This window comes from Saimiri boliviensis, chromosome 14, assembly GCF_048565385.1.
Source record: "Saimiri boliviensis isolate mSaiBol1 chromosome 14, mSaiBol1.pri, whole genome shotgun sequence".
Lineage (NCBI taxonomy): Eukaryota > Metazoa > Chordata > Mammalia > Primates > Cebidae > Saimiri > Saimiri boliviensis.
This window is the reverse complement of record NC_133462.1, coordinates 79743280-79814779: the sequence shown is the minus strand read 5'-3', so window position 1 is coordinate 79814779 and position 71500 is coordinate 79743280. Positions and strand designations below refer to the sequence as shown.

At 47.1% G+C, this 71500-nt stretch overlaps 1 protein-coding gene across 2 annotated transcripts; it reads right to left on the bottom strand.

Moving 5' to 3' along the window:
* Window positions 1–11822: 11822 nt before the first annotated feature.
* CAPN9 (calpain 9) lies at window positions 11823–70165 on the bottom strand. Of its 2 annotated transcripts, none has more exons than XM_074385314.1 (20): window positions 69847–70134; window positions 61952–62021; window positions 58980–59098; window positions 55808–55941; window positions 50411–50579; window positions 48831–48914; window positions 46028–46113; window positions 43046–43123; window positions 40235–40395; window positions 39056–39213; window positions 38688–38896; window positions 37242–37278; window positions 35001–35081; window positions 32299–32356; window positions 30550–30614; window positions 29981–30049; window positions 29552–29630; window positions 27582–27698; window positions 24717–24775; window positions 11823–13797 (listed from the first exon to the last, which is right to left on the bottom strand). In XM_074385314.1, the coding sequence occupies exons 1-20, from the start codon at window positions 70057–70059 to the stop codon at window positions 13708–13710; spliced, it is 2136 nt and encodes a 711-aa protein (XP_074241415.1). In that variant the 5' UTR covers window positions 70060–70134; the 3' UTR covers window positions 11823–13707. The 2 variants fall into 2 exon arrangements, with proteins under 2 accessions (XP_074241415.1, XP_003940817.1); XM_003940768.4 differs by lacking the exon at window positions 11823–13797 and adding an exon at window positions 13810–21681 and having other exon boundaries at window positions 69847–70165.
* Window positions 70166–71500: the final 1335 nt, after the last annotated feature.

Below are 71500 nucleotides of genomic sequence, written 5' to 3'. Positions count from 1 at the left end.
TTTTTGGGACCCCCTGGCCTGGTGGAGATGAGACCTTGACGATGAGACCTTTTGCTCTCTCTCCAAGCCCGGTGCCTTCTCGGAGGCAGCAGCTCCTAGACAAGCCTGTTGGTGTCTGATACCTGGCTGACCCCAAGCCACCCTCCCAGGGGTGTGGGACTTCAAGCCGTGAATGCAAGCCTTTAAAGTGTGAGGGGTGGCAGGGGGCCTGACTGGGGTTCTTGATTCAGGGGTGGATAAAGTCAGGTTAGAATCAACACAGGGAAGTTTCCATTCTCCAAGGTTCTCCAAGGCTCTGAAATCCATCAGGCACATGGAGGCAGCGTGGAGAAATAAAAAGGCTCTGGGTTGGGAGTTCTGGAGTCCGGTCCTGCTCTGCATTTTATTAGCCATGCCTCACCTGCTCCAGGGAGACAGAGGAGACTGGAGCTAACCTGCAGTCCAGGCTGTCAGGGAGTCTGCGGACGCTCTGAAATGATACGAAGGTTCTTGCGTGTCTGTGCATGTTCTGGAGGAACAGACTCACAATTTTTTTTTGCCAGATTCTCAAAGGGGTCCCTGATTCCGAAAAATAAGAACCACTCCACAGAGGGACTGCTGAGATTCTGACTGTCACAGCCTTCAGGAGTTCTAAATGGTGCTGCTGTCGGTCCTTCCGTGGTCTCTATGCTGCAGAGGGAAAGCCACATGTCCGAGCCCTGCCCACGCCTGGCAGTGTGACTGGGAGGGGAAGCCAGGATGGGGCTCCTGTTGGATCCTACGTGTATTCCCTCCCTGGCTTGTGGAAGAAAACGCGTTCTCCAAAGTGCTGTGCTCTTCCTAATTGGAGGCAGATGCTCTGTTAGCACCGTTTCCTTTGGCTCCCTGTCCAGAGGCTCTGGGAGTCTCTGTGGAGGGGAGGGAAGTGGGGCTGGCTCAGCATTTCCAGTACCCCGTTACTGGGCGGGATCTGGTCTGACTTTGGCACCATATCGGGGTGGCTGCTGCTAGAGCCTCAGGGCCCATTTGCTGGAGGGAAAAGACACTACCTGTGACATTTCACAGTCCATGATGCCGTCTTCTAGATACACAGACAGTTTTGTCTACTTTCTCTCTGAGCCCAGTATTATCTTCAGGCCAGGTCAGAAATTAGTAAATGGGCAGTTTGGGTCTTAGGGAATTCAGTCAAATGAACTGGGTGAGGTAGGCAACAAATCTCCTGTGATGGAACCCTTTGACTTCTTACCCTCTTGCCCCAGGCACCTCTAACCTTTTCGGGGGAAGACCCTGACCAGGCCACCAAGGTCAGCCACCGGGATGTGGAGATAGAAAAAGAAGTTCTTGAATCTCCAGAGGCAAGTCATCTGAAGCGTGCACTCCCTAGGCTTTTTCAGAGATAAAGGTCCCTGCGAGCAGACCTCACCACAGGCTGTTTCTGGAAATCCAGGCCAAACCCGCCCTCGGTCCACTGGGCTGGACTGCGCACCCCGGGGCTGCTGCTGCTCTGAAGGGTTCACGCTGTTGGACAGCTTGTATTTTGGTATATGCTTTGCTTCTTCTGGGCCAACTCTTCTCCATCTTTTAAAAAAGGACTGCCTATTTGCTTGTTTGTTAATTTTGAGATGGAGTCTCACTCTTTGTCCAGGCTGGAGTGCAGTGGGGCGATCTTGGCTCACTGCAACCTCCGCCTCCTGGGTTAAAGTGATTCTCCTGCCTCAGCCTTCTGAGTAGTTGGGATTGCAGCTGCGCACCACCATGCCTGGCTAATATTTGTATTTTCAGTAGAGATGGGGTTTCACCATGTTGGCCAGGCTGGTTTCGAACTGAACCTCAAGTGATCCACCTGCCTTGGCCTCCCAAAGTGCTGGGATTACAGGCGTGAGCCACCGTGCCCAGCCACCACACCTGGCCCCAATTTAAATGTTCACTTGTCATGAGAGGTGGGGAGTTTTATTTTCTCACCCAAAGGCTTCACAGTTAATACCCTGTCAGTTGCAACAGCCTCCCCAGCTGCCGGAACCCAGCTCTTCCTGTGGACAGAGGCAATCTTTTCCCTGGACAAGATGAAAGAGCTCTCCCAGAGCATGCAGGTTCCTAAGCCCTGTGCCATGAACGATGCCTGCGTCACTGACACTGGCTTTTCCATCCGCCTGGCCTGGCCCTGGGCGAGTCACAGGAAGAGAAGGAGCCAAGTTTCAGAGGAAAAGAAACAGAATGAGTGCTTTTCCACCACATGGACATAATTATGTCTCGGATGGATTTTCCCATTTCCATCATTGCAAAAAATCTTGCAATGATCTTGAAAAGACAAATTGCCTGTGTCTTGATGCCTGCCGTCACCTGGCCCCGGGAGTGGGATGCTGGGGCGTCATTGTCCCTGGTACTTGTAGACAGCCGTACAGTTTGCCATGACAACCCTCCTGTGACTTGGACAGCACTGGTAGTAGGCAGGGGCCTTAAACCGTCCCATGGTACAGAAGTCCCCTCTGCCCACATCCTCCTTGTTCGAGGCCTTGTGCCCTTCCTCATAGCCACTTGGCTCTTAGGAGACCCTCGGTTCACCTTCTTTCGATTGTCAGGCCCTCCACCTCTCCTAGATTTCCTGGTTTCTTTCCTTCCCCATCTATGTCTTTCCTCCCATCTGAAATCCCTGGGCTGCTGGGGTCTCCTGCTAAAGCTTAGTGTGAATGTCTCATGCCCTGACTCTCCCACCTACTGCCTGCTCCTGCCTCTGGCTGCTGAGCAGAGCTGGAGAGAGGTATGGTCAAGGCTTTGCCGCCCCTGATCTCTTTCTTAGGGAAGCCTAGCCTCATTTTCCATGTCAGCTGGTCACTCGTGTCCTTCCTAAGCCCCTGTACCACCCCCCGCGTCCCCTCTCCAGGACTTTCCTCTAGAAATAGAGGCCTGGGCCCTCCTCTCCTGCTCTGGCGCTGTCTGACATGCGTGCACTGGGTGATGTGGGCAAGCTGCCTGGCTTCTTGTGGTTCACCTTCTTCATCTGGAACGTGGGCGTGATGATGCATCCGACTCTTGGGCTCTTGGGAGGGTCACACAGGAAGCAGGAGAAAGGCCTGGCTCCCAGTCAGTGCTTCAAGAACAACAGCTGCTTTACTGGGGCCACCTTTGGAGACAGCGCTATCTGCTCAAAGCTGGTCCTCCATGCAGTCTCTTCAGCTTCTCTCTCCCATCCACGAGGACGGCTTCTCTTCATTATCCCCAAGAAGCCATCCTCCTGCCCAGCCTCACGCCTGAGCTCCCCTCCCCTTCCTCCTGCCCTGCCTCACACACCATGTACTCTTTTCCTTATTTGTGCAGATGCATGGGGGCTCTGCTGCCCCAGGCTCTTCTTTGTGTAGCCTTGAATCCCTTCTTCTCTCTCTCTCTCTCTTTTTTTTTTTTTTTTTACTTTTTTGTCATCCCCACAACCCCAAAGTAAACTGAAACAATGCTCCCTTCTGTTCAAATAGTGTATCCGTTATCTATTGCCACACAACCCTGTATCAAAACAAGATCAGAATTCCATGGTTTGGAACAATAGGCATCTACTTAGCTCCTAGGCCCGTGGGTCAGGGATTGGGGTCTCAGCAGGACCGTTCCGGACTTAGACTCAGTCACGGTCCGCAATCAGCAGGCACGGGGCCATCAGGATGACTGAACTGCGTGTCCCTCTTGTACTCTGGTCAGGTTAGCCTGCTACGTTCTCATGGACGTGGTTGAGAACAAGAATGAGGCTTTCCAATCCTCCAGTTGCATCCCATTGACCAACACAAAGCAAGTCCCACGGCTGGTCCCAGAGTCAAAGGGGAGGCAGTCCAAAGTGATAGGGCAGGAACTACCGCACAGGCCGGGAGAAGGGTAGGGTCATATGCAATCCACCTGCTACAGCTGGCCCGAAGAGCACTCGCTCCTCGGTATCACAGTGATCTGTTTCTACAGCTGCCTCGTTCCACCTCCCCCATGCTCCACTCCTAGTAGCAGGAACTGTATCAAACTCATGGCTGTATCTCCAGCATTTACTTTATCACTGCGCCTGGCTCATAAAAGACCCTCCATGGTAGTGGACTGAATTGAATGTATCCTCCCATCTCAAACTCAGTCTCAAGGAGCTCATTATGCATTGTTTTAAAGCCTACAGCACCTGCTATTCCCAATCTCCCATCCAAGTACTAACTAGGCCTGACCCTGCATAGCTGACAACATTGGGTGCGTTCAGGGTGGTATGGCCGTAGACTGTGCTCCGCTTTTAAACAGCTGTCCTTGCTCCTCTTTAATCAAATGTCTTGCCTCATTCCAGTGCCCACGCAGCCCCCCACAGTCCACTCATGCTCCTTGTGGTCAAGATGCTGGATGGAGCCATCCATAAAGCTGTTCTTCCCTACATCCTTACTCATCCATATCTGTACTTTTGAAAGTCACTGGTAATCTTTGAGCATATTCAAGCCATTCATCAACATCTGAAGCCTCCCTGACATTTCGGTAACAAGTGAGTATCCCTTCTTTAGAACACTCTCCCCCGAACAGTATAGGACCATGGACAGAACTTGCCTTCAGCCTAAGAGACCCAGGTTGCACCACCTTTCAGTGTTGTGGCTCTAGACCAGAGTATCTGCTTCATTCCCCTGCAGAGTTGGCTTCTCTGTGGGTCTTAGCTACTGGCCCTCTCCATCTCCTCTCTGTAGCCTTGAACCAGACTCCTTTTCTGAAGACCTAGAAGGTAACTGCACTTCTGAAAGCCTTTGGAGCCCAAGAGGAGGTATGGTTTCGGTTGAGGGGATATGTATTTGTTTTAGAAGTAGTGGTGGGAAAAGCATGGACTTTAGATTCAAACAGACCAGGGTTCAAATCTCTCTCTAGTCCATCCCAACAAAACTGGGCCACATGGCACTTCTCATGACATCTCCTTTATTATTATTATCATTATTTTTTGGAGTTGCAATTACTTTTTTACTATTATTTTTAAAAATTCTTCATTTTTCTGTGTCCTCACAACCGGGATCCTGTGAGGCTCTATACCTTTAGGTGTTCTGTTTTTACACTCACTTCCTTGTGGAAGCTTGGCTTTTAAATGACTGATCTGAATCGACACCTTTTAAATTTAAATCACCAGCTCCAAAATCTCATGAAGAATCAACTCCCACACTCCCATTTTCTGTCAGAAGGTTTTTACATGGGTATTCCATATTCACCTCAAATCTCAAACTGAAATATACTCCTCATCACAAAATGACCCACTTTGTGTTTGGTTTTGAGACAAGGTCTCACTATGTTGTCCAGGCTGATCTTCGACTCCTGGACTAACACAATCTTCCCAGCCTGCAGAGTAGTTGGGGTTACAGGCTTGTGCCACCACGCCTGCCTCCGGTTTACCCACTTGTATTAGCGGGACCATATTCTCACTCTGTCCCACGGTTGTGTAGGCCATCTTTGCTTCATCCTTCCTCTTCATGGCTCCTACCATTCTTTCTCTTCCACCAGGCTTTAGACTGGCCCACCACTGTTTCTCTAGAAGGCGGTGTGGACAGGAGTAAGTATTCCCCTCTCTGTGCCTGTTCTACCTTCTTTCAAAGACAACATTAGAATTCCTGAATTTAAAAAGTAAGGAAACGAGGCACTGATTGGTTTTCATTTGTCTGGACCACATGTTAAGCACAGTTAAGGGCAGTGTCTAGATACTTCAGATACGAGAAGAGGGTGAGAGAGACAGACTGAGAAACAAAATTCTCTGGGCTTCTCTTTCATCCTCTCTGAGAATCAAAAGTAGTATCAACCCCGCACTCCTGGTGAATGCATGTGAGAAGCCTTGGCCCCTGGCCTCTTAACAGCCTCAGATGCAAAGACATGAACAAGGAGGGTGGGATTTCTTCCACTCCTGGCTGAGCTCTTTCCAAGAAGATGATCTCATTTGTCTTGGTGAAAGGCTTATTTTTAAAATGCACATTTCATTTTCCATTATTTAATAGGCACATAATGTCTTGCAGCTTCCTTCTAAGTGATTTCATGTGTGGTGATTCCATGTGTTTCTCCAGTTCCTATATGTGCCTCAATGAATCTCCGTATATTTCTTTCAACACTATGGTAATAAAAACACACTGGGCAGTGTGTGGCTGTGGTTTCATTTAAGAAAAATTTGAATCTGGACCATCAATGCCCTGTGACTTTAGGAGCAAGGCTGAGAGGAAGGCTGTATGGCAGATGGTCCCGTACTGTCTCTTTCAGAATTAGACATGGCAAACGCCAGGGTGTGAGCGTGTATCGGGTGGGAGGGGTGGGAATAGGAGATAATGTTAAAGAAAAATTAATCATGATATTTATTAAAAATAGTAAGGGAGACTTCATTCAGGATCACTGAGATAGGCGCAGGGACCACAGCTGTGGTGTTCTCTAGTGGGGGAGAGAGATTGGGCTCAATCCTGAATACAACAAGGAAAAGTGAGACTTTAGAGCCAAGAGGGAGTGGTCATTGGATGGAAAATGAGTAAGAGGAAGCATCAGGGATAAGGGGGATTCTGGCTACACTAACCTAAAGGATTCTTGCTGAAGGCAGGCCAGGGTGATGAGACATCACCTGGTGAATGGTGGAAGATGAGGAACCTGATCAGATACCAATGTTGATCAGATATTAAGCATGGACAATCTGGTTAAACTGACGTAGCAGGGTTCTTGCTAAAACTGGACAATGCAGACATGAACGTGGAAGTCCAAAAGTCATGGACATTTAAAAAACCATGTTTGCCAGAGCTTGCAGAACCATGCTGTGAGAATCATAGACCAACATGGAACTGGGGAGCTTTCCAAACCCAGGATTCAGAGAAGAATGCTGACAAATCTTCACAGGAGGTTGCAAATTCAACCTCAGAGATGTCTGGAAAAATATTCTACTCAAATATCAAACTGAAATATACTCCTCATCACAAAATGGTCTTGATTTTCAAAGATCTACAAATCGAGTGAAGTTCTTGCTGAAGTGAAAATAGCCACTGACCAACTGCAGCTAGAGGTTGAAGCAAAGGAAGTTTGAAGGCTGATGGGTCCTCAGTCTCAGAAACCACCCAGTGATGAGCGCATCACCTTCATGAACAAAGGGAGGCATGAGCTGTCTGGACAATCCCAATTAAGGGGCCACGATAAGAAGTCAAAGACACGAGAAAACAGTGATGGTGATTTTTAAGGAAATGGATTTCAATTTAAAAGTAATCAGAACAAAGTTACAGTTTTAGTTGTATAGAAAAATTGAACAGCAAGCAGGGAGGGGTCTCACATATTCCCTCTTCTCCTCTCTCCCTCCTATTACTAACACACACAAACACGTACACACACACACACACTCTCTCTCTCTCTCTCACCCTGATGTGGTAAATTTACCATATTTCTCCTATTACTAACTCTCTCTCTCTCTCTCTCTCTCACCCTGATGTGGTAAATTTATTGCAACTGATGAATCAATATTGATACACTATTATCAACTGAAATCCATCATTTACATTTGAGTTCACTCTTTGTGTTGTATAGTTCCAAAAGACAGCTTCTGATTTTGGTGGAAAAACGCAGAAGTTAATTTAGAGGAAAAAACAACTTTATATTTAGAAAAAAAATGGTTAAGATGATTAACTACTCATTAATCTGAATAATATATTCTTCAGAAAGATTTATTCTGTGCAGTGTGTAAGTATAAAATTTGCATTACCTCTGGTCTTTCGTATAAGAGTTGTGTCAAGCTCTGAGTAAGAATTTCATCAACAAAATTAATTGCCTGCACATATACTTTTCTTGGGACATTGTTTTTTACTAAAAACACATTACATGTTACCTCTGGACAACCTATATTCATGGCACAATTTGCATCTTTGCTTTCTCAGATTGCAAAACCCTTTGTGTAACCATTGCCCCCAGCAATTGTCACCATTACTTGGCCCAGTGCCACTGTGCAAGGGAAGGAAGGTTTTGCCTTGGCTCAGTGGCAGGACTAACACACCCTCTTCCCACATGGAAGCATATTAGAGAGGATATTCTGGCCTCCCTGCAGCCTCAAGTTCTCTCCTCCCTGGGAGAATAGCTAATCCACAGTCCCGTATCTGCATGGAGAGGTCATGCATGTGTTCCATACTCAGCACCGCCCACGTCCAGGGTTTGCTGGTCTTAAGCACTAATCTCTCAGCTCCACACTCACCTGCATACACCCTGCTCTGTGGCACTGAGGCTGGTTCTCTGCAAAACCCATTTCTGTCTTGTAGCTGCTCCCCATGAGGCTGTAACAGTAAGAGGGCTGAAAGGAGACTGGGGGGCTCGGGGAGGAAGACGAGAATTGCTTTTCTGTCCACTTACTGTGGCTGTGAGCATCACCCTGAATTCTTCTCTACCTCAGTGGCAGTAGAACCTTCCTATAGCTGCAGCAAAAGCCAGTGTCCAGCTTTTCTAACCTTTATCCAGCCAGCCTAAAGGCACCCTCTTCAGAGCTGCCACATTGCCCTTAGGACTAACCCAACCATTCTCCACAATCCAGATTTAAGCAGCACTTTGGAGGAGTTTGCACAGTGATGAATGTATCTGATTCTTTTTTCACCATCTGGCTATTGCTATTTGTGCATTGATTCCACTGGTCAGAACCAAAGAGAGCAGGAGAGGTAAGTGCAGCCAAATTCATCTAGCCTCACACTGACCTTCCTATAATCCATACTGCCAAGTGAGGTGTCTGCAAACTACAGATGTTTTGCCAACTGGCTTACTGTTAGGTACTGCAAATGGGACGGAGGCCCTGGGAAAAGATCAGAACACAGAAAGAAGAGAGAATCTTCTGTTTCTGGTTTGATAGTGTGGTCATTGCTGGCAGTTGTAACACTAGAAAGAACAGGGTGACACCTGAGCGGAAGCAGGATTGATTTGGACTCTGAGATCCCGGCAAAGGCAGTATCTTTTTGACAATTTCCAATCTCTGTGGTGCCTTCAACTATGCAGCAGTAGGTACAAACTCAAGAACACCACTCTTTTCTGTGTATGGAACAGACACGAATATTACAGTGGGGAGGGAGGCTGAGGGTGAACTGTGTTAGGCCTCCTAATGGCCCCCTAAAATATTCATAATCCCAGAAAACTGTGAATGCATTATATTATCTGGAAATAGGGATTTTGATATGTAATTAAGGCTATAGACCTTAAAAAAGACAGATTATTCTGAACTTTCTAGGTGAGTCCAGTAATGAGGAACAAGAAAACTACTAAAATGCTGCTGTGGTCCCACCTAACAAAACTTAAAAACAAGTCTCAAAAGGATCAAACTTATTTCAATTATCTGTGTCACTGAACAAAGCTCAATAACATTTATAGGAATACAAAATATCCAGCAACCAATGTGTGGCATTCAATCACAAATCACCAGTCATGCAAACAAGCAGGAAAGCACAATCCATAACGACGGGAAAAACTGGTCAGTTGAAACTGACCCAGAACTGACACAGACAATATATTTAGTAGACAAAGACATGAAAATGGTTATTACAACTGTTGCCATGTGTTCAAGAAGCCAGAAAGAAGATTGAACATGTTTAGTAAAGAAATGGAAGAGAGAGGCTGGTGTGGTGGCTCATGCCTGTAATCCCAGCACTTTGGAGGCTGAGGAAGGTGGATGACCTGAGGTCAAGAGTTCGAGACCAGCCCGGCCAACACGGTGAAACCTCATGTCTACTAAAAATACAAAAATTAGCCAGGTGTGGTGGCACATGCCTGTAATCCCAGCTACTCAGGAGATTGAGGCAGGAGAATCTCTTGAACCTGGGACCCAACTGCACTCCAGCCTGGGCAATAGCATGAGACTCCGTCTCAAAAAAAAAAAAAGAAATGGTAGAGATTGAAAGACCCAAATTGAACTTTGAACTTCTAGAGATGAAAACCACAATGGCTTAGATTTAAAAAAAATACAGATGCGATTAACAGCAGAGTAGATATAGAGATAAAATTAGTAAATCTGAAGACAAAGTAGCCAATCAAACACAGAGGGGAAAAAAGACTGAAAAATAAATGAAGAGAACATGTTAGTTAGCTATGGAATAACTTCAACTGGCCTAGTATATACGTAATTGAATTGCCCAAAGCAGAAAGGAGAAGCAGGGGAACAAAAATATTTGAATGAATAATGACAGAACATTTCCAAATTTAATTAAAACTATAAATTCACAAATCCAAGAAACTCAGTGGACACCAAGCACAAGAAACACAAAGAAAGTACAAAGGCACATTATAATCACATTGCTAACTACCAGGAATAAAGTAAAAGTCTTAAAAGAAGCCAGAAAAAAAGACCCATTATATACAAATGAACAAAAATAAGGATGACAATGAATTTCTCATCAAAAATATTGTAAGTTAAAAGAAATTGGAGCACTGTCTTTAAAATATTGAGAGAAAAAACAATCTAGAAACCTATACTCTATATCAAAGATACTATAACAAAGAAAAATAATCACAAAAAATTGGAAAATACACTGAGGTAAATGAAAACAAAAACTAAAACTGATGAGATGCAGTGAAAGCAGCACTATAAGGAAAATTTATAGCTATAAATGCATACATTAAAAACAAAGGAAGATTTTAAATCAATAACTGAACTATATACCTTAAGCAACCAGAAACAAAGGGGAAAACTAAATCCAAAGATAGCAGAAGAAATGAAATAACAAACATTAGAACATGGATAAACAAAATAGAGATATAAAAACAATAGAGAAAATCAACAAAGCCAAAAGGCAGTTTTTTGAAAACATCAATGACCAAGGAAAAAAGAGAGAAGGCTTAATTTACTGAAATCAGAAATGAAAGGGGGGATTATAATTAATTTTATATCACCTCTACCTAGAAACACACAATCTACCAAAACTGACTCATGAGGAAATAGAAAATCTGAACAGACATCTACTCAATAAGAAGAGTGAATCAATAATAAAACATATAAAAAATCCAGTACCAGGTGGCATCACTTGTGAATTCTACTAAACATTTCAGTAAGAATTAGCATCAGTCACACTCAAACTCTTCCAAAAAATTGGAGAGAGGACACTTCCCAACTCATGAGGCAAACATTAATCTTATAACAAAGCCAGAGAAAGATACTGAAAGAAAAGAAATTACACCCCCATACCTCTGATGAATACTGATGTACAAATCTTCAGCACAATATTAGAAAACTGAATTTAGCAGCATAACTAAAGGATTATATAACATGATCAAGTGAGATCTACTGCTGGAATGAGATGGTTCAACATATGAAAAACAATCAATGTAACACATTATATAAACAGAATGAAGATACAACCTACATTATAATAGCAATTGATGCAGAAAAAGCAATTGAAAAAATTCAATACCATTTCATGGTAAAAACAACCACCAAACTAAAAATAGAAGAAACTCACTCAACATAATAAAGGCCATGTAGAAAAACTCAAGGCTAATTTCATATTCCATGCTGAAAGGCTGACTCTTTTCTCTTAACATCAGAAATAAGATAAGAACACTTGCTGTCACCACTTCTTTTTAACACAGTACTAGGAAGTCCTAGTCAGAGGACTTAGGCAAGAAAAAGAAATAAAAGGCATCCAAAGAATAGGAAGAAGTAAAATTATCTCTGTTTGCAGATGACATGATCTCATATGCAGGAAACCAGAAAGATTCCACGAAAGTCTGTCAAAAATGAATTCAGCAAACTTGCAGGACATAAAATGAACACATGAATATCAGTTGCATTTCTACACACTAGTAATGAACAATTCAAAAAGAAAATAAATAAAATATTCAACTTACAAGCACATAAAAAAAGTCCTTAGAAATAAATTTAATCAAAAAGGCAAAGACTTGTACACTCAAAACTATAAAACAGTGCTGAAAGAAATTAAAGAAGGCATAACTGGAAAGACATCCTATGCTGATGATTGAAAGACATTAAGATATCAATATTTCCCAAAGTGATCTACAGATTCAATGCAATCCTATTAATTTTTTTCTGTGTGTGGAGATAGAAAACCTTATCCTAAAGTTTATATGAAATCTAAAAGAATTCCATGTAAAACAAATCATCAAAACAATCCTGTAAAGGAAGAACAAAGTTGGAGGAGTCATACTTCCTGATTTCAAAACTTACTATAAAGCTACAGTAGTCAAAACAGTGTAGAATTGGCATGAAGACTGAAATATAGACCAGTGGGATTGAATAAAGAGCCCAGAAAAAAAAAACCATATCACATATACAGTCATTTGATTTTGATGAGCGCCAAAACCATTCATTGGGGGAAAAGACAGGCTTTTCAACCAATAATAATAGGATAATTGGATTATTCACACACAAAAGAATGAAGTTGAATCCTTACTGAACACTGTATACAAAAACAAACTCAAAATGGATCAAAGACTTAAATCAATGGTTTAAACTATAAAACTCCTAGACAAAAACATAAGGGAAAATCTTCATGGCACTGGTTTTGGCAATGGTTTTTTGGTTGTAACTCCAAAACCACAGGCAATAAAATAAAAAAAATAGATAAACTTCATTAAAATTAAAAACTTTTGTACAACAAAAGACACTATTAAGAGAATAAAAAAACAACCCATGGAATGAGAGTAGAGTTGTAAATCATGTATCTGCTAAGGGATCACTATTCAGAATACAGGAAATATAACTCAACCATAGAAAACAAACAAGCGAATTCCAAAAGGGGCAAAAGACTTGAGTAGAGGTTTGTCTAAAGAAAACACACAAATGCACAATAAGCACATGAAAATGTGCTTAACATTAGTTGTCATTAAGGAAATATAAATCCAAACCACAACAAGATGTCATTTCGCACCCATTAGGATAGCTGCTGTTGTTCTTTAAAAAAGGCGTGTTAGTGAGGGTTTGAAGAAACTGGAACCTGTGCATTGCCAGTAGGAATGGTACAGCTAAAGTGGAAAACAGTTTGGTGATTCCCCAAAAAGTTAAAAGATTATAATATGTTCCAGCAATTCCTCTGCTGGGTATGCTCCCAAAAGAAAACTGGACCTTAAAGAGCTACTTGTATACCAATGTTTATAGCAGCATTATTCACAATAGCCAAACGGGAGAAATAACCTAAATTCTATAAACATATGAATGGATACACAAAACATGGGATAGCTGTACAGTGGAATATTATTTAGCCTTAAAAGGAAGAAAATATTGATACATGCTACAATACGATGACTCTTGAAAACATTATTCTAAGTGAAATAAGCCAGATACAAAAGGATGAATATTGTGTGAGTACACTTATCTCAGATACCTGGAATAGACAAATTCACAGAGATAGAAAGTAGAATAGAGGTTGCCAGAGGTTGGGTGGAAGAAGGACTGGGAAGTTTTTGTTTAATGATTATATGGTTTCTGTTGGCATGTTGAAAACATTTTGAAAATGGATGATGATGATGATGGTTGTACAACATGGAGAATGTACTTAATACCACCAAATTGTACATCTATAAATGGTTAAAATGGTAAATTTTCTTGTATTTTCCCACAATAAAATTTAAAAAATGATTGTCAAAATGAAGATGATATTTGGGAAGATTTTAAAGCCTTTTTTCTTATATTTTTATGACTTAAACTCTTTATAACAAATATATCACAAACACACAACTGTTTATAAAACAATGGGGTGTTTTTAGAAGTAGCAGGGCTAATAATTGGTGGATAGAGCTCAACGAGGACTTCATGGGTTATTATTGTGCTTATTCCCATGATATGCCATCCAAAGTAATATATAGCTCTGTGATTTCAGCCAAGGAAAGCTCCATTTCTGCAAATACAGTGACCAATTCCTAGCCAAAAAAAAAAAAAAAATTATCAGCTTTGTAAATAACTGATTTGCTTTCTATTTCTAGCAAATGAAACAATAGATCATAGTAAACATAGGGTTTCTGTGGGAATCTCAAGTCTACATTTTCCAAAGTTTCCAGGGACTTTATACCAACCGAGTGTAGCTTAGGTTGGGTGATTTTTTTTTTTAAAGTTGTAATAACTGTGTACAGCAGGCATGTTTTATGAATTGCACTGATTCTTTTGCTTAGAAAAAGGGCTTGCACCTGTTTTCTCTCAAACGTTTTTACCATAATGCTCATGGCTTCTGTGAGGGCCACGCTGTGTGCTTGCAATTTCTATCTGGAAGGCATAATGCCATCTCCAGAGGCAAACACCCTGCATGCTTTTGGAGCAGTGACAGAGCCAGTTTTAAGCACCAGCAAACGGATGCGGAATAAGCAATGCTTCCCAGATCCACAAAACACAAGCCTATTCTGACCATTCAAAGGGACTGAAGGGGACAGGAATACATTCTGGACCCAAGATTTCCTTTCATCCACACTTTTGTTCCACAGACATTAACCAACACCTCCTGCGGGCCAGAAGCTGTGCTGGGCACCTAGGATACATGACAATGAATGTGGCTTGACCTGGTTCCCGCTGTTGAGCTGCTTCTTGTCCCTGGGGAAAGCCTGCAGTGGACGAGCACTGAGAGGCCAAGGGCAGTGCTGTGACCCAGCAAGCAAGGCTAAGGGCCTCAGTTCCAAATGAGCGACCTGTCAGTGCCAGTCCATGGCTGCATCCTGAAGCTTGTCTAACCACGCTAGAGGCACCCAGGGCTTTGCTGGCATTCTTGGCATTTTCCTAGGAGCAATGGGGAGGCAGAAACTCCTGTAAGCAGCAGGGTTACTCCCAGCCTTCCTGCGCTGGCAGAGTGTGTACCCAGTGTCTGCAGAGTGCAGAAGCAGAGGCGCCTGGTGGAGCTGGGAGTGAGAGCAGACCCAGCTGTCCTCTACCGTCTGTTGTCAGGGAGCCCGAGGAGGCCAGGGTGAAGGCACAGGCAAGGGAGGAAGTGACATAGAGATGGAGACATAAAGTCTCCATGCCTTCCTCCCATTCCTGTGAAAACCACGAGAACAGCAGACATGAACCAGGAAGAGTGTATAGAGTGAGAGGAGAAGAACACCAATTATTAGATGTAAACCCAGGGAGAAAGCACGGTGAAACTATGAAAGAGCAGCCAGGAAGGCAGGGGAATGCCAGGGCAGGGTCGGGCCCAGAGCAGAAATCAGTCTTATGAGGGAAGGCATGGTCCATGGCATCCCACACTGCAGACACCCCACAGAGGATGCTGGCTGATGCTGTCCCCTGGATTGGGCCATTTTCAGGGGGCTGTTGAAACCGGGCCCCAAATAGTTAAACCAATGACTAACAGAAACTCTTGAGTTAGCAGCATGGCAGGTAAAAAAAAGAACTTGCTGAAACACTGGAACTCCCTCTGCCTACGAGATTTTTTAAAAACCGGCTGAAATCAGTTGTAACCAAAATGGCCAGTTGGAGTCTGTGCAGGACGAGCTTGCTGATATCACAGCCTGAATTTCCACTGCATGGTTCATACTAACTCCCCTGGAAATTGCACAGGAGACCCAAGAGGAGGCATGGAGAGAAAAAGACATGCTGGAGGACCTTCTAGACCTCCTCTTTCCTCCACCAATCACCTACTAATCTCAGAATACACCCCCTGAACCTTTTCTAATAAAAATACTGCTTTGGAGCCAGCACAGGAAGACAGATTTGAGCTTGACGTTCTGGTCTCTTTGTGAATTAGCTTGCAGTGCAAAGCTTTTCTTTTCTCAGAAACGCAGTGTCAAAGCATTGGCTTCTAGCACATTGGGCAGTGAGCCCCTTTTGTTTGTAAACACACTGTTCACTGTCACAACTAAGGAAGCTGTTCTGGTGCATTGAGAAGTGACCGCAAGGAGATCGTCTGGGTGGGTGACTCTCTTTTTAGCATGCAGAAGGTCGACTGGGAAGGACAGGAGAGAACGCTAAACCCATTCAGACAAGTCAGGTCTGGTAAGCGTGTATGGTGGAGGAGCTGAGTGTGCTGAGCTGTTGAAAGGCAGGAGGAGTACAATTTCCAAGATGCCAGGTCCTGATGTGGCCTACAGAGAATCTGCTGCACGAACACATTCTTCTCAGAACTCTGAGTTCTGTCAGGGAAGCAGACGAATTCTCAGGCTCGCTGGCCCCACCTTCGTTACTTCCTCTTCATCCATCCAATTAGACTAGGACTGAGCCACACTTGACCCAGCCTTCTAGTTCCCAGAATGAGAGAAGGAATCACATAATTGCAAGGTGCAAGGTGATCCAAAGAGGTTGAGCGATATGGTTAAGTCCACACAGCTAGCTGGAGGTAAGTTCTAGACTAGAATACAGGACTCAAACTCTAAGTTCAATGCCGTTTCCATTACAGGATCGTGCAGTTGCTCTATATGGTTCAACCATTCCCTTTCCTTAAAAGGAGGGTTACTTTTCCTCCCAGCAGAGTTCTGCTGATAATAAATCAATAAACCTCCTTGGGAACATCACTGAGCTACATTCTTCTATCACAGGCACTGTTCGGGCACCAAAAAGAGTCTCACCCTATCCCTCCCCTTCTCCCACTTCAGAAAGGCACTGTGGGGCTGGGAAAATGCCCCAGGCTGGCATTAGTAGTAAGCACAGCCTACTCTTGATTCACAGCTGTGGTGACGAGGCAGCCTTCACACTGGTACTTGGCAGGCGGTCTTGGCTCTCAATAGAATGGTGCTTTGTTTCTGCTAATGATCCAGTACACTGAATTGGGCTGGCACCAATGACCCTGGCACCTCAGCCAACCAGGTCACATGCTCTGCGCTTTCTGAAGCTCTGGCCCCTCAGTGCACTGCATAGCTCTGCACAGGACAGGGTAGAGAGGAACCTGGAGGCAGGATCTGTATTTCAGATAAACATGACTGTGGCCTGAGGCTCTCTCCAGGCACAGCCCAAAGGATCTGGTCTGAGGACCAAAATGTTATGGGTTGATAGGGTATTATATGTTTCACGTTATATGTTGATATGGTTTGGCTCTGTGTCCCCACTTAAATCTCACTTTGAATTGTACTCCCTATAATCCCCATGTGTCAAGGGCAGGACCAAGTGGAGGTTAATTGAATCATGGGGGCAGTTTCCCCCATGGTGCTGTTGTGACAGTGAGAGCGGCTCACGAGATCTGAAGATTTTATAAGTGTCCTGCATTTTCCCTGCTGGCACTTCTCCTTCCTGCCGCTTTGTGAAGAGGGTACCTTGTTTCCCCTTCCCCTTCCACCAGGACAGTCCATTTCCTGAGGCTTCCCCAGGCATGCTGAATTGTGAGTCAATTAAATCTCTTTCCTTTATAAATCACCCAGTCTCAGATGTTTTTATTAGAGTGTGAGAATGGACTAATACATAGGTCTATTCAGGTTTTCAGTATTCTCTGAAGGTAGTTTTTGTAATTCATCTTTCTCTAGGAATTTTTCCATTCCAAGTTGTCTAATTTGTTGACATAAAGTTGTTTAAAATATTCACTTATCATTCTTTTAATTTCTGATGGATCAGTAGTGATGCCCACTCTTAGATTCCTGATTGTTAATTTGTGTTTTCTCTCTTTTTTCTTGATCAGTTTAGCTAAAAATTTATCAATTTTGCAATCTTTTTTAAGAATCACCTTTTCATAGCCTTGATGTTCTCTATTATTTTTTTCTTTCCTAGTTAATTGATTTCTGTCTAGTCTTTATTTCTTTGCTTTTAAGGTTTCATTTGCCTCTCTCTCTAATTTCTTAAAATGGAAGCTTAAATTATTGTTTTGAGAACATTCTCCTTTTCTCAGTCCTGCTTTAGCTTCATCCTGTTAGTGTTGATGTGTATAGAGATGCGTAAACACATAGTTTATTTTCGTTTCATTCAGTTCAACATCTTTCTAATTTCCATTGTAATTCTTCTCATCAACCCATGGTTATTTAGAAATGTGTTAATTTCTAAAATTTGAGGATTTCCAAAGCTTATTTTTGTTTCTAATTTAACTCCTTTGTGGCTAGAGGGTATACTCTGAGTGATTTAAATTCTTTTAAGCATATTAAAAATTAGTTTTACGGTCTAGTATACGGTCTAACGTGGAGAACGTTCCATGTGCTTTTGAAAAAAATGTGTATTAATTACCTGAGGGTGGAATGTTCTATAAATGTCAGTCAGTCAAGTTGGCTGATAGTCTCGTTCATGTTTTCTATTTCCTTGTTGATTTTCTGAATGGTTGTTCTATCAGTTATTAAAAGTGGGGTATTGAACTTTCTAGCCATAAATGTTAAATCTAAATCATCTATTTCTTCTTCTAATTATGTCATTTTTGCTTTGTAATTTTGAGACTCTGCCATTAGGTATTATCATATTTATAATTATTATGTATTCCTAATATATCGATCCTTTATGATACTTACTGCTTTTGTGCTACACATTTTTTTTTCATATTCTACTTTGATTCCTCTGCTGTTGTACTATATTTTTGGTTGCTCTGTAGATTACAGTCTGCATCTTAATTTATAACCATCTAATATCTAATTCAGTCAGTATTGCCAAGAAAATATAAACATATTCCTTTAATACTTTGTTTCCTCCCCTCTCCTTTACAGTATGTCTCTCTATATGTTATAAACCTAACAATATAGTACAGTAATGAATGCTTTATATAATCTAATGTCTTCAAACAAAATTAGAAGGGAAGATAACATGTTTATATAGTCTTTTGTTTATCCACAGATACCCTTCTGATTGCTCTTCATTTGTATCTACAGATTCACAATCTCATCTAGATTTATTTCCTTTTACCCTGCAATACATTTTTTATATCTTTCAATGGCAGGTTGGCTAATAGTGAATTCTCTCAGTCTTAACTGGGACTATCTTCATTATGCCTCCAGTTTTGCAGTTCTGGTGGAAAAATAGAATTCTTGACTGAAAGATTTTTCCTTTGGCACTTGGAATGTCATTTTACTGCCTTCTGTCAGCTGCATTTCTTATGAGAAGTCAGTTGCTAATTGTGCTGCTCCCTGTTCGTGATGAGTCATTTTTCGCAAGCTGCTTTTCAGATTTTCTCTTTTTTTTCCCCAACAGTTTGACTGTAATGTGACTAGGTATGTATCTCTTTGTGTTTCAAGTGATTTTGGTGCAAAGCAGTAGGTTAGATAGCTCATGTATACTATTGTTTAATTAATTAATTAATTTTTATTCTTATTTTTGTGACAGAGTCTCACTCTGTCATCCAGGCTGGAGTGCAGTGGCACGATCTCAGCTCATTGCACCCTCTGACTCCTGAGTTCAAGTGATCGTGCCTCAGCCTCCTGAGCAGCTGTGATTACAGATGTGTACCACTGCACCCAGCTAATTTTTATATTTTTAGTAGAGACGGGGTTTCACCATGTGGGCCAGGCTAATCTCAAGCCCCTTAGTTCAGGTGATTCACCCACCCTGGCCTCTCAAAGTGCTGGGATTACGGCCATGAGCCACCATGCCCAGCCACTGTTGTTTAATTTAAAGGTAGCAGGGCATGAATGTTTTAGGTGCCAAGACCTAAAGTATGTTACACGGGCGGTGATGGACGTAACAAGAATGGCCATAAATCACAATTTTCCTGGGACAGCTGCAGTTTGCATCTATTCTCCTGAAGTAATAACTGACATTATTCCTTTCACACTCAAAAGCTTTTGGTCTGAATTGTAAGCTACAAAAATTACTCTAATTATAGTCAAATCAAACTCATGCATGTGAAACATCTTCGCTTCTGGGTGTCAGTATCAGACCATGTAATTCAGAAACAAATAGAAGCTAAATGCATACACTCTTTTTTGTTCTCAGCTCATGATCATATAACAGTCCGTAAAGCCCTGTTGAACTCTGCTTCAAGACTGATAGTTCTATAATTCTTGCATCCTTGTAATGAAGAACAGAGGTAAACGGGAAGCATGTGATAGTATCTAACTCTTTTAGACATTTAAGAAAACACTCGTTGGCATCAGTGGGCCTTAGTTGCACTGAGTGCCTGTTACATGTCAAGTACTGTGCCAGGTGCCTTGTACTCACAATTTCATGTATTTATCACAAGATCTCAGTAAGGCAGAAATTACCATCCCTGTGAGTGGAGAAACCTAAGTCTCAGAGAGGTTAAAAACTTTGCCAGGAACATACGGATGGAAAGAAAACAGGACACCCAGTTCAGAAACATCATTTCCTGGGTACCTTTCAAGCCCAGGCAAAATTGGTGAGAGACAGTTAAGTGCTCCTGGACATAAAAGCCTAGAAGCACCCTGTGGGAGTGACACTGGAAAGGGAGCTCACACAGCGAGCCCCCTTCCAAGCTTTACCTGTGAGCAGGGTTAGTGTTCACAACATCTAACAAACAATATGGCAGCAGTGTGCACCGATGAGAGTGCGCACAGACCGAGCACAGGAGATGGCGTGTCTGGGATTGTACTGGCGTGCCCCAGCACAGAGCCTTGGTCCTAAGCCTGCTCCTGAGAGAGGGCTCTTGTCCTGTATCCACTGCTGGGTGAGCCCAGGGAAGGGCTGGAAGGTAAAGGAGAAGGTCATGGAGCCCTGGCCATGATCAGGGACAGGGTTCTGATGAAGCTCCATTTCATTTTTTTTTGACACTGAGTCTCGCTCTTCTTGTCCAGGCTGCAACCTCCGCCTCCTGGGTGTAAGTGATTCTCCTGCCTCAGCCTCCTGAGTAGCTGGGATTACAGGTGCCTGCCATCACACCCGGCTAATTTTTGTATTTTTAGTAGAGATGAGGTTTTGCCATGTTGGCCAGGCTGGTCTTGAACTCCTGACCTCAGGTGATCCACCCACCTTGGCCTCTCAAAGTGCTGGGATTACAATTGTGAGCCACTACGCCCAGCCTCCACTTCTAACTTTATCTTCATCTCAACCATTCTCCCTCCTTCCCTCTCAGCATCCCCTGTTCCCATCCTCCACCTCATCTGCCACAAATGTACCAGGAAGAACGCGGATCTTGGCATGTACTGAGCCAGTATATTCTCATGTTACTTCCCGTTATTCCAACTCAGTGGATTCTCTTGTTCAGCACCGGTGGGCTACAGTGAGCCTTCTCCTCTCTGTTTTCCCCATCACACTGGGGATGAGTAAGATCAAACCTCACCAGAATCTCGACTCTCCCTGAGAAGAAATAAGAGCATTCCACTTTCCTGACCCAAAGTCTTTGGACACAAAGAATGTCTGGACTGGACAGTGACTGTTTTGGTTACCACCTGTCATAGGAGGAGGTAGAGATTGACACCTTGATCCGCTCTTATCAGAGATCCACTCTTGTCCAATTATCAGAATTATCTGACATTTTCCCCGATAAGGAAGCACACTTAGGATGCAGAAATGCCAAATAATGACCTCACCCCTTTCTCCCTCATCTTATTCCACATACACATTTATAAAGACATGTTTTATAAAGGATGTCTGATCACAATGACTGGAGCTACATGGAAGCCAGGATTCTGTGCATTAGAACTCGAGTAATTCTTAATGGAAGGAAGGGAAGTAGAGTGTGGGAAAGCTAGAGCTACCTGAACCGGGGTGTCAGGCACAGGTGGTGCCATCAGCCACCTTAAGGCAGTGACTTTACAAAGGAGTAGCACAGAATCAGAGGGTGTAGCTGGGTTCATTTCATTCTTCCCAGATCAAGATGGAGAAGAGAGAAGGTTGGATGATGAGAGGGCTGGGCACAATCTTTCCACGCCAGGAGAAGTTCTGAAGGTCAAGGTCCAGAAGCCAAGATTCAGCTGGGCAGGGTGCATCTCTACCAAGCAGCCTCAGATGTTCATCGTCAAATTGATGAACTGGGAAGAGACAGAGAGAGAGAGAGAGAGAGACAGAGAGAGAGAGATGAAGGCTCATTGTCCTTCCATGTTCCTTCCAGCCTCAAGCTCAGGAGAGGTCCCAGTTTGCTGATATCACAGGAAATCTGCTATTTGATCATTTTGCCTAACAACCTGCATGCCTGTCTCAACAGGAAACCATTTAAAGAAAATAAATGAATTCTCAGCACTTGGCATTTTCTGGCAGTCCTGAGCCCTTTCTGAGTGAGCTCACATCAAGCACAGATGGTGAGACAGAGACGGGAAAATGTGTTTTCTCCCTGTTAAGAGGACAGCCTCGCTGAGGCATCTTGTGCAGGGAAGTATTAAATGGCTTTTTCTTGTTGATGAGGGGTCCTCTCAGCCTTGGGAGAGAGGTGGCCCTCCACCACGGAGGGGCTGCAGAAAGTGGAAGCAGGTTCTGTAGCTGGGGGGTGTTACAAGTGAGCTGAAGAAGTAGGATGCAATTCCTCTTTATTTTCTCTCCTGAGTCCCGCCTGCCTCCGCCTTCCCAGCAGCTTACTTATCATAGCACAGTGACTTGGGAGAACGTGATTATCCGAGACTTTTTTTTCTCCCCTCTCTGTCCTCCTTCCTGGGCACAGTGTATATAATACTGGGGCTACTGTGATGAAAGGTGCACAGGCTCTTTCGGTAAAGTGACGGCAGGTGAGGCCAACTCAGCCAGGAAGAGCTCCTGTTGCCTCCTGAGATGGGTCGGGGAGAAGGAGACGAACTTTAAAACAGTGATATTTCAACTTGGCTGCATGCTGGACTCATCAAGGGAATTTAAAAAATACCAATTGCTTGGGCCACCCCCAGAGATTCCGATTTAATGGATCTGGGGAGGGGCTGGGGTATCAGGATTTTTAATCCCAGGTGATGCTAATGTGCAGTCAGATGTAAGGATGGTAGGTTTAGAGCAGGTGTCCCCAAACTTTTTACACAGGGGGCCAGTTCACTGTCCCTCAGACCGTTGGAGGGCCGCCACATGCTGTGCTCCTCTCACTGACCACCAATGAAAGAGGTGCCCCTTCCTGAAGTGCGGCGGGGGGTGGATAAATGGCCTCAGGGGGGCGCATGCGGCCCTCGGGCTGTAGTTTGGGGAGGCCTGGTTTAGAGGGAGAAAACGCAAAGGTTTTTCCAGTTGTCCTGCAGAGTGATGATATGGGGCGGGGCAGAAGCCCATTCAAGCCCCCATACCTGTGGGCACTTGGGGTGGAGGTGTCCACACTGCCACCTTGAACCTGAAGCAATGGAATGCCTCCTCCATGCTGCTGGTGCTCGGGAGCCTTTGACTAGTCACAAGGCCACTGAGTAACAAACCTTCCCACTCTCTCCTCCCACCCTGGACCAGGGGCAGCCATCACACCTTCTTCATGTTGTTTTTTAGTGACATTATTTATCATTTGTCTTAAAGTAAATGATAAATAAAGGTGGAACTAGGCGTCTCTGTCTCTCTATCCCTTCCTTCCTTCCTCTCTCTCTCTTCTTTTCTTTCTCTCTTTCTTTCAAAACAGGATCTTGCTATCACTTTTGTCCAGGCTGGAGTGCAGTAGTGAGGTCATAGCTCACTAAGCCTCAACCCCTGGCCTCAAGCAATCCTCCAGAATAGCTGAGACTGCAGGTGCACACCGTCATGCCCGGCTTCCTCTTATTTTCATAATAGAATAGTTTGAGTATGTGCATCTTTCTCTGGAGTCTTGGAGTGATCAAAAGAGGTATAGTTATTAAATGTGTTCTACATGCTGAAGATGAAAGAGAAAACTAGAGAAGAAAAATGCCCAGTTTATGTTCTCAATAAAATTATAACATGTCCAGGGAGCTGAGATACACACATGAGAAAATTAGTGAGTCACCATAATTGCCAAATGATATGTTATTAGAAAGCAAACTTTGTGTGTAATATTAAGGCCATGTCACTTTCTGCAAATGGTGAAACCGAGGCACGGAGCAGCCTAATTAATCAAAATCAGAGCACAAAAGAGGGGAGGAGGTGCAATCCCTCTAATACACAAACTGTCATCAACCTCTTCGTCTTGAAACATTCCATAAAATGTTACCCAGACCCAAAGTTACCACTGAATTTGAAAATGAGCTGACTGTGAGTGTGATATGGAAATCGGTGGAGAGAGAAACCTCGGAGACCGGGGAGGAGGCAGCAGCTCCTGGCTTTGGTGGTGTTAGGTAGAAGAGAAAGGAGAATTGAAAAGAAAGATGCAGGGAGGGAAAGAAGGACACGGGAGATAACAATTACAGAAACCACTGAAGTGAACTGCCCCAGTTTCCCCTCTGCCTTTGGGCAGGAGAATGTCTCCAGAGCGTTAAGCTTTATGTGCACAGGAATCACTGGGGTCCTGTGAAAGGTGACTTCCATTCAGCAGGCCTGGGGCAGGGCCTGGCACTCTGCATTTCCAACCATCTCTCCTAAGTGAGGCATATGCCGTTGCTGGCCCGCAGACCACCCTCTGAGCAGCAGGGGTCCACAGGGATCCTCTGGGGAGAGGGTGATTGAAACCCCCGGAATCCTTTTTCCACGCCTCTGACGCTCGAACCCGTTGTCTCCCACCCCCATTGTCATTGCCCTGATGGCCCCAGAAACGGGCCAGTTTTGCACTTGTTGGAGTTTAGGGGAGCATCATGGGAGCCACAGGACAACATGAGCAAGGAGGAGTGAGCAGACCGGCAGCTGGAAGGCAGGCAGGCTAAGTTACCCAAGTGACAGGAGGAAGAGAAGGACACGAAAACAGAGTCTGCTAACGCACTCCAGTCAAGGCAATTAATGGCTCTATGCCTCAGTTTCCACCCTGCAAAATGGGGATACTGTTGGTACTCAGCTCACAGAATTATTGTGATGGTTCAATTGATGATTTAATAAGTAGTGTCTCAAAAATACTAGCTATTTTGTTGTAATCACTCCCACAGCTAGATGTCAGCTCTCACATGAAATCATACGTTCAGCAAACATTTATGGGGCATGGCTGGGTCCCTGAGCAGAGGGTCTGGATTGGCCGTACCTCGTTTATGTTGAGATGAATGAACTCCTCGTTCTTCGTGCTGAGAGCCTGGAACACCCCTGATAGGAGAGACGGGAGAAAGACATCCTTGTAGAGACAATTCCTTTACCAAGCTGGGTTTCCCAGGGACCAAAGGGCCTTTCAGTGGAGCCTGTGGGGAAGCTGCGCCATCTAGTGGTAAACGAGGACTTTCATCAAGGGTGGCAGCGAGACTCCGGCCAGCTGAGGGGGAATTTAGCTGAACCGATGGAAGCCTCCATTCTCACAGCAAGCCAGTGGTCACCTAAGCCAGTCCGCCAGCCAGTAGCTCTGGGAGCCAAAGCATCTCCCCTATCTTAACCTTGTGGGGGGTACAGGTCCCTTGAAATCCATAGGCCCCAGAAAAAAAGCACATGGAAGTAAAGTTTTGCATGAATCTGAAAGTTGTTAGTCTCTCTCTCGTAGGAAGGGACTGTGGGTGCTGTCACAGGGCAGGAGTCCCGTGGCACAGGAGAGCATGCCGGCACGGAGCCAAGGGCTGGGTCTACCGCATGGTGTCACCTGAGCAAGTCATTGCCCTGCCGGGGCCTCAGCCTCCTCACCTTTGGAAGACGAGGTCAAGCCAATCAGCCCTGGCTTCGCTTGAGAACCACATGGGCAGCTTTAACAATACAATGCAAAGCAGGGTGGGGGACTGTCACTGAACACAGAAATGCCAGAGATCCAACAACCAAACACAGTGAGTGGGTCTTGTGTGGATCCTGAGTCAACCAAGCAACTGGAGAAAGGCAGCCTGGGAGACTTTGGCATGGACTGGCCACTAGAGGATGCTGAGGGTTTGCAGAGAATGTTGTTAGGCATGCAAATGGCATGAGGATGATGCTAAAAACAAGCCTATCAGCTTGAGATGTTCAGATAAGTGGACAGAGTTTCTGAGATCTGCTATTAAATTATTTAGGGGAAAAAAGTGCATGTCGTGGCAGCACAAGGAAAAAGGAAGATGATCATTGTTGAGGCTGGGTGTAAAACACCTGGCAAATTTGTATAAATCCCGATGCTGTGTGCCACTCTGAGACTCTCATATAATTGGTCTTCTGTGCAGCCTGGTCATCAACATTCCTTTAGGCACCCCTGGAGTTTGTAATGTATAGCAAAGTTTGAGAAGTGCTGGTGTGGGGTGCATGGGAACCTAGTGTGATTCTTTATATCTAAGTGGAGGGTTGAAATTTTTACAATAAAAAGTTAAAATAACACTGGAGTAAAGCTCCATCCCTGTTAGTTGTAAAAGTTCTCCAGGCAAATCTAATGTGCGGATCCCAGAGTGCGTGGTGTGAAGTCTAAAGGGTCTTTACCCTAATAGTCCTCTATTATCAGAAAAAGCTGAGGCACTCCCAGCCCACTTGCTGGGAAGGATTAGGCCTGGGTGGTTTAGAAAGGGGAAGAGCAATTGAGAGAAGAGAAACTGGCAAACCTCATTATTTCTAGGGTCTGCTCTGACCGCCCTATAACTCTAATAAGTGATTCTCTTTCAGGAGGGGTCTTTCTAGAATGTACCTCTCACCAGCCACTTTCCCCTAAGGGAAAGCCCAGCTGCCCGGCTCGACGTACTAGGGTTTTTGGGGCCTGCTCGCCTCTCTCTGGTTTTCTTTCATAATTTCTCAATCAACACATGTTCATTAATTGCCTGCAAATTACGGCTCTCCTGGAGTTTAGAGTCTAGAGGGGCCGTGCTTCAAGCAAGTAATTAGTGTTCTATCACCAGAGAAGCTGAGGGAGCTGTCATGCTGGTAACCGAGGGTCACAGCCCCAGACTTTTTTTTTTTTTGAGCTGGAGTCTTGCATTCTCACCAGGCTGGAGTGCAGTTCGGCTCACTGCAACCTCCACCTCCCAGGTTCAAGTGGTTTTCCTGCCTCAGCCTCTCGAGTAACCCAGATTACAGGCAGGTGCATGCCACCATGCTTGGCTAATTTTTTGTAATTTTGGTAGAGATGGGGTTTCATTATGTTGGTTAGGCTGGTCTTGAACTCCTGACCTTATGATCCACCTGCCTTGGCCTCCCAAAGTGCTGGGATTACAGGCCTAAGCCACCATGCCCAGCCCCTTGCCTTAAAAAAAAAAATCAAATATTCATACCTTGAAGTGGGCTATGGAACATAGATTAGAAAATACCAAGCAGGACCAGATGCATAATTTGTAAGGCCCAGGGCAAAATGGAAATACGGGGCCCCCTGCTTCAAAGTCATTAGGCTTTCAAGATAGAAATGCCAGAGCATTAAACAGAGCACGAGGAACCCTTGGAGGCATGGGTCCCTTAGCACCCGCACAGAGGGAATGTCCTCATAGCCACCCTGGTGCTGAGTTATAAGCCCTGGACATGCTTCATTTGTTCTCACCCTCAAAACCCCCTGTAAGGGGCGGGATGGCTATGACGATAAACTGAAAATACCGAGGAATACCGGCACATAATCCCTGTCTACTTTTGGTATAACAAATCTTGTTTGAGATAACTGGGTCAACGGCTAGGCCTTACAGGGAAGGAGGAGGCGGGACTGAGACTCCCCTATTGCTATATGCTATGATGGGATTTAACCTGAAATTGAACCTTTCCTCAGACACAAGGCAGAAACCTGCCCCTGCCCCATCATCCTCCCGCAGAGGCACTATGAATGTATAAAGACAGGCGATGCTAAGAAACGCGCTGCAAGGGAGGCTAGCACATTCTGCCCCGCAGCCAACTGCACAGTCCTACCTGTCCGCACACATCAGACCATGGCTCTCTGTGATCTGTCTCTGCCATTACTTTCACCAGGCTGTTTCTCACGCGCTCACGGAGGGTGACTGAAGATGCCACCTGAGGTGCACCCTCAGCCTCGCTGGATACTTACGGCTCGCGTTCTCCAGCCGGACCAGGCAGTTGAGGAAGTCATCAAAGTCCAGCTGGAGCTCCTCATCCGCATACCTGAGCACGATCAGCTGCAGGAGGTGGCTGCTCAGCTGAAAGCCTGTGGGGAGGAAGGAGGAGACTCGGGATCCACCGTATCTGAGCCCCGAGGTGTCTGCACCATCGAGGGAGCCCCCAGGCAGCAGAAGAGAGGGCTAACAAGAGGGAGCCACTGTTCCACTCCTCAAAGCTGGGGTCCCCAGACCCAGTGGGACTGCTGCCCTTGGTGTGAATGCAGCATGAGAGTGTGAATCTGTCATGCTGGGGACTCTCAGGTGTGCTTTCTGTGTTTAATGCCTTCTGAGTTTAGTGAGTTCGTGATCTTAGTTTTGATGCCAATTATCACCCATAGGGTCTTGCTGACTTTATAGCAAGCTTTGTTTGGGAGAGCTTCGCACTGGCTGGTGTCTGAGCCCACACTCATTCTTCCACCCATCTCCCCTCGTGTTCTATGTCTCACGTCACTTCCAGCTGTGGCCCTAGAACATTTCTCAGAAGGGATGCTGCTGCCCATGGTGAATGACACGGTGCCAGGGGCCCATTCCCACACATCCACGATAGGGGAGGAAGGCCAGGCTGCGGCCAGGAGGCCTGGATCTGAGCCCTGGCACTGCTCTAGCCGTGGGCTTTGGTTTCCTCATTGTTAAGGGAGGGGTCTCGGCAAAGTGAAGATCCTTCTAGATCCAATATTTAGTGCTTTGATTTCTAATCAGTGCCCTTAGAAGTGGTTTCTTTCCCCCTTTCATTTTGGTTTACATGTTCACTTTTGAGGAAGTGTTTGCAGGAATGTTCAGAAATCCACCCAGGGTCTTTCTGCTTCTTCCTACTTACAGCGGAGGAGCAGGCGGGTCAGAGGCAGAGCACAGAGTCTCAAGCCTGCATGGCAGTCAGAGTGTTTGGGGCTAGAGGAGAGGATGTGGGGTGATCCCCCCACGCCACATCAAGGTAGGAAAGACCCGGCCACGCCCCTCCTTTCTGAGCGCTTTCTTCCCTGCTCAGTTCCTACTCCTATCCTGTAAACAGGGTCACCATCCTCTAAGAAAGTCCAGCGTCCTTCTCAGCCTGGCACTTTGCTCATTTGTAAGTCATCTGATTTTCTTCTTCCTCTCATAGGATCCGAGATGGTCCTGGCTGTGTATACATCATCCTTTTATCAGGCCTGAGCCTGGACATGTTTCCAGATTTTTGCTTTCCTTGGGAGGGAACCACTTTATAAGTTTCAGGAGGCCTCTGTCTGCGAGGTGTGCTTGGTGAGAAGCACAGGGGGCCCGGCATGGGAGGGCTGCAGAGCGCCCAGGGAAACTATGGCTGTGTGCGCAGTACACAGGACCACAGAGAGACCAACAGCCATCCAGCGGTGGACCGAGGGTGGAAAATCCCAGCTGGAGCCCAGCCTTCATGGAAGGGAACAGAGTATAAACTATGACTCAGTCATCCAGTTTGGATTCAGAGTCTGCTACTGACAAAGCCCGGGACAGGGCCACAGGTGGCAGAGGGATGTGTGGTCCCCAAACCATGGGCACTGCATGCTCGGTCTCATCCATGATAACAACCATCTATTTGAGAGCAGAAATTAGAAGTCTGGAATCACGGCAGCTTGCCACCAACGAGCCATGTGTAGGTGCTGGGCCAGAAAACATGGTCAGAGGCTATGAGGCCTCCAGAGGGCAGGCCAAGTTCATTTTTAGCAGATACATTTACAAAGTTTCTACCTATGTTCACAGTGGTTTAAAATGAGGGCCCTGGTGTCAGCAAGTGAGTCCTGGGTCTGAACCCTGGTGCTGCCACTCCAATGGCTGTGACCTTAAGAAGCACCAACTGGGCTCCGAGGCGCACCTCCTGAGCAGCAGAGAGAAGACCTGCCGTCTGTTCAGGTCACTGTGGGCAGTCCGCCACCTGCATTCTAGTCTTTACCTGCAGCTTTCAGTGCTGTCCGCAGCTCATAGGTAGACATGGTGCCGGACTTGTCCGCGTCAAACCGAAGGAAAAGGTTCTAAAGGGCAGAGAGCAGAGACATTGAGGAGAGTGCCTGAAAGGCATCGCCGATGGCAGTAAGCAGGTGACGGCCAGCCCAGAGCCGGGAGAGATACCCTCCAGGGGCCGCAGTGGCTACAGGTGGGCTAGGCCTTCTTAAATAAGTCAGTCTCCCTTTCGTCTTTCTTTTCGTTTTGGGTGGAAGCACAGTGGTACTCCCATAAGCATTGTAATAGCATGGCTTCTCCCCTGTCCAAATCCAACTCCTCTAGCCTGCAAGGCTGCTGCACCTTTTTAAATCCCCTCTGCTCTAGGCTCACGGGGTCCCCCAGAGGCCTGGGGGACTCTGCCCTGCTCTAGATTACATACAATCCACTGCTTCAGCTTGTCCCAGAACACTTTGAATTCATCAAACTCGAGCTTCCCATTGCCGCTGGTCTGTGCCACGTGGGTTAAGGAGACAACGTGAGCAGCGTTTCAACCTGAGGCTCTTTGTGGGGCCTCAGCTCGGGGACTGCAGAGGGAAACGGCTGATGGGCTGGCCTAGGTGACACAGGTTTGGGGTCCTGGGGAAATGGTTTTAATGATTAAACCACAAATCTCTGAAGAGGGGAAACGGCAGAGGTAGGATGGGGGTGGCCCCAGAAAGTTCACAAGAGCAGGACTCTGTTCCCTTAGACGGGATCCCAAAGTGGCAAAAAGACCCCCAAGTCCCTTCAAAACGTCCCCACCCCCGCCACGGAGCAGTCTTGTGCATCTTGATTCTGATCCAATTTCAGCATCGGGGTCCCCCAGCTTTGGGTTATTTTCTGTGAAGAAAAACATTCTGCTGGCTAAGGATGTCATGTTCTCACAGCGTCCGCACTATTGAAAATCACTCCACTGTGCTTAAAGCCCAGCATCAGTGTCTGCTTCTGCTCAAATATTTGGAAGGATACGTCCATCAGGGAGATGATGTTTTTACAGGAGATCAGGCTTAGCTTCTTGAATTTGATGTCCTTTTCTGAAATTGCACATGAAAGCTGAATTCAATTGACCCCAATAACATAAATTTATGTCCCCATCTGCTGAAAGCCCAATAATGTGGCTAAATCTGGGGCTGTGATGTTGCAACTCTCTTATGATACTGGTAGGAGTAAAAGTTAATAGGGCCTTTCAGAAGGAAAATTGGCAAAATGGGAACAAAGCAATAAAAGTGGGACTATGCCTTCATCCAGGTATTCTGGTTTTAAGAATCCAGAGCAAAGAATTACATATGAAGACTTTTGTCATCACATTATTTATAGTGGCAAAAATTTGGAAGTAAAATAATGACCAATGGAAAGACATGGTCAATATATTAGGCTATGTGTATATAATGGGGTATTATATAACCCTTAATCGAATTTTTGAAGCATATTTAATGGCAGGATTTAAATTTGTTGGAGAAATTTGTATTCTCATACTACTGCTGGTGAAAATGTGAAATAGTCACTTTAGAAAACAGTTGGATAGTTTTTTAAAACATTAAACATAAACAATTCTCTTAACTAAACATATTGTTAAGAGGATGGTTGTGCCGCCATGTAACTAACCATGGACTGTTGCACAGTGATCGGAACGTCCTCATAATTATATACCCAAGAGTAGTGAAAACACATGCTCACCCAAAACACTTACACAGGAATATTTACAGTTGCATTATTCATAATGACCAAAAACTGACAACAACCTTCATAGCCACCAATACGAAAGAATAAACAGAATGGGGCTCATCCATACGATGGAATGCTATTTGGCTGTAAGGAGGAATGAACCACTGATACATGCAACAGCATGGATGGACCTCAAAAACACCATGCTGTGTGAAAGAAGCAGTCAGAAAGGACCACGTATTGTATAATTCCTTTCTTCCCCCCGAGACGGAGTCTTACTCTGTTGCCCAGGCTGGAGTGCAGTGGCACAATCTTGGTTCACTGCAACCTCTGCCTCTCAGGTTTAAGCAATTCTCCTGCACAGCCTCCGAAGTAGCCGGGACTACAGGTGTCCACTACCAAGCCCAGCTAATTTTTTTGTTTGTTTGTTTGTTTTTTGTATTTTTAGTAGAGATGGGGTTTCACCATGTTGACCAGGCTGGTCTTGAACTCCTGATCTTGAGAGATCTGTCTTGGCCTCCCAAAGTGCTGGAATTACAGGCATGAGCCTCTGCATCCGGCCTATGATTCCTTTTATATAAAATATTCAGACTATGTAAATCAAATCTATAGGGAAAGAAAGTAGATGAGTGGTTGCCTGGGGCTGGGGAAAATGGGGTACAGGGTTAACACTGTTAGTGGATAAAGGGTTTCTTATTGGAGTGATGAAATGTCCTAGCATTATGTGTCTATGCATATGACACACATGTACATACATGCAGATACACATATGTTTAAGAGTGGTTATTTACGGTGGTGAGATCATTTGTGATTATCTTTGTCATTAGGCTTTTCAGCATTTTTAAGAAATTTCTACTTAAACCTGAATCATTGTGGGGATCAGGATACGAACAACAACAGCTATTTTTAAAGTCTACCTTCAAGTCAGCCCTGGGAAGCACGTCTGCAGCTCAGAGGAGCAGGGAGTCTAGGGGGTGGCGGGAGGGGACCCAGGCAGTGTGGTTGTTCATCCCTCCATAGGTGCCCCGGGACCCCGATGGGGGCAGCACTTACTCTTTTGCAGCACAGCATTTAAAACATACTCAAGCTCCTCTGCTGTCACCTCCATGTCCTGTTGAAGTGGAGACAATTGCATTTTATAGCCTTTGGCACCTTCTTTTTTAATTTTTTGTTTTGTTTTAAATCAGTCCTGAGCTTGATTTGGCTCTAGTGACAGACCAGCCTTCAGGACCCTGCTGTGGACAGACGCCCCTCTCCTGTGTAGCTGTGGCTACATGTCTCATATGTCACATGCTTCGGGGACATGCCAGCCCAACTAGGAGAGAGCCTAACTGGAGAGACATCCCAATCCAGGAAAGCACATGGAAAGCCAGGCAGGGCAAGGCGGTGGTTGCCCAAATTCCCTGAGGCTCAGAACCACTCCTGGAATTGTCCTAAGCTCCTCAGATGCTTCTTATGTTGGAGGTAGTTTGGGAAGACCAGTCTGAGTCTTCCTCTGCACAGTAGAACTGCCTGGAGAGCTTTAAAACAGTCCCGCATCTGGGGCTTACCCCAGGGACCTTTGAAATCAGATGACCTGGGGATATGGTCCTGTTTTTAAGACCTAAGGACTTAATTAGAATGAAGAATAAGGGTGAATTTCAGAATCATGGATCTAAGACACTTCAGGAAATCTCGGCAGTTCTCACCCCAGAAGCTGGTTAGAAATGGAGAGTCTCAGGCCTATTTTTTTTTTTTTTTTTTGATACAGGGTCTCGTTCTGTCATCCAGATTGGAGTACAGTGGTGTGCCCACACCTCACTGCAGCCTCTATTACCCAGGCTCAAGCAATCCTCCAACCTCACCCTCCCAAGTAGCGGGAACTGTAGGCATGCCCACCATGCCAGGCTGATTACTTTTGCAGAGATGGGCTCTCCCTATGTTGCCCAGGATGCCCAGGTGACTGTATGCACATGTGTGTTTCAGTATCACTGACAGAGAGCTCATTTTGGTCAGGATTTTGCGCTAGCTGTGTGGGGGTACGCTGTGGGGTGCTTCTGAATATTGAACATTCAGAATATGTAGGTTGAATCTATAGAGAAAGTAGATGAGTAGCCTGGGACTGGGGGAAATGGGGTACAGGGTTAGCACTGATAATGGGTAAAGCGTTCCTTATTGAAGTGATGAAATGTTCTAACATATGTCTACACATATGACACACACATACATACATGCAGATACAGGTATGTTAAGAATGGTTATCCTGAAGCCTCTGTGCCTGGGGAATGGGGGTATGGGATGTTTGGTGTTGGTAAGAAAGCCCTGCTCCAGCCAGGCCCCCACTGAAAGAGGAGGAAAGAGAAACGGAGCCATGTGCCCAAGTCATCGAACAGCTTGGAAGAAAAGCAGGATGTGAGTGGAGGAGGTCTGTACTCTAGAGGTACTCTTTTGGTTGTTAATAAAGATTCATTGAAACTCCTGCAACATTCTCCACTTCTCCAAACTCTGGATCTCTGTCTGACAACTTCTATCCCTCCTGAATGAACCTCTTCCACTCCTCTGAGCCTGTCATGCTGGGTGTGACCCAGTGTGCTCCAGATAGCGACTGGAGCAGGGAGGTCACCACTGCCTTCCTCCCTCACCACGCTCTGTCTGCCCAGGGCTGCACTCAGCCACCTTCCTGCTGTACTATAAGCAAAGTCACATGAGCCCCCCTTTTCTCCATCCCATCCTGTGGTCCCCTAATCTCCCTGCCTGGCCTGTTTATTGCAGTGCCTAATATACTACCATTAGACACCCCCTAGGTTTAGATATCACCCCTCCAGTTGATCCCTTTCATAATTCAGGAGCCCCAGTTTGGGGAAACATAGGAAACTCACAGAGTCATTAGCGCCTGGACGTGAATTAGTTTATCAGCTCATCTTATTGATGGCTCCAAGTGAGCACCTGTGGGGCAGTTTCTAGAAAGACTTCTCTCCCCCAACCCCAGCAGGTGGAGGGGAAGCCTGAATCTGTGTGGGGCTCTCCATCCAGGATCCCCCAAAAGGAAGCTGAGCAGTGGAAAGGGCTGGGATGGGGTGGGGTACCAAGGATAGGACGTTGCAATTTAATAGGGACCCCCTTTGACTAGAGCAGAGAGAGTTCTAATGGCAGTGATTTTCAGGCAGAGTTCAAAGGAGCCACCTGTTCAAGGCTTGCTCTAGCCTCCTAAAGAAAGCACCTGGGGCTAGACATGGTAGCTCACACCTGTAATCCCACCACTTTAGGAGGCCAAGGCTGGAGGACTGCTCAAGCCTAGGAGTTTGAGACCAGCCTGGGCAATATAGTGAGACTCTGTCTTCAAAATGTTAAATTAACTAAGGATGATGGCAGGTGCCTGTAGTCCTGGCTTCTCAGGAAGCTGAGGCAATAGGATCTCTTGAGCCCATGAGTTTGAGGCTGAAGTGAGGTAGGCTTATACCAGTGTACTCCAGCCAGAGCAACAGAGTGAGACCCTGTCTCAGACAAAACAGAACTAAAAATCAAAAAAGTGTCTGGGCCCATTCCGAGCTCCTCTGGGCTCACTGGCCCCATCCCCGGCGGCAGACTGTGTAAGTAAGAGATGTAAACAAGGTGGTGTTCTGACCTTCAGTGATCAGTGCTGATCTTACTTTGCGACGAGCTCCATCATGCCTCAGGACGACGTTGCTGACCAAACCCATGACTGCAACCCTTTGCTGGGAAGCCAGGCCCAGGCCCTCAGCCCAGTAGGGAGATGGAAGCGGGGCGTGTCCTACCTCACCAGCAACCTGTTCGAACAGAGCTCGAAACCGCTGCTCCTCCTCTGTCTCCTGGTCAGGTGGAGTTGGCTTCGGAGGCTAAAAAACAGCCAAAGAAACTTGCACCAAATGATTCACAAAAAAGAAACATGACAAAAATAGCAGGAAAGAAGCCAGGACCCTGTGTGCCAGCCCCATGTCCCCTCCCGATGCAGTGTGTGCAAGCTACGTCCCGTAGCATGGGTACGTTTCCTCACAAAGGCTCCTTAGAAGGCGAGACTAGAAGGACTTTATCAGCTGGACCTGTGGAGCCCTTCTCCATCCCATCCTGTGGTCCTCTAATCTCCCTGCCTTGTCTGTTTATTGCAGTGCCTAATATACCACCATTAGACACCCCCTAGGTTTAGGTATCTTACAGAAGAGGAGGCTCAAGGCCCCTGATGCCTGCCTAAGTCAGCCCCTGGCCACTGGATTTTCACACTTGCTGCACTTCTTCTAGCTTACCTCTCACCACCTTGGACTGGAATGACTTGCTTCATTGATCTGTTTTGATAGATGGTAAAATCGTTGAAGGCAACAGTCTGTTTCTAGCACTAAACTCTGGGCTTGGTACGTAGAAAGAGCTCAGTAAATGTTTTGGGTGGTTTTTTTTTGTTTGTTTGTTTCATTGTGTTTTTAGCACCATTAATAAGCTGTGCCCCAGCACGGAGCAGCAAATTTCCTCCGAAAAGCCGATCTCTGCGGACCTGGGTGTGTCAGACTGTTCCAGCTAGAGTATTTCAGTGCCTTGTGAGTGTCCTCCAGCCCTTGGACAAGGGTGAAACCACCCCCAGGTCTCCCCGTCCACACACATACAACGTAAGGGAGACGTAATGTGCTACCCCGAATCCACAGTAAAAAAATCTCCCTGCCTCTCTGGTTTACTTTTTATTTATTTTTCTTGAAATACAATTAGGCTGGATGCAGTGGCTCACACCCGTAATCTCAGCACTTTGAGAGACCAAGGCAGGCAGATCATGAGGTCAGGAGATCGAAACCAACCTGGCTAACATGGTGAAACCCTGTCTCTACTAAAAATACAAAAATTAGCTGGGCGTGGTGGCGCTTGCCTGTAATCCCAGACACTCTCGAGGCTAAGGCAGGAGACTCGTTTGAACCAGGAAGTTGAAGGTTTCAGTGAGCCAAGATTGTGCCACTGCACTCCAGCCTGGTGGCAGAGAGAGACTGTGTCTCCGCCCCCCAAAAAACACAACAATTAAAAGATAGTCTACACCCTTCAGAAGTGGCAGCCTCCTCCTCCTCTCAGGTGGAGTTGGTAGTGTGGAAGTTACTGAATCAAAATGAGGTCACTAATGTTAAGAAAACCCTGACAATTGGGAGGCCCAGGCAGGTGGATCACCTGAGGTTAGGAGTTTGAGACCAGCCTGGCCAACATAATGAAACCCTGTCTCTACTAAAAATACAAAAATTAGCTGGGCATGGTGGCAGGCACCTGTAGTTCCAGCTACTCAGGAGGCCGAAACAGGAGAATTGCTTAAACCCTAAAGGTGGAAGTTGCAGTGAGCCGAGATGGCACCACTGCACTCCATCCCTCCAAAAAAAGAAAACCCTGACAAATAGAGCTCGGGAAGGTCAGAAAATTCTCATGCTTATTTACCTGATAACAAAAATATCACAAAAGGCTGCAAAAACCACAATCTTTCACAGGGGCCCTTGCAACCTTACACAAAAATACTTCTACCTCCGCTCAGGAACTGCCTGTCCAACATCAGACTGGGCTCACCTTTGTTATTGATCTTTATAGCCAAGGATAATTATTTCAAAACAAGTATGTAATCCTTCTCATTTTTTTTTCTTTAAAAACCTTCGTCAGCCCTTTACCCACCCAAATATGCACATAATTTACTATGGCATACATATTCCATTGCAGTTCTTTTTCCCCGGATAAATACCTTTTCTTTTAGAGAGTGTCTCTGTGTTTGTTATTTCAGTTGACAGTAGCACAGAGAAAGATGACATCGAACAGAACTTTATACCAAGCACCCACCTCGCTCCCATGCCAGGTCCTGTCAGGACTGGAAGAGCACAGACTAGAAGACACACATCTTGGTCTCCAGGAGGCTAGAATCACAGATGCTTACTTGATCGCATATAACCATTCCCCGAACTGCTGAGTTTTATGTAATGCTGTGATTAGATGGAAGGTTTCCAGAACCATCACCTGAATCCTCTACTCCATAGCAACATTAGAAGACTCACCTCAGGAAGGTCAATGTCTACATTTCCATCCATATCCCTGTAGGGGCAGAAAAGCACACTGCCTTAATTGTAGATTAACTTCTCGTTGGGATCTGCAGAGCTGAAGAGCCTAGAGCTGTAGGAAGGTTCTGTCCCATTGAACCCCTTATTGTTCAGTGGTGTTTACAATTCACAGGGTTTGCAGACCCCATGCATTGACACCCCTTCCCTTAGCCACGCTTAGTCAGTCAGACCTTGTCCAGAATGCAAATAAGAGGGACAGCCATTGTGTTAGGCCATTCTGTAATGGCTGTAAACAAATACCAGAGACTGGGTAATTTATAAAGGAAAGAGATTTAATTGGTCCACAGTTCTGCAAGCTGTACAGGAAGTACAGTGCTGCCATCTACTCTGCTGCTAAGGAGGCCTCAGGAAACTTACAGTCATCATGGGAGGTGAAGGGAGAGTAGGCAAATCACTTGGAAAAAGCAGGAGCAGAGCCAGTGGTGGGGGCGGGGAGTTGCCACACACTCTTAAACAACCAGATCTCATGCAAACTCACTATTGTAAAGCTAGCACCAAGCCGTGAGAGATCTGTCCCCATGACCCAAACACCTCCCATCAAGCCCCACCTCCAATACTGGGGATTACAACTCAACATCAGATTTGGTGGGAATATATATTCAAACTATATTATTCTGCTGTGGCCCCCCCAAATCTCATGCTCTTCTCACACTGCAAAATATAATCATACCTTCCCAATAATCTTCTAAATATACAGTCACGTCATCTGCAAATAGAAACAATTTGACTTCCACTTTTCCTACACTGTTGATGGGAGTGTAAATTAGTTGAACCATTGTGGAAGACAGTGTGGTACTTCCTCAAGGATCTAGAACCAGAAGTACCATTTGACCCAGCAATCCCATTACTAGGTATATACCCAAAGGATTATAAATCATTCTATTATAAGGATACATGCACACCTATGTTTATTGTGGCACAAGAGCAAAGACTTGGAACCAACCCGAATGCCCATCAAAGATAGACTGGATAAAGAAAATGTGGCATATATACACCATGGAATACTATGCAGGCATAAAAAAGGATGAGTTCATGCCCTTTGCAGGGACATGGATGAAGCTGGAAACCGTCATTCGCAGCAAACTGACCCAAGAACATAAAACCAAACACCACATGTTTTCACTCATAAATGGGTGTTGAACAATGAGAACACATGGACACAGGGAGGGGAACATCACACACTGGGGTCTGTTGTGGGGTGCTAGGGGAGCCATAGCAGGCAGTGGGGAGGTGGGGGAATGATAACATTACCTAATGTAGGTAACATGGGGATGGTGGCAGCAAACTTATGTAACAATCCTGCAAGATCTGCACATATACTCTAGAACTTAAAGTATATATTTAAAAAAAAGTGGGATTCTGGAAGCTGTTCCTCTGACTCACCGGGTAATGGCTTTCTTCTCTGAAAAGATTCTCAGACAGAAATCAGCTTCCTGGTGGGGCTCAAAAGTGCTGGGAATCAGGATGTAATCCCCAGGGGGCAGCTTGAACCGGTCGGAGACTTCTCTCAGGTTGATGAATGTCTTGCTTCTGGCCTGAGAAGCGTGGTATCTGAAGAAGTCTTTGTTGAGGTGTTCATCTTTGTCGGGGCACTGCAATGGGCAAGGGAAGGGTTTCCTAGGGAAGTTCCTCTTGGCTTTTCCAACAGAGTTCATGAATTCCTGGTTGAGTCTCAGGCATGAGACCGAGGAGGAGCTGCGAATCTAGAACTCAGATGGAGAACTCTGAAATGCAATGTGGCTCCCACCTACCTGATAAATGGCATAGCCAATTGTCAGCATGTCGGCACCAAATCTCTTGAGTTTCCTTCTGTCTTTCTGCATCAGGGCTACAAGGAAACTACACTGCTCCTGCCCCTCGTCTTTCTCAGTCAGAGACAATTTTATTTGTGGATTGGTCCAAAAGGTATCTGTCATTTGAGAGAGGTAGATTATTTTCACTTTCTTAAAAGAACCCCACAAAGAAACACACACACACACACACACACACACACACACACACACACACACACACACACCATCCACCCTCACTATATATCCTACAAAACATTTGGGAAAACAACGTCTTCTCTCCCTATTCTAATAAGCCCTCCTATCCTACATTTGATAATCCCCAACAAGAATGCAAAGTATCCTGTCTTTCATTTTCACCTTCTCTTCAACCATTTCCCATGCAGCTTTTTAAGGACATTCTGGGTCTACTCTGCTAAAGTTTGTTCCATCGTTTTTATTTTTCCACTTTGTATTTCAAAGGAGAGTGTAGTGCACTTCTGGTTGTCCCCCTAGCATCTACTTGCTGGTGGGCAGTTTGAGTAGGCTTGACCCCGATCACTGCTCTGGCATGAATTCTTGTTGGTCTATGCCAGTCCCTCTTGCCACAAAGCCAATCAATGTATAGCATTCACTGGGCAATACTGGTTCAAGGAATTTCCAATAAGAGGGAAGTTGAGGACTTTTAGAAGCTCTTGCTGTTCATGTGAATGAGGGCTCAGGAAGCCCTGGATACTGCTGCCAGCCCTTCTGTGATTATAAAGAAAGCCAAACAGAGAAAAGTCAACACAGAAAAGAGGACAGATCAGTGAATTACGAGCAAATGCAACCAGAGCCCTGACAGAGCTGTATCTGAAGCCCACCCTACCTTCCCTCTGAGCTCTTCAATTATGTGAGATAATCCTTTCAATGGCTAAACTGGCATGAGTCATGCTTTCCATTACTTGTAACGGAAAATTACCGAAGTGGTAAAATGAAGCAGTTACCCTAAAACAATTCTTATCCAACGAAATCTGTGCAGCCTTCTTTTCCCAGTCACTTTTGAAATCTTATTGTCTGTGTTTCAGGCTTTCTCTGAGGACCCGGCCCTTATCCTTCAGTGTCTCTGGGTTGGAATAGACATTTGGGAGTGGCAGAGAGAGTGACAGGCAGCCTACCTACCCAGGAAATTGCGGCAGCCCCCAGCCGTGGAGCCGCGAACCCAGCTTCCTTGATGGACTGTCACCTCCCATTTGTGAACCGCATCTTCCTCCAGGGCATCAGGAGTAAGGTTGCAGATCTCCACTTTGTCAAAGTGGGCCTTGAAATCCTTAAATGCCATCCTGCAACAAAGTGGAGAGACATGATGCACAGGAGGGATGGTGAGAGCATCATCCATTACTCATCCATAAATCATCTAGCTCCTGTCTGCAAGGAGTGGGGGTGGGGAGGCTGCAAGGTGTAGGGAGATGGAAAAATTTTTAAAAGTAAAATAAAGGTTAAAAAGGTAAAAACAAGGGTAAAAATATAGATTGATTATAGATGCTAAGCGCTACAGAGAAAAATCAAATTGGGCTGAAGGATGGGAGCTTAGGGGTGGGATGCTATTTTAAACGGGGGTAAGTGAAAGCCTTACTGATGGGCACCACTGAGTGGAGACCTGCACCTCCAGGTACTGGGCAAAGCAGCTCTTTTGGGAGTCTAGGCAGATGGGCAGCAAGGCCCTGAGGCAGAGAGGTGCCTGGAACACCAGGAAGGCACCTTCTGCACCAGACATTCCTTCCACCAGCCTGACCTCAGGCAGCCTCTCAAATGCTGGCTTAGTCTACCGCCTACTCCTCCGCAGCAATGCCTGTGGTGATGCTCATTCCAGACCTCCGCTTTCTGCCTGCAGCTTTTGCTCCTCTCTAGTAACTCCCAAACTGAAAGCCCCCTCTACTTCAAAATTCAGAGTTCATCTGTAATTTCTAACGTGACAGCTTGGGAATCTCTCAAGCCACCCTGCATGTTTTCCACAAATCTGGGGAACTTGAACCCTCTTGGTTCCTGGGGCAGAGATGGCTGGCATTCGCCAGCACAGGACTGCACCCCATCCTTCCATTTGCAGGTGGGACGTGAGCAGTGATGTGTTTACTTCTGAGTCAAGGTTTTTAGAAAGCAGGAGTGTCTTCTCCAATTTGTCATTGAATTCTTCTCTTCTTCTGGCTGCGTGCAAATGACCATGTGACCCTAGAAGATGGCGGTGCCACGCAGCAGAAGACGTTCAGGTCTCTGAATCGCTGTGTGAACAGAGCCACGCACAGAACGTGAACATCCTCCCTGGACTGTTACAATGAGTAAGAAAAGAACTTTACTGTGTTTGAGCTTTTTACGTTTGGAGCCTATTCACTACTGCGGCTAGTGTTACCTTGAGTCATCGGTGACTTGAATTGCGGAACCGCCGTGACAAAGTTCTACAATATGTTAGCAGTTGGGTGGGAGGGAACGTGGAGCTACCAAAGCTGGAAAATGGATATCTATGTTGTGCCGTGGTAAAATACTGGGTAAATCTGCTGCGTGTTGTCATGGACTGAATGTTTGTGGCCTCCCCTAAATTCATATGTTGAATCCTAACCCTCAAAGTAATAGTGTTAAGAGGTGAGGCCTTTGGGAAGTGACTAGTTTGTACGGGTGCAGCCCTCGTGAATGGGGTTAGTGCCCTTATAAAAGAGGCCCCAGAGAGCTGCCTTGCCCTCTTTCTACCATGTGAGGACACAGGGAGAAGGATCCATCTATAAATCAAAAATAGGGCCCTCCCCAGACGTGGGTTCTGCCTGTGCCGTGACCTTGGACTTCCTGGTATCTAGAACTGTGAGAAATAAGTTTTTGTCCTTTGTAAGCCGCCCAGTTATGGTATTTTGTTACAGCCGCCCAAATAGCCTAAGACAACTGTCAAAATACAGAAGGCGGAATAAGTCACTAGGGAGGCTGTGCTCTATGGGAAAAGAATGGAAAAATCTGGAATATTCATGGTTTGGGTTGTTGTGTTCTAAAAGCTGTTACAGGATAGAGATGAGCTTAGGCAAGAATTGACCAGTTGGAGCACAAGGAAGGGAACAGAGCCAGAACCCAGAAATTGGGTCTTGCAGGGTTAGAAGGACCAATTTCTAGATCCCAAACAGGAAGAAATAAGACTGTAAAAGATTCTAAAGATGAAGGCTCAGTACAAATTTTCAATTAAACAAAGATTCAGGCCAAAGGAAAGTCCACAGTAGAAATGTTTCCTTCCCACTTAGGTCTGTATCTTTAGATGCCCTCAGGAAAGCTGCCTTCAAAGGTCCTTCTCACCAAGGTGGGCGTAGAGGGGATGGACCCTGTTAGCCGCATGGTTGCCTGTCTTCAAATTCACTGTGTAAACTTGGATAACAGAGCTCCAAGGAGGGCTGTGAGGCTGGACACCAGAGGCTCTTCCTCCATTGGATTGCAGGAAACCCCTGAAGACTCTTCAGCAAGCTGAGAGCTGAGGTGAGCCCCCACCAAGACAGGAAGGAGATTAAATTTCTTTCTAATCTGGATATATATGAGGGGTCTGAGACAGATAAATCTGATTTGCCAGAAAGGGAGAGAGAAGGCAGGGTGCGGTGGCTCACACCTGCAATTCCAGCACTTTGGGAGGCCGAGGCAGGTGGATCACCTGAGGTCAGGAGTTTGAGACTAGCCTGACCAACATGGTGAAACCCCATCTCTATTAAAAATACAAAATGAGCTGAGTGTGGTGGTGCATGCCTGTAATCTCAGCTACTCGAGAGGCTGAGGCAGGAGTATCACTTGAACCCAGGAGGCGGAGGTTGCAGTGAGCTGAGATCACACCACGGCACTCCAGCCTGGGCAACAAGAAAAAAAAAGGGGTGGTGGTGGTTGAGAGGTAGGAGAGAGAGAAATGTGGTGCTTCTTATACCCCAGGGCCATGGGGCTTGCTCGTATCTGCAGTGAACACAGGAACAAGCACTGTACCAGAATTCCCCATCATCCAGAGCAGTGTGACACAGACGCTTCTGCTCAGCTGGACCAACAGAACGCCACTCCGGAGAACTAGGAGTAAACAAATTGGTGTTCAGGCAGAGGTTCACGAAGAATCATAATGGCCTTGATGTGGAGCCTACAGCGTGCGGTGATGGAGGAAGTAAGTCCTGCTCAGTGACTACTCACTGGGTCCTAGAAATGCACCCGGGGATGCAGCGACTGCTGAGCCCCTGGCCCCCAGATAAGAGGGCTGGTCAGAAAGTACGTCTCCAAGTGCTGCTGATGGATAAAATGCCCCTGAGGATGATTTGAGCCACCGACATGGAAGGTTATTATGGGACGGTCACAAGGCGTTGCATGCCAGCGGGATAGCAGAAGAGCCCAGCTGGAAGCCACAAGCCCACAGACTTTCGTGCTTAGCTTCCAACTCCCCTGTGACCTGGAGCAGCGCTTGGGCTCTCCTCTTAGTGGGTAAGCTGACACTTGGAAAAGTGATCATGCCTTACACTTGCCCATGCTTGATATTGTCTGTGCCAGGCACTTTCTGCATGTGACCTCACTAGCAAGGTCAGGTGGGGTTCTGTGAGCTAGGTGTGCCCGTCCTGCAAACAAGAGGGCTCAGGGTGGCCCATGGACATGCGCTCAGCAAAGGGCAGGAGCGGGAGTGACTGCCCGTCACCCTCCAAACTCAGCATTATGACTCCAAGTTCTTTGCATTTTCTGTGACCCCCACAGCCACTTCCAAATAGTTCAAAGTACATCACCACTGTAGTGGTGCTACAGCCGATGTGGCAGCTTCTCCTCACCCTGTGATCTCCACTCAGCCTCAGGGGAGTGAGTGCTCAGGAGATCAGAGGGGAGGATCAGCAGGACCCTATCTCCAGGCACGTGGGCCAGGGTCAGAAGGGCGGAATTAGCAGCCATTATGTGCTTTTGGAGCCATTATCCTCTAAGTGGCTCAAATCCAGACAATCAGCCTGACAGGCTGGCCACGCAGTGCCTTCAACCCTACTCATGGTCACCAGCAGCATAGCAAAGTCAGCGGGTCAGGATGGCTCCTGCGCCCCCATCACCCATGGAGGCTGTGTGAGTGGAAGACAAACTTCATTCCAGCCTTAGCCCCAGTCAGAATTCCTGCTTGCCTGCCCTTCCCATCTCCCTCTCTCCCTTCTTTCCTTCCTCCCTCTCTCCCTTCCTTCCTTCCCTCCCTCCCTCCCTCCATCCGTCCCTCCCTCCCTTCCTTCCTTCCTTTTCCTTCTTTCTTTCCTTTCTTTCTCTTTCTTTCTTTTTTATTTCTCTCTCTCTCTCTCTCTCTCTTTCTTTCTTTCTTTCCTTTTCTTTCTTCTTTCTTGTGGTGTTTTGCTGGGGTACAATGACACGATCTCGGCTTACCACAACCTCTACGTCCCAGGTTCAAGCGATTCTCCTGCCTCAGTTTCCTAGTGGCTGGGATTACAGGCATGTACCACTACACCCGGCTAAAAAACGACTGCATTTTTAGTAGAGATGGGGTTTCTCCATTTTGGTCAGGTTGGTTTTGAACTCCCAACCTCAGGTGATCCACCTGCCTCAGCCTCCCAAAGTGCTGGGATTACAGGCATGAGCCACCACGTCTGGCTGCTTTCTTTATTTTTACCTCTGTGAGTCCCAGAAAAGGGGAGAGAATGGCCCATTTTCCCTTTATAGACTACTACATTGAGGGGCGCTGCACAGCTTACAGCATGATGCAGTCTCACTAGTTTTGGTTTCAGTATTTCTCTGTGCTTTCCATTTCTGCCAGGAGAGGGAGGCCAATCTCTTCCCTCCTCAGCCCGTCTCAGCTCAAACCTGCCAGTGCTTTTTGCTTCTCAGAAGGCGGCAGCCAAGACCAGAGCCAAGAACGGTGGGACAAGAGCCCCCTGGGGATGATGGCAGCTTGGAAAGCACATGCCTGTGTGCACCGCCCTCATGCCAGGGTCTGGCTAACACGGCAGCGGCTGCACCATGTCTGGTGACCTGGTAGCTTTGTCGGGACTGAGGGCAAACAACACTGGCTCAGTTTTAACCAAATTCCAGATGAGCTTCAGAGTTCCCCAGAAGCTCAGGGGCCTTGGGTGTGGCAAGAAAGGCCTTCAGGAGCCCCAGGAGCAGAGGAGGAGCAAGAGCTTCCTGCGGGTCCTGCCATGCACCCACACAGACATCGCTGGTTCCCAGGTACCTGGGCTACTTCCCAAGGGACTAGAGCTGGGGGAGCTGTGGGGACACATACAGAAAAGTCAGACCTTTATTTATAACTAGGGGCCAAAACTCTGGTTAACAGCTCTGTAACAGGCGAAATTTCCATTCCACTTCCTTTATTATTTTTTTTTTTTAAAGACATAGGGTCTTTCTGTGTTGCCCAGGCTGGAATGCAGTTGTGCAGTCATAGTTCACTGCAGCCTAGACTTCTCATGCTCAAGTGATCCTCCCGCCTTGGCTTCCTGACGTGTTGGGATTATAGACCTGAGCCACCATGCTCAGCCCCACTTCTATTTCTCTGCTGGGCCATCAAGCTTCCACCACGGTCAGTAACCATCAGAGAGAATCCTACAGTTACATGCTAGGTAATATTCCAGGGATTCCCAAACTCCAAATACACACACACACACACACACACACACACACACACACACACACACGCTGCTTACTGGAGCTACTCACAACTGCAGATAAAGCTTTTCACCACATCATTGGTATTTATGTCAACACGTTTACGTACTGACATAAATACAATTCGTGAAAGTTAGAGTACCATTGTAGAAGCCTTTCTTGAGAATCAAGTATGATGCAAGGTGGGCTTGAGGACTGAAAGGGGAAGAAGAAAGGCCACCCCAGAATCCTGAGGCAGAGCCCAGGAGGACAGTAGACAGGTCACTCCTTCACATGTCTGTAAAAGCCAGCTCTGGCCCCACACGCTCTGGGAACCTGCCTCTCTCGCGGGATAGGGTGACTGACCTGTCACTCCATGACCCATTCCACTCAACCTGGCCCCAAGGGTTCCGCACTCGGATGAGTTCGATTTTCTGGCCTCGGAAGTTTACCTAGAAGAGAAAAGTATGAGGGAAGTGTGAAATGATAAATATGGTGGAGGTTTGGCCACATTCATCCATGTGCGCCAGAGGGGACCATCTCCATCCGGGACCAGTTTTGTGGAAAGCCTCTTGGCTAAAACGCTGCTGAAGGTATGTAAAAGTTCACCAGTTCTTAACCAGCCCTTGGAATCTTCTAATTCCTATTGAATAATTGCTAGTATTGCCAATGATACGATATTAAGCACGAAAATGCTTATGCCACATCTAAGAAGTAAAGTAGAATTGTAATTGACATGAAGTGAGTCCACGTGAATCTACAAATGGATGAGTTTCTCTCTAGATTGGGATCTCCCTAGAGGCAAGAGCCAAGTCTTAGACATCTTCAGCATCTATCCCAGTGAATGGTAAAGAGTAGTCCTCAAAGGTGCTCCTGGAACTATTACTGAACTTTCTTCATCCTAGCATCCTATGCACAGACGAATGATAAGAAAATAAGCATGTGCTGGGAATTTAAACACAACAATAAATAAAAACAGCATTTATGTCTTCTAAACCCAATATTCTCCTTGTTTCAGGTGTCTATGAGGATTCCTGCTGTTCACCCCGATTGCCCTTGAGCCGGTGTGCCCTCATCCTCTCTGCCCAGAAACAGGGACAAAGGCCAATGCGTTTGAGAAGGGTTTTGGAAGAGAGTGAAAATAAAAGACTTCTAGTTATCAACTAATCAGAAACTGTAGCAGTCAGAACGTTTTATCCTCATGCATTTGGCATAAATAGTATTTTGGACGTGTAAAAATTCAAATAACATCAACTCTTCAGAGTTCAAGACGTGGCTTGTGGCTCACCATGTAAAAGGCTCGTTTAATTTGAAATGTTCAGGGCAGGTGAGTTCCTTGTAGGGGGAGAGACAGCAAAATCCAGCAAACAAAGATGATGGGAGGTTTCTGTTGTTAGGTGGAATACGTAGAAGATCTAACCTAGAAAATCACATGTGCTCTCGAGTGAGTGATCTGCAAGGCATCTACAGATGGGGAAGGAGGACAAAGGAAACAACACAAATAGCCGACATTCTAAAGCATCCCAAAGAGTCTACCTGCTTCTCACACCTTGGCTCCAGTGATAAGGAAGGGCAGGGCCTCCCTTCTGTGGTCTTGTGGTCTTGACTCCCCACACATTCAGAGGATGCCACTCAAAATGTGGGTGGCCACAGAAGACCAGGGACACCTGTGCCTTCTAAGTACTGGGCTGGAGACTGGTCCAGGGGAGGCATAGAGTGGGCAAGGTAGACTTCTGGGCTTTGCTGAGCTTGAGCCTGGGAGAGTGAAACCTTTGGCTTCTTGCCTTCCTCTTTTATCTGATTCTCTTTCTTTCTCTTCCCCTCATGTCCCTCAAGGATATGTCCTCGTAACCAACCACTCCCTCAAAGTCAAGGTGGTGCTGTGTGGAGTCTGGGTGTCTCCAGGGATCAGTTTTACCCTGGGCTATAGCTGCAGAGAATGGGACTCGTGGTGATTAATTTCATGTGTCAATTTGACTGGGCCATGGGGTGCCCAGATATTTGCTTCAAGGTTATTCCGGTTTTGACTGCAAGGGTGTTTCTGGGTGACATGAGATTTAAGTGGATGGAGTAAAACAGATTGCCCTGCCCAGTGCAGGTGGGCTCATCTCATCTGTGAAGAACTGACTAGAACAAAAAAGTCAGAGAAGGAGAAATTCACTCTCTCTGCCTGGGTGCCTGAGCTGGGACATCAGTCTCTCCTGCCCTCAGACCGAGACTTTTACCTTTGGGGTTCCTGGTTGCTAGGCCTTCCCTCCAGACTCAGACCAGAACTACACCACTGGCTTTTGGGGTCTCCACCTTGCAGAGAGCAGATCGTGGGACTTCTCACTCTTCACAATTGCATGAGCCAATGCCTTACAACAAATCTTTTTATAGCTGATTCTGGAACAATGTGGGGGTTGGGGTGCCAACACTCCTGCATTGTCAAAAATCTTGTATTACTTTTGACTTCCCTAAAACTTAACTCTGAATAGCCTACCATTGATCAGAAGTCTTATCGATAACATAAAGAGTCAATTAATGCATATTTTATAGTTATTTACATTATACACTGTATTCTTACAATAAATAAGCCAAAGAAAAGAAATGTCATCAAGAAAGTCATAGGGAAGAGAAGGTCTGTTTACTATTGATTGAGTGGAAGTGGATTGTCATAAAGGTCTTCATCCTTATCTTCATGTTGATTAGGCTGAGAGGGAGGAGGAGGAGGAGAAGTTGGTCATGCTGTCTTGAGGATGGCAGAGATGGAAGAAAATTCCCATATAAATTCAAACCTGTGTTGTTCAAGGGTCAACTGTGTGTGTGTGTGTGTGTGTGTGTGTGTGTGTGTGTGTGCGCGTGTGTGTGTGTGTGTATGGTTCCCTAGTAATTCTATTTCTCTGGATAATCCTAACACAGGACTGATATAAATGGGGAAAGAAAGGAAATTAAAAACAAAGACCAGGCACTTACACCTGCTAAACGAATTTTGTGCTGCGGTGGAATCACATGGTTTCTCTCTTTCCTGGTTTGCCATTTTGAATCCCAGCCTGCCTCTTCAGGTGACATAGTCTCTGAAATGTCTGAACGGCAGACATTTAAACTGCAATGCACTAAATAAATGCCTAAGGGACTAGTATTGTCACGCCTTTCCCTGCACCCTGCAGTTGGAGTTCAAGTCGCCTACCTGGTCAGTTCCCGTTACAGTGTAGGCATGCCCCTTAATAAGACCAAACGGTGTCCGGGCCTCAGATTCTGCAGCATTTCTGGTCTAAAAGGTGGAAAAAGCAGAGTCACACCCACTGTCAAGCCTCCCCTACTGGATCAGACCCAGCTACGTGGCTGGCCCAGTCACAACCTCCAGCCCCTCCTGCTGCCCCAGGTGCAGGCCATGAGCGTGGGTTATGCCCGGGACTCCCCCAGGGTGTCTAGCAGTGACATACGGTAAGTTCCAGTCTCTCTCCAGGATGGGGAGGCGCCCATTCCCGGTGTGGACTTCACTGAAGAGTTCCCTATTTTTTTCCCAAACAGAACAACTTATCACCTTCATGTAGTATAGCATGAGAGAGAAGACACGACACATACATCCCAGAGATGAAAAGACGCATATAACAACGGGATGCGGGCCAGGCGCGGTGGCTCACGCCTGTAATCCCAGCACTTTGGGAGGTCAAAGTGGGTGGATCATGAGGTCAGGAGATCAAGACCATCCTAGCCAACATGGTGAAACCCCGTTTCTACTGAAATACAAAAAATTAGCCAAGTGTGGTGGCGGGCACCTATAATCCCAACTACTTGGGAGGCTGAGGCAGAGGAATCACTTGAACCTGGGAAGCGGAGGTTGCAGTGAGCTGAGATTGTGCCACTGCACTCCAGCCTGGCAACACAGCAAGACTGTTTCAAGAAAAAGAACAATAGGAAGCACAGCTCTGCATCACAAACCTGAAAGTTCAGAGAAACTGGCTAATTCATGAGCAAAAACAGACCCCAAGGCTAAGAGGAAGCGGAAATCTAAGAGGAAACAGAAAACTGGAATCTATTTTTAAAAAATGCCTAGTGTCATAGCAGTCCATAAAAAAACAACAAAAATAGTTTTAGAAAGATGAGGTAAAATTATACATGTGTGCGTGTTTGTATGCATAAAGAAATTTTAAAAGATACTGTTAGACTTCTATCTGCTATTTTTTTCATAGTATATAAAATGAAAACAAAACGAATTTCAGAAAACTAGATAGAAAGATCTCATTTCAGTAAAATCAAACCACTGACCTCGATGTTTGTGTGTGGACAAGTGTGCCTGTTTGCACGAGCAGGGAGAGAGCTGTGAGGGTACAGGCCCGGGGGTCCCGGCCTCAGGGCAGGGCTGGAGGACAGAGGCAGCTAAGAAACGGGGGGAAGGAGGTGACAATGTGCCTGTGTGGGCCTCAAGATCGCTCCATCTTACCTCGGTCACTTGACAACCATTAAATAGAAACCTGTGTTTTATTTGCTATTCATTTATTAGAGACAGGGTCTGGCTCTGTCACCCAGGCTGGAGAGCAGTGACACGATCATAGTTCACTGCAGCCTCGAACTCCTGGGCTCAAGGGATCGTCCTGCCTCAGACTCCAGAGACACACCACCATTCCTGGTTAAAACTTGTATTTTAATTAGTAGGAATAAACACTGCCTCCCAACAGTTAGACCGTCCTCAGGTGTGGCCAGGGTACCTGGTGCAGACTGCAGCCCCAGCGTCGTGCCTGGAATGGGAACCCATGAGCCACTTACGTCAATGGAGCAGCCCAGCAGGGATCCCCTCTTCAAAGCCTTCTCTAGAATCTCATAGAAGTTCTCTGGGGCCTCTTTAGTTTGGAAGGTCTCTGCCACACCCCCGGTGAAGTCCTCCATGGCCTCGATGGTGCTGCCTCCCTTCAGAGCTTCATAGCTCCCGTTTAGCCTGCAAGGGTGGCAGGAGAGAGAGGAGACACTCAGGGACCTGGGGAGGCCACCAGGGCGTCCTGCAGTCAGAGCTTTTCTAACTAAGCCAGAACCATCTCCCAGGGCTTGTCCTGGCTGGGTGGTATGGAAGGAAGACGGGAAGCAAGCATCTGGGTTTGCTTGGAGCTCTGAGGAAAGGAAGCCAAAGATCCTGAGCTTCCTGCAAGGGAGGTATGTGGTATGGTGGTATAGAGCAGCAGCCCTGGTGCCTGTGTGGCTGCGTGTTCAAATCCTAGTTCTACCACTTACTGTCTGAACCTCCCCGCCCCTCCCCTTCCTTCTCCTTCCTTTCCCTTCCCTTCCTTCTTCTCAGCAGCATGAAAACAGACTAATACAATAGCTTATTTGGGCTTCCTTAGTTTTTACCTAATATCCTTTTCTGTTCCAGAATCCCACCCAGGACCCCACATTGCACCTGAGTCCTCACATGTCCTCAGACTTCTTGTGGCTGTGACAATTTCTAAGACTGTCCTTGTTTTTGATGACCTTGATGGTTTTGAGGAGTCCTGGGCAGGTATACTGTAGGATTAGAATTTGTCTAATTTTTTTTTTCTCATAATAACACTAGGGCTATTAAAGAAATGATAAATGCTTGAGGTGATGAGTATCTCAATTACCCTGATTTGATCATCACACATTGTGCACTTGTAATCAGAGCATCAAATGTGCCCCATAAATATGTACACTATTATGCATCCATAAAATTAAAAAATGAAACTTTTTAAAAAATTAAAATAAGTAGCTGGGTGTGGTGGTTGGTGCCTGTAATCCCAGCACTTTGGGAAGCTGAGGCAGGAGAATCACTTGAGCCCAGGAGTTCCAGGCTACAGTGAGCTATTATGGTGCCACTGCACTTTAGCCTCGGTGACACAGCAAGACCCTGTCTCTAAAAAAAGTTAATAACAATAAAAAAAGAGTAGGGCTATTGATTAGTGGGAGGAAGACCCCAGAGGTAAAGCACTCCTCTCTTCTCATCATATCGAGGGTACCTGCTATCCACATGCCTTACTGTGGTTGATGCTGGCCTTGATCACCTGGCTAAGGTAGTGTTAGTCAGGTTTCTCTACTGGAAAGTTACTCCTTCTCCCCGCTTTCCATACTGTACTCTTTGGAAGGAATCATTATGTGCAGCCCACATGAAAAAAATAGGGGGTTCAGGAGGCTGCGGCAGGAGAATCAGGGGGTTGATGATGTAAGTCCAAGTTGGAGTCCAAAGGATTGAGATCTAGGAGCTCCAATATCCAAGAGCAGGGGAATATGGATGTCCCAGCTCAAGTGTGGTGATTTAATTCACCATTTTTTTGTCTTTTTCTTTTATTTGGACCTTTAACAAATGGAATAACGCTCATCCACATTGGTGGCAGCAATCTTCTTTACTCAATCTACTGATTTAAAAACTATTTTCGTCAGAAACAACCTCACAGACACATGCAGAAATAATGTTCCACCAGCTATCTGGGCATTCCTTGGCCCAATCAAGTTGAAACATAAAACGAACCATAAAACCATCTACACACCTTTTTTTTTTTTTTTTTTTTTTTTTTTTTTTGGTGAGGTGTTCTCTCAACCATTTTTGGCCTTTATAAATGAACCCAATAAACCTTTTTTCATGTTTAGAAACTAGATGATGAATGGTTTCTCTTGCCTTGCTTGCAGCCTGATGTGTGGGGCACTCACCAAGGGGCAGAGCTGGGCTTGGACTTGGAAAGAGTGCCCCTTTGCCCCCTTTAAGCCTGTCTGGTGGCACTGATGGTGTTTGGGTGGGAGAGAGGACAAGAGTGGGCGTGGTTGATTCTTCTGTGATGGCTTTAATTCTGTCCTGCTCATTTCAAGATGAACTTAACTACAGTACACCTTCACTCTGTTTTGCCACTTTTATGCCTCACTTGGAGGAATAAGCAAGACCATCCTGCTTTCTGTCTCTGAGGACAGGATTCTCATGACTTGAAGACCCAGGCTGAACCTAAAAGTGGCTCCCAGGAGCTGTGCTATCATCTGTAGATCAAATTCAGGCTGCTGCGGCCTTACACTAACAAGCTAGTGGGCTGGAAATTGAGAGCCTGAGGAAACTGAGGGCATTTGGTTGGTGATTAAAAATAAATGTCTTAAAAAACACGATTATCTCAATAGATGCAGAGAAGGCCTTCGACAAAATTCAACAGCCCTTTATGCGAAAAACTCTCAATGAACTAGGTACTAATGGAACATATCTCAAAATAATAAGAGCTATTTATAAAAAACCCACAGCCAATATCATACTGAATGGGCAAAAACTGGAAGCATTCCCTTTGAAAACCGGCACAATACAAGGATGCCCTCTCTCACCACTCTTATTCAACATAGTATTGGAAGTTCTAGCCAGAGCAATCAGGCAAGAAAAAGAAATAAAGCATATTTAATTGGAAAAGAGGAAGCCAAATTGTCTCTATTTGCAGATTACATGATTACATATTTAGAAGACCCCATTGTCTCAGCCCAAAACCTCCTTAAGCTGATAAGCAACTTCAGCAAAGTTTCAGGATACCAAATCAATGTGCAAAAATCACAAGCATTCCTATACACCAATAACAGAAAACAGAGAGCAAAATCATAAGTGAACTCCCATTCACAATTGCTACAAAGAGAATAAAATACCTAGAAATACAACTAGCAAGGAATGTGAAGGACCTTGTCAAGGAGAACTACAAACCACTGCTCAAGGAAATAAGAGACGACACAAACAGATGGAAGAACATTCCCTGCTCATGGTTAGGAAGAATCAATATTGTGAAAATGGCCATACTCTCCAAAGTAATTTACAGATTCAATGCTATCCCCGTCATGCTACCATTGACTTCTTCACAGAACTGGAAAAAACCATCTTAAATTTCATATGGAACCAAAAAAGAGCCTGCATAGCCAAGACAATCCTAAGCGAATAAACAAAAACAAAAACAAACAAACAAAGCTTGAGGCATCACACTACCTGTCTTCAAACTATACTACAAGGCTACAGTAATCAAAACAGCATGGTACTGGTACCATAACAAAGTTATAGACCAATGGAACAGAGGCCTCAGAAGTAATGCCATACCCTTACAACCATCTGATCTTTGATAAACCTGACAAAAACAAGCAATGGGGAAAAAATGTCCTGTTTAATAAATGGTGTTGGGAAAACTGGCTAGCCATATGCAGAAAACTGAAACTGGACCCCCTTCTTATGCCTTATACAAAAATTAACTCCAGATGGATTAAAGATTTAAACATAAGACCTAACACCATAAACACCCTAGAAGAAAACCTAGGCAAAACCATTCAGGATATAGGCATGGGCAAGGACTTCATGACTAAAAGCCAAAAGCAATGACAACAAAAGCCAAAATAGACAAATGGGACCTAATTAAACTCCAGAGCTTCTGCACAGTGAAAGAACAATCGTTAGAGTTAATCGGCAACCAACAGAATGGGAAAATTTTTTTGCAGTCTACTCATCTGACAAAGGGGTAATATCCAGAATCTACAAAGATCTAAAACAGATTTACAAGAAAAAAAACAGACAACCCCATCAAAAAGTGGGTGAAGGCTATGAACAGACACATCTCAAAAGACGACATTTATATGGCCAATAAACATATGAAAAAAAGCTCATCATCACTGGTCATTAGAGAAACGGAAATCAAAACCACATTGAGATACCATCTCAGGCCAGTTAGAATGGTGATCATTAAAAAATCTGGAGACAACAGATGCTGGAGAGGATGTGGAGAAATAAAAACGCTTTTACATTGTTGGTGGGAGTGTAAATTAGTTGAACCATTGTGGAAGACAGTGTGGCGATTCTTCAAGGATCTAGAACTAGAAATACCATTTGACCCAGCAATCCCATTACTAGGTATATACCCAAAGGAGTATAAATCATTCTATTATAAGGACACATGCATACCTATGTTTATTGTGGCACAAGAGCAAAGACTTGGAACCAACCCAAATGCCCATCAATGATAGACTGGATAAAGAAAATGTGGCACATGTACACCATGAAATACTATGCAGCCATAAAAAATTATGAGTTCATGTCCTTTGCAGGGACATGGATGAAGCTGGAAACCGTTATTCACAGCAAACTGACCCAAGAACAGAAAACCAAACACTGCATGTTCTCACTCATAAGTAGGCGCTGAATGATGAGAACACATGGACACAAGGGCAACATCACACATCAGGGCCTGGGAAGTGGGGGGCTAGGGGAGGGGTAGCTAGGAGAAATACCTAATGTAGATAATGGGTGATGGATGCAGCAAACCACCATGGCACGTGTATACCTCTGTAACAAAAGAACTTAAATAATTTAAAAAAATGAATGTCTTGGTTCCACTTATATGAGGTTCCTAGACTAGTCAAATCATAAAAACAGAAAGTAGAGTGGTGTTGTCAGGGGCCGTGGGAAGGGAGGAATAGGAAGTTGTTGGTTAATAGAGACAGAATTTCAGTTTTGCAAGATTAAAAGCTCTGGAGATACATGGAGGTGGTGGCCACACAACACTGTGAATGTACTTAATGCCACTGAACTGCACACTTCTCACGCCTGTAATCCCAGCACTTTGGGAGGCCAAGGCGGGTGGATCACGAGGTCAACAGATCGAGACCATCCTGGTCAACATGGTAAAACCCCGTCTCTACTAAAAATACAAAAAATTAGCTGGGCATGGTGGCGTGCGCCTGTAATCCCAGCTACTCAGGAGGCTGAGGCAGGAGAATTGCTTGAACCCAGGAGGCGGAGGTTGCGGTAAGCCGAGATCGCGCCATTGCGCTCCAGCCTGGGTAACAAGAGTGAAACTCCATCTCAAAAAAAAAAAAAAAAATGGTAACATTATGTCATATACATTTTATCACGATATACCAAGTGCTGTTGGCACAGCCAGAATTCCCCTCCGCTTGCCTTCCCAGCTCTTCCAAGGGCCAGATTCATGACCCAGGAGACAAAGGGTCATGAATGTAGCCACTATTCCCAAAGATGGGCACATTCAGGCCACAACAGGAAAACCACCTCCAACCCTGCTTGAGTCTTGAGGAGGTTGGGTCATGGCGAGCCTCACATGTGAACCAAGAGCCCCGGTTTCCTCCCCAGCCCTTAGATGCTCTCTACAAAGGCCTGTGAAGGGACTCCTGTCGGGATGCTGCCCAGCTGGGAAAGCTATCACTCACTTGGCGTAGGCTTTTTCCAGCAAGGCGCTCCAGAACTCATTGTGGTCGGCAGAGTGGAGGAAAACCAAGCGGTCCCTGAAGGTGGGCAGACGGTCATCGATCACCACGTCCAGCCACTCGCTGTGCTGCCAGAACTGTTGCCCAGGATAAAGACGGAAATGACGGGAGTCAGCTGCACGGGAGCTCCAGGCCTTGTCTGTAAGTGTTCATCCTCTTGCTTTCTTCCCCTCTGACCAAGCTACCCACAGGTAGTTTTGAAAATCACACATGGGTTGGGCTTTGTCCACTAAGTTACAAGCTGAGTATTCTACCCAGCACCAACCACTGACATCAGCTCAAAGACTCAGGGTCAAACCATCAAAGCCGGGGGTGAGGGAGGAGGTAGGACAGGAGCCACAGGCAGACACTCTCAGGTGCTCTGAATTAGTTTTCGTTTTCACAAGAAAGCTGTTTTTGTGGAAGAGGGGGAATGGTAACGTGGGGTTTGGTTTTGCTGTTTTGTAGCCTGGTCTCTGGTATTCTCTCCCACCCAGTTTCAGGGTCTAGCTCCAATCTTCCTTAACGTTGCTCCCTCCTCGCCCGCAGGTGAAGCCCCTAAGACTGATTTGTTGGCCATTCACACAGGAGGCAGATGGACTCGGCATCCCTGCGTGCCAGGTGAGGAGACATGAGGGGAGTGTGGGTGTGAATGCGTATGTGTGCACACATGCATATACACGTGCATGCATACAGGCATGACAGGTATGTGCATTGTGGTTCATTTATACATTGCACTGTGCAAGCATGTGTTTGCTCACACATGTGCAACTGTGTGCATGCACTACACAGGTGTGTGTTTGAGCATATGTATGCCATATGTAATCATGTTCATGAGCTTGTGTGTGGTCTGCTGGGAACAGGAGGGAGGTTGGAATGAGTCAAGGACCTTGTGTAGATTCTCTGTGTCTGCTCTAGGGTCCCACCTTCTCCCCATTCTTTCTGGTTCAATTGGCCTGAGAGCGATCCTAAGGTAACCTTGAAGAGTAAGAAGAAAGAGGTTGAAAGAAGAGGGTAGGCACAGTGGTTTTGGGAGCCATTTATTTACAGTTTTGCTGTGTCATCCTGAGCATCTTGCTGCTTCAGTGATTCAATCCCTATCAGAAGACTCAGCCATAGTGTGGCTGAGGGGGTGTGTGTGTGTGTGTGGGTGTGTGTGTGTTTGTGTGTTAAGGAAGATTCCTGTCACCTGCTCCAGCTGGACTTCCCCTCTGGGGCTTCCCACTCTTGGGGCTATTCGCAGCTTCAATTGGACTGAGGCACAGTTGAAATAGGTGTTTAAAGTCCAGGCCTGGGCCTTGGGCTTCCTGAGCAAGGGAGGGGTGGGGAGGAGCATCAGGGCTGGTCTTCCTTGCAGAGGGGCTGGCTCAGGGGGCCTGTGAGTCAGGAAAGATGTATTTGCCAGGCCAGAAGGCTCTGCTAACTTCCTGGCATCCACACACCTGTACTGTGGCTGAGGGGTGGAAGAGAGGTGTGAAGGAGGTAGATTTATTCCCAATGCCCTGCTCCCCAGGAGGCCAAGGAGGGGAGCAGGCAGAGTATTGTTACTGTGGGACTGACAGGCACCAACAGGTCAGTCCCACCCCACCTGATCTCTGGGGGCACTAAAGGATGCTGGAACCAGAACCCCTGAGTTCTACAGCTGGCTTGGCTACTTACTGTTTTGTGACCTTGGATCAGCCACTTCCACTCCCTGGGGCTCAGAGTCCTCAGGGGTCAAATGAGGGGACTGGGTCAGGGAATTGCCAAGGCTCCTCCCAGCTGTGACATTCCAGGGACAACAACACTATTTCCTTGGCAAGCCCAAGATCAGATGGTGGTGGTTCCGGTGTAGAGGCAGTAGTTCTGCTGGATTTTCTGAGCTTAAACACCCCCAACACTGCCACCCTGGTGTGTTCAAGAGGACCGGGGAAAGGCCGGCTCCTGGGGACACCATCAAGCCCAGGCTGTGGTCTCAGCAGAAGTCACAGGAGGGAGAGGAGATAGCTAGGCAGTGGCAGGTCTAGGGGAGAGCAGCAGTAGAGTTTCCCTAGACCCCAAAGTGACTCTGTCCCCAGCTGGTACAGGAGGCCTGACCCCTGGGAACGCGAGCTTCCTGACTACACATGGCCTGCTTGCGCTCTGTGCATTTGAAACACGTCTGTGCGATTGGTGACCGGACTTGAGAGTACCTCTGCTTATCAGATTGCAGGCCTCAGGGACGGAAGGAACAGGCTGGCCCCGAGTGGTGGCCTGTGAGTCAGGAGAAGGTGACACTGCCGGGGGTAGAGGGGAAAGGAGGGTGGGCTCAGGGCCTGGCTCTGTGCCGGCTCCTGCCCGTGCGATGTGATGCAGCTCTACAGGAAGCCTGCAGAGAAGCGTCAGTCTCTCCTTTGTTCAGATGAGTGTAGACAGGCTTAGTGTCACCAAGAAAACTGCCTGAGGTCACCCGCCTGAGTAAGTACAAGGGGCAAGCTTCAGTGTCTGGTTGAACCCTCTGTAAGGATGGGGGTGGATGAGAGAGTGGAGGGATAGAAAGCGGAGGTGAAGGGGCAGGAAACCGTCTCCTGGGGGCCTGATGAGCACCCCGACTGAGGGTTTGCGGGCCACACGGGAATCCAGCAGTGGCTGTCCGTGTTTTTCTCAGTTTGTATTTTTAAAAAAATAAAATATATTTTTTAGTTTTTATTTTTTTTAGTGTTTTTCTCAGTTTTTATTTTTTAAAAAATAAAAAAATATTTTTTAAAAAACTCCCTCAAGATCTCCAAATTTACATTTCTTCTACAAGGAGTCCCTCTCTGTTTATGAGAAATCAACCAGTTTCCTGGAGGTATAATCAGTTTAGTCAACTTGTGCTTAAAGCACCAGAAATTCCAAAAAATAAAACCCTTAACATGTAGACCTCCAGATCGGCCAAAACATCACTTATAGTCTTATATCTGCATTCCGTAAGGATTCGCCATGCAATGCCATTAACATTCTTTGGAGGTGTTTCGCTGTTATTCCGTGAGAAAGTGTGGCTTTGGTGTGGTTTAGGACCATATGTCACACAGATCCGATGCCATTTTTTCCAGGGTTACCAGGCAGTGTGAAAATGCTCCTGGCATTATGCTGAGCCCCAGAAAGGTAAACCCACTGGCCCAGGGCTGCCTCTTACCTGGAAATGGAATATCCCGGCATAACCAGGGCCAAAGCTTTGGTCCTGGGGGATGACTCTGGTCAACGCTTTTTGGTTAAGCGTAAGGGAGGCGATGGCGGCTAATAGCCAGCAGTCTCCTGCAAAATGAAAGCTATAAATCACAGTTTTCATTGCCATTTCACAGCAAATAGGAAAACTCTGTGCCAGAAGGGGATGCGGGGAGTTCCAGATGTGGCCACGTCTTTTCTACCTGTTTTAAAACAGACGGGACCCTGACAAGTCCCTCCCCTTCTGCTTCCCTTGACTGCTCTTCTGCCCAGTCTATCATAAACAGCTGTTGCCTTCTTGGCAGTTACAGGATATGCTTATTTGAGTTTCAGACACACGGCTGTGTGATGCATCGGCTCTGTGAATTCCAGCAACTTCCTTTCCAGAGGCCCGAGGCTGCACACATCAGTGTTAGCGTGGGCTTGGCGAGCAGACATTTTGTAGCTGCAGACCACGGTTCTGCAGTACTTGGGAGGGTGGTTAGAAATAGGCAGTGGCAGGTCTAGGGGAGAGCATGCTCGCCATGCTCCATCCCCTGCAGCCCCAAGTCAGACTCAGCTTAATTACAGATAGTGGTACCTCTGCTGTACCTACTGAACTTCCCAGCTGTGTCTTCTGGAAGAAAACTAAAAGTGAAGTCAAACATCCTTGATGCATTTCTCTGCCCACGCTGAGTGTGGACTCATGTCTGGTGTGTCCACAGCATCTCAGATGCTGCCTGTGTGAGCAGATATCTGAAAGGATCCATTGATCCGACAGGACCCCTCGGTTTTACCCAGATTCATTTCAGTAGACAACATCAACATCATTGGAACCTAAGGGCCCATCACACTCAGCTGGCAGTTTCCGAGTTCACATTTCTGGAAAGTACTGTGAACCACTGGGCTTGGGACATTGTAATATGGCCCCTTTCTGGCTATTTTACACAGGCAAGAGAGACTCGCCAGGGACGAACATTTGGAAAACTACTTTCGAATCGTCCTGGTTCTGGCTTTGTGGGAGGCGTCAGCAGAGTACAAGCCACCCCCAGCCTTAGCTGGGGCACGGAAGGATTGGTGTCTAATGCATCTGCTGGTCTTCGGGAGCCTCGGGTCAGCTTTGGGAGATGCCACTAGGAAGTGACATGGCTGGAGCCGGCAGGACCATTTGTTCACAGACTTTACCAAGTGTCTCTAGGGTGGCAGACCTTGTGCCACACAGAAGACACAAAGATAAGGAGAGACTCAGTGTCTGCTTTCAGCTCCAGGCGGCCAGGCCAGCGGGAGTCTAATAGAGTGAACTCAGCTGTGGGCTGACCTTCCTCAGCTCTCCTCCAAGCTTTAACTTTGCCCAGTTGAGGAAAATGATTGCTTCCTGGCCTGAGAACTCAACACCTCACGGGTATTCAGCCAGAAATGCCGTGAACTTTTGGAGGGGGAGATTGAGAAGCCAATGTTATTTATACAATTTAAAAGAAAGGGAAAAAACTCAGCAATAAAACAAGATTGCTTTTCTCTCTGTTGGGCCTGGGCAGATGGATGGGGCTGGCCACCCAGCTGTGCCTGGAGAGGTGCCCTCTGTGGATCAGTATGTTGCTCGGCTGTCTGGGTGGTACAGAGCAGAGCGCACTAGTGGGGGAAGCAGGCTGGAGCGCAGTGGCAGGACCTCGGCTCGCTGCAGGGGAGTACCCTGTGCCTCTCAGGTTCTCAGGGACCCCTGCTGCGGCTGCTCTTCTGATCCCGCAACCCAGCCTCCCTCTCGCCATGCTCCATCCCCTCACACTCGCCCCTCTCCCCTGGCAGATGACAGCATGCCTTGATGCTGTTCTAGTTCTTTCTTTTCTTTTTGTGATACAGATGCGGTCTTGCTATCGTTATTTATCTATTATCTATCTATTGTTATCTATTTATTTTGTATGATCTATCATTCAGTCAGTCAACCTATCAATCTAGTTATCTAATGATGCATCCATTTTCTACCTGTATTCTATTACTTATTATCTATGTTTCTATCTATCCATCTGCTTCTCTCTCTCTCTCTCTCTCCCTCTCTATTTCTGTCTCAATTGTCTATCTGCTAATTAACTATCATCAGTCTAGGTTGGTGTCTTTGGCTCTTGTGTTTAGGGTAGCTTAGTTGCTCAGCATGGAGGTTCCAGCACGGCCTTTCTTAACCAAGAGACCACAGTGACAACCTCAGCAATAAAAGTCAGGGTCTCATAAGCTTGTAGTCGTTAGCTCTCTTGGCTAATTTCACTGGCATTTTTTTATTTTAAGAAAGTCTCTCTCTCTTTTTCATAGATAGAATAAAGGTAAAACCAGCCCAGTTGGATTAAATCTGAAAACGCAGGACCCAATTTGAGTGCCTTGAGGCACATTCAGGTCAATTGCAGGAGGGAGAGTGGATTGCTGGGAGTGGCTCCCCAGGGTATGCGCCTCAAGAGGAAGTGTGTATAATGGTTGCAGAAATGGCTCTGCTGCTGGACTGCCTGGGTTCAAACCCTGATTGCCTATCTGCCACCTCTGTGACCTTGGACAAGTTACTCAGCCTTCCTCAGCTTCTGTTTCCTCATCTGTGATGTTAGGAGGGTGGGTTGGGAAAATGAAACGAGGCAATGTGTGCTGACCAGCCTGCCCGGCACGTGTGCAGGTGTTCACTACTGTGGTGCTGCCGGACAGCCTGGCCATGCTGCTGGGTGTCACTCTCCTCTGTAGACTCTGGGGCTGGGAGCCCCACATCACAGGAATGTCTGATTCTAGAGGAACGGGATGCAGAGCTCCGTGACCTCTGTGGGGTTCCACGAGGCTTGAGGCAAGCCAAAGGGAGCAAGGAAGCAGAGGCCAAAGCAGTGTTGCTCCCCTGGCCCTGTGCCTCTTGGGTCCTCAGGGACCCCATGCTGCAGCTGCTCTCCTGTCCCAGCGACCCGGCTTCCCTCTCGCCATGCTCCATCCCTTCACACTCACCCAGCTCCCCCTGGCAGATGTCAGTCCTGGTGGCCCCTCCGATAATGAATTCCGGGTTTTTCACGATTTCCTGAAGGAATGAGAGTGTTATTAGGCTGAGGCCGGCCATGCTGCAAGCCACCATGATAGGGCGGGCTCAGAGTCTCTCTGCTCTCTTGGGGGCAGAAGGCTTTCCGGTGCTTGATTCTTTTCCCCGAGGAGGGCCAGGTGGTTGTAAAAGGCTGCTACCTCTCTTTGCTCTGGACAAGCCTGGGCTCATCTTTGGTAAATCTCCCCCAGGGAGAGGTCCTGCCTCCTGAGCAGCACTCGGCACCAACCTCTGGCCAGAGAGACTCAGGCCGAACCTGGCCATAAAGTGGGACATCCAGGCACACACTGAGGATTCCTGCGCTCACTCAGGCACTGGGCTAGGAGTCCAGGGCTACCCCAGCTGTGAGCTCTGTGACCTCTGTGGGCTTCAACAAGGTGAGTATTACATGCACCACAGGCTGGGGCCTTGGACTAAACCCGCTCCCCACCTACCCAGCTTCTCCGTTTCTTTCTTTATTTAACCCTTCCCCACCAGTGAATACCAAATATATATAGGTTTAGAGAAAGGGTCTTGCTCTGCGCCCAGGCTGGAGTGCAGTGACATGATCATAGCTCACTGCAGCCTTGACCTTCCATGCTCAAGCCATACTCCCCCTTCAGCCTCCCAGGTAACTGGAAGTACAGATGTGAATCACCACGCCCAGCTAATTTTTAATTTTTTTTTGTAGCGATAGGGGTCTTGCTATGTTGCCCAGGCTGGTTTCAAAGTCCTGGCCTCAAACGATCCTTCCACCTTGACATCCCAAGTTATTGAAGTTAAAAACACATGCCACACTGCCTGCTGTGTCTTTTTTTAAGATATGCACTTAGGTAAACTTTTTTGTATCTATACAATATAGAGAGATGCACACATCTCTCATACGGTTCACCGAAGTGCAATATACATATATGTGTGTATATATATCATTCTACATTATTACACATAAGCACATACACTATGTATATTAGTGTAATCATTAATACATATCAATATACACATATGCAATATGGAGAGATCGTTACAAAACAAAAAAGTGTAGAAAGCAATCTTATGAAATTCATATATTCTTCCCCCTTTCAAGTTGCCGGGCTCCATTCCTAGCACTGGACAGCAGCAAAGAGAGAGGGAAACTCCCTGTCCTCGTGGAGCTGCCCTGGACGCGGTGGGCGGTGCTCGCAGAAGCCCCACCCCGTCCCATCCTTTTGCCCCGCCTCTCTCCCAGCCTGCCTCGGACCTGGCCTCACCCACTGCACCCACTGGGCCTGCAGCTGCCACCACCTCCCGGAAGTGGTTGTTTTATTCAGGAGAATTTTTGCAAATTGCATCTGAGGAAAAGACAAACCATGTATCAGGAGAGAGAAGAGCAAGGATGGAGAGGGAAGGTGGTGGGATGGGCAGGGCCAGCTGCAGCACTCAGCAGGGAAGGCGTCTCTGGGGGAAGCAAAGGGAGGGAGGGAGGAAGCTGGGGCAAGTCCTGGGAGAAGAGACAGCCGATCCCGTGACAGCGGGACACTGGGCCGGGGCCTGCAGAGGAGTAAAGGATTTTTCCCACCTCTTCCCGCTTTTCCAGGCACCAGGACTGAGGAGGGGCCTGGCCTGGAGGTGGAAGGTTCCAGCAATGTCTGGGTGGACGCCGTTGGGCGAGCTCAAGCTTCGCCACCTTCCCCAGGAGATCCCTGCTTTGAATTGCCTTCCCCAGGCTTCTCGGGATCCTGCCTCTCTCATCTTGTGTCCCAAAGAATCAAAGGCAGGACAGAGATTTCTTTGAAGTCAAGGGGATTCTCAGGACCGAGAGCAGAAGCTTCGAGTGCTGATGCTCCCTCTGCATCCCCCAGGGCGTGCCAGCCTGGAGGAGTGACAGATACCAAGGGCACCTGCCCAGGGAGAGCTATGTGCAGCATTAGTGTCTAAAATATTCAAGAAAGCTTGGCCAGGAGAATTTCGGAAGAACACTGGGTGTTTGTTTTTAGATGCACCAAAACCCCAGGCCCGGCAGAGGTAAGGACCTCCCAAATGCCAGCCCCTCGTCCGCCAGGTCTCACACATCTTTGCGTTCCCACCCCCAGCTCCAGGTAGCCTTGGAGCCTTTTCATTAAGTGAGCCTGATCTCCACGGTGGCAGGAAAGGCAGGTGGGGTGGCTGCTCAGTGCTGGGCCCTGGCTTGCCTGTGCGGGCCCCTCCCCTCTGTAGGAGGCTCACTGCTGTTCTTCCTCCTCCACCTCGCTAGCCTAGGAGTTTGCAGGTGGCTCCCAGCTGAGCCCAGAGGGACAGTGCGAACCAGAACCGTGTTAGTGGGCCTTGATAGAGTCCCAGCAATAGCCTGCCCCTCTCAGCAGTGGGGCTCAGCGTGGGCCATTTAACTTCTCACGGTTGTGTTCTCATCTATCACCAGCTTAGACATTCTAGACTTGTTGCACAATGTGCCTGCCCCAAAGGGAACCCCAGGAGTCCCCCAAGCCCTCCCTGTCTTGATTGCCCAGCCCCTGCCAGGGGAATCGTCCTGACAAGCAATGCCCCCACTGCCAATGCTACTCACTCCTCAAGTGGGCATAAAATGGCCTCCAAAAGCCACAGATCCCTGCCCAGCAGGCTGTGCTGGCTTCTATGGCGGGCTGTTCCCAAATGCCCGCCTCCTTCCCATTCTCCCTGTCCCTCCCCTCCCCCAGCCTTCCTCAGGCCTGGCCCTGCCAGCCATACCAACTGTGCCCGCAGCTGCCACCGCCTTTCAGCTACTGTCTTGCAATTGGTTGTATTGTTCAGAATTTCGTTTTTGTTTTAAATCAAATCACACCCAACAAGGATAAAAACACAAAAGGAGAAAACTCAGAAACTCCCACCAAGTAAATAAAAATTAGCCATCTGGTATAAACTCGGAGGTGCCTGGGTGAGTGGCTGGCCCCACTGTGGGCCAGTATTTCTGGAATTGGTGTGCACACGTGCCAGTCACAGGGGGTTCTGCGGACACATGTGTGGAATGGGCTGCTGGGCTGTGGGCCCGGGTTAGGTGCCTGGGACTAGCGTGTATGCTGACGGGCCACATGCCCACCTGTGCAAGGTGCCTGTGACTTGCCTTGGCGTGTGTGCCAGGTGTGGTACACGTGTGTGCCTGTGCATGCCCCACATGTGTGCTGGTTGCATGTACACTTGGGAGCATTGTCCATGTGTGTGTCCTGCACGTGCCTGTTGATCCTGGATGTGCATTTGCTCCTGTGAAATGTTGTTTGGGAGGCCATGAGGATGGGGTTTACCTGAAGCTACAATCCTGTGGCAGGACGATCAGAGGCATCTCAATTGCAGGGGTCTTGACAAACCTCCAGACTGCTGCCTGGAGATGCCTGAATCTCCGAGGGAGGCACGCAGACTCGCCCACCACGCCGCCCTACCAGCAGGTGTCTTTCCTGGAGCACCAAGGGCCGCGCACCCCGGAATGTTTGCTTTCAGGGCCTGCTATTTACCTTGTACATCATCAGGGCTCAGCCGAAGACGCAGACTTTCCTCTGCTAAGCACAGGGAATAACTCACAGAGGGGAAGGCCGCTTTCTTTCTCTTTCCTTCTTTCTTTTCCTTCCTTCCTTTCTTCCTTCCTCCCTCCCTTTCATTCCCTTCCTCCCCTTTCTCCCTCCCTCTCTCTCTTCCTCTTTCTCCCCTTCTCCTTCCCTCCCTCCCTCTCTCTTTCTTCCTTTTCTTTCTTTCTCTCTCTCTCTCTCTCTCTCTTTCTTTCTTTCGCATGACCTTTTAGTGAAGAAGAGCCACATTTCTAGCAAGGTCTGGCGATGCCATTCATAGCTGTACGTCAGCTGTCGTGTGCCCAGCACTATGGAGGCCACGGGGCCTTTGGGGCTGTCCCAGAACAACTGACAACCCCTCCTGGGGGTCAGGGGAACAGCACAGGGAACGGCAAGCCCACCATGCAGGAGAGGGTGTGGTCACATGCCATGCCGCACACAGTCTGCCGGGAGGTTGTTCACATGGGCTAGAGAGGTGTGAGCACCTTCGGGGAGGTGTCCTGAGTTCACACTGAGAAGTGGGGGAGGAGTTACCTGGCCCAAAACAGACAGGGAGGGCTGGACCACATGGTGGCTGCTCCCCATCAGGCTGGGAGACCCTACCTGACACCCCCTCCTCCTCTTTCTGTGCACCCACTTACACTCAGGTACACAGCCCCTTGCATGAGACCTGGGGGTGATCTCACCTTCTCTTCAGGTTAAGTCTATCACCCTCTCTGCCTCTCAGCCCCTCCCAGCCAGTTCCCTGAGTCACCCACCTCAGTGTACTCCTTGCCCTGGGTTCCCTTGAGGGCAAGTCTGGCTGTCTTCTGCCCTCCGATGTCCCCTTGGCTGTGTGCCCTGCCCACCCTCCCCAAATACAGCTGTGTTTGACAAGAAGGTGGTGCTGGGGAGGAGGGCTGCCCTGCCCCATGGTCCCACGGGCGGCTGAGACATGCACTGCAGAATGCTGAGCCCCACTGCAAACAATGCCCCAGCCACAGAGGTCTGCAGGGAACCTGGCAACACTTGGGATTTCCCTCGGGCCCACTGCCCTCCAAGCCCCTGCACCTCCATGCTGCACAGAGAATCTCCATGCTCATCCCCATTTTACAGAAGTCTGTAAGACATGATGCAAAGCCCCTAGCTCCCCTAAATAAGAAACAGATAGGGGTGTAGGAGTGAGAACCAGACCAAAGGGACAATCTCAGTTGCAAACAAAGGAAAGGCCAGAACAGATTTTGCAAATGAGTCCATGGGAATGACAGTAACACAGTAGACCTGGGTGAAAATCAATAAAGGGTCCAGCCTGGATGGAGACAGGGGGATGAGGAAGGGACAGAGCGCTGGTACAGGGGCATGGGCTGGGTGGCAGGTCGGGGGTACATCTTTGCAGGGGCTCGCGTGTATCAAGGGCTCTGATGGATTAAGGCCTTACCCAGCATTTGGGGCAATGCCAGAGGAGCTAATAGTAAGGAAGACAGCCCCTTGCTGCTGAGATCTGGGACTCTAGAGTTGTTGGGCAGGCCTTGGTGGCCCTGGTCCCAGGAGAGAAGACTTCTGAAGGGGAGACAAAGATGCCCTCCATGCTGGTTTGTGTGTCTAGCTTTTGTCTTGGAGAATTCTAAATTTGACAAAAAGTAGGTGACTTGTAGAGCGTAGATTACACTTTAGGTGATATCAATACAGACCGCAAAAATGATAATCCGTAATCCCAACCCAAATGCCCATGAATGGTAGACTGGATAGAGAAAATGTGGCACATATACACCATGGAATACTATGCAGCCATAAAAAAGGATGAGTTCATGTCCTTTGCAAGGACATGGATAAATCTGGAAACCATCAAACCATCATTCTCAGCAAACTGACACAAGAACAGAAAACCAAACACCGCATGTTCTCACTCATAAGTGGGTGTTGAACAATGAGAACACAAGGACACAGGGAGGGGAACATCACACACCGAGGCCTGTCGGGGGATGGGAGGCTGGGGAAGGGATAGCAGAGGGTGGGGGGATTGGGGAGGGATAACTTTAGGAGAAATACCTAATATAGATAACGGAGGGATGGATGCAGCAAACCACCATGGCAAGTGTATACCAGTGTAACAATCCAGCATGATCTGCACATGTACCCCAGAACTTAAAGAATAATAAAAAAATATTGGGGCCCTCCTAGAATCAGAAGACGATGGTGTTGGGTTACAGTTACAGCAGTAGAAAGAACAAGGACCGGCACTGATTATTTACACGCCAGGCTCTTTGCTAAGTGCTCTACCCATGGTAATGCAGCTGACCCTCACCAGGCCTGCGTAAGTTGCATTATCATCTCCATTTTCAGGAAGAGAAAAAGTACTTCCAGCCTTTGCATATCAAGTGCCTGTGGAGAACATTAACATTTGTACAACACCCTGGATCGAACAGAAAGAGCTGCTGCTTCTGGCCATGGGCTCTGATCGCAGGGGACCCAGGAGATAAACTTCTCTGGAATTCTGTTCCCCAGGGCTCCTGACTTCAACTGCAGGAAAATCTCTGCCCACAGTTAAAAATGCACCCACAGCCTGGGGCAGCTGCCCACGTGCCCATTTGTTTGTGTGCTGAGGCTGGAAATAAGCACAGGGAGACCTAAGGGGTGTGGGCGGAGCCTCTCAGAGGTCACTGCTTCATGTCTTGTAACTTCCGCTTTTTTATTCTGGAAATGTCCTATTTCTCACTTAGCAGAGCATTATCTACGAATCCTGTCCGTCAAGTGCAACCCCAGGTGCTCTGCCAGTGCCCCGACCTCACACTGCTACTGGCCATATGCAGAGAACCAAAACCGATCATAGCGTGGCTTCAGGTTGTGGGGAGGAAGGTGCCTGGGAGCTTTCACTCCAACTCTGATAGGGCCACTAAGTGCTCACTGTGATTTCCCCACAAACATGGCACCTTGAGGGATCGATTACCCGGCAGGTGAAGATCAAGCCACCTGTGTGCCGATGCATGTGGTCACCTACACCCACACACGCATGCATATGCATATCCATGCACATGTGCACAGGCACACACAGGCACATATATGCGCACACAAGTGCATGCACACACATACACCCCGCACTGCCTACCACAGGAAATAGCAATAAAACCCTTACCACTTCAGAAAGAGCAACTCAGGTTCACTTTGGTCCTGCCTCTGAAGATCCCAGAAGTTTTGTGTATGCGCATTACAAACAAAAAAAGCATCTATTTAAAATCATCAACATTATTTTAACATTGGGAGATAGGAGGTGGTTATGGCCAGTCCTTTGCTATTCATATGTAAGATGAGACTCAGAGCTAATCATCTTCACAATGATGATAACAATAGCAGTAATAGTAATAATGTGACAATAGCTGTAATGTACTGGAAACCTCCTGTGTGCTAGCCATTGGACTGCGTTAGTTATCATTGTTCCCACTTTACAGGTGAGGAGACTGAGGCTCAGGGAGGTTGTGATATGACTATAGGCATGAGACAAGTGAGCAGCAGGATGAGATGGGCGCTCAGGCTCTCACTTGCAGGACCAGCATCCCTTGTACCACCTCTCCTTGCCCAAAAGCAACCTGACCCAACAGGAGCCACTCCCAGGCCCATACCCACCTGAAGGGAATGGAAGCCAGCCCAGCTGGCGCCGGGTCAGAGGTAGAGCCCTGACTAACCCAGCACTGCAAATATTGACATGGCATCCCAGGTACAAGCTGGCGCCTCTTGGGACCCAGTGAACAGCTGGTGCCTCCTGGGATGACACCCCCAGACTGTCAGGGGTGGGGCACTGTTCACCCCCATCGCTGGGAAAGGGGGATGCATGGTTCTGGGGAGAACGTTCCTGCTTTCGTATTCCATCTGTCTCACAGTTGCTGAGAACTTGCTGAGCCAAACATCCATCCACACTGAGCACCCTCAGTTCTAGGCCTGAAGCCACGGAGCACTGTTCACACGTGATCTCAGAGTTACCACACACACTGGGGGTAGGGAGGGACCGCCTGTCCTTGCGGGACAAGGTTTTGATTCATGCCCATCACCTGCTGACAAGATCCGCTCCAACTCCAGGTCAGAGAGTGTGGGGCAGGGAAGGGGGTGCAGCCGGATGTCCCAGGTCCCCCCTGCAGAGCATCCCAGGAAAGGGACATCATTTCCTGCCTCCAAACTGTACAACTTTCCACAGTAGACTGGGACGATGCACCTCAGGCACACTGAGCGTAGCCGGCCCCTCCCTGCGCCCGTTTCCACCTCCTCCTCCCAGGAGCTTGCCACCCTCCCCACGGGCTGGCTGCTGACCTCGGCGTCACCTGTGCTCCTTTCCCACTTGCCCCACTCACCCCTGGTCGTTTCCACACAAAGGGGACCTGCGGCCTCTCGCTGTAGAACAGGGAGGAATTGCCGGCGGGGAAGTCTGCGTCCTCGAACAGGGTGCCTCTCTGCAGGCACTCCTGTCTCAGTTGCTCAAAGCTCTGGCCTGAGGAGTGGGTGGTCCGGGCGTCCTTGGGAACTGGGTGTGCCTGGGGCCCTGGAGCTCGGTAGAAGTAAGGCATGGCTGCTCCGTGGAAGGCCAGCCTGGGCCCGGCAGTGGATGGAAAGGAAGTGAAGGAGCGAGCTGTGTGCCAGTCAAGAAGGAACAGCTCAGAGAACCCCTGGACTGAGTGGCCCTCACCTCCACCTGTTTTCTGGGCACCTCCCTGTTAGACTGAGATGGGACACACCCTGATGGAAAACAGCAGAGAGGGCCCTCTGCCCACTCTGCACTCCTGCAGACCCAGAGGCCGTTCTGGGGCCTGGCAGATTCCACTCAGGCGGCACCTCTGCTTAGTGGACTCAGGAGTGGACTCACGAGTGGACTCATGGGGCCCAGTGGGAGAGAGAGGCTTGCTTCGGCAGGAAGAAGAGGAAGAAACCCAGTTGGTCCAGGCGGTGGCTTTATGGAGAAGTGCACGGGGTGGCCTTGAGTCACATCTCCTACATCAGAGAATGGCAGTTTTGCAGTCAGAAGGGAGCCAGGTGAATGAAAACGGGATGTACCACGTGAGCACAGCTTGCCCAGCACCTGCGCAGAGAGACCCATCGTGATTTCGAGCTGGGGTCAGCAAACTTTCTCTGTAAAGGCCCAAATACTGAACATTTTCAGCTTTGTGGGCCGTACAGTCTGTGCTGCAACTACTCGACTTTGCTGTTGTAGTGACAAAGCAGCCATACATGTGACACAGATGAATGGGTGTGGCAGTGTTCCAACAAAACTTTATTTACAAAAGCAGGTGGGGCCAAATTTCGTCCAAGCTGACCCCTGATAGAGGAGAACTCACAGAGGACATCTGCTCCTCCTCTAGCACGCATGAGCCTCCCTAGTGCTCTAGACATCATATTAATAAAGCTCCTTGCTGTTACAGCCCTACAAATAGGATCTTATATCAGAAAAAATGAATCTTAGAGGATGGAGGTGGTTTGATAAATATGTTTGCCCGTAGAAATGATAAATACACGCCGGGCATGGTGACTCACACCTGTCATTCCACGCCTGTCATTCCAGCCTGGCCAACATGGTGAAACCCTGTCTCTACGAAAAATACAAAAGATTAGCTGGGTGTGGTGGCAGGTGCCTGTAATCCCAGCTACTCAGGAGGCTGAGGTAGGAGACTCACTTGAACCTGGGAGGTAGAGGTGACAGTGATCTGAGATCGTGCCACTGCACTCAGCCTGGGACAGAGAGAAACTCTCAAAAAAAAAAAAAAAAAAAAAAAAAAAGAGAAAGAGAGAGAGAGAGAGAAAGGAAGAAAGAAAAAGAAAGAGAAAGAAAGAAAAGAAAGAAAGGGAAGGAAGAAAGGATAAATACTTGAGGGGATAGATAGCCTAAATACCCCAACTTGATATTACACATTCTATGCATGTAGCAAAATAGCACGGGCACCCTATCAATACGTACAAATATTATGTGTCAATAAAAATAAGTTAAAGTGTTAGTTACCATGTGAAAGCCCTAAT

Coding starts and splice junctions, on each gene's coding strand:
- CAPN9 (XM_074385314.1), bottom strand. CDS start 70,059: ATGCCTTACTTCTACCGAGCTCCAGGGCCCCAGGCACACCCAGTTCCC. Junction 43,124..46,027: donor AATGGGTCATGGAGTGACAG/GTCAGTCACCCT, acceptor GTTTACTCCTAG/TTCTCCGGAGTGGCGTTCTG. Junction 37,279..38,687: donor GAGAAGAAAGCCATTACCCG/GTGAGTCAGAGG, acceptor CTGCCCCTACAG/GGATATGGATGGAAATGTAG.